At 37.0% G+C, this 72,089-nt stretch overlaps 2 long non-coding RNA genes across 3 annotated transcripts; one reads left to right on the top strand and one right to left on the bottom strand.

The window, feature by feature from the left end:
• Positions 1 to 2,343: 2,343 nt before the first annotated feature.
• LOC110357939 (uncharacterized) lies at positions 2,344 to 28,241 on the bottom strand. Of its 2 annotated transcripts, XR_010472179.1 has the most exons (4): positions 27,817 to 28,241; positions 21,651 to 21,758; positions 9,558 to 9,625; positions 2,344 to 7,166 (listed from the first exon to the last, which is right to left on the bottom strand). It is a non-coding gene; the product is annotated as an uncharacterized LOC110357939 (long non-coding RNA). The 2 variants fall into 2 exon arrangements; XR_002411938.2 differs by lacking the exon at positions 21,651 to 21,758.
• On the top strand, positions 15,195 to 38,318 carry LOC135579341 (uncharacterized). The gene is made up of 4 exons (XR_010472180.1): positions 15,195 to 19,130; positions 20,489 to 20,616; positions 34,306 to 34,451; positions 35,738 to 38,318. It is a non-coding gene; the product is annotated as an uncharacterized LOC135579341 (long non-coding RNA).
• Positions 38,319 to 72,089: the final 33,771 nt, after the last annotated feature.

The following is a 72,089-nucleotide window of genomic DNA, read 5'->3' on the forward strand; positions in this document are numbered from 1 at the left end:
TCTCAACAGTTTGCTAGTTTTCAGTAGGTGTCAGCGTGTTTACACTGCAAGTGTCAACTAAAAGCAATGTTGCTGTTGGTTGATTGGGTGACAGACGTATTGCTTTAAAGATGTCATAGCTATCTTCGTGTTGGCCTGAGTGCACTGTTATATACAAATTATGATTACAAATATTTGGAGGACTCAATAGGAAGTGTATATAAAAATATATTTATTTTCATTAAAATGTGTTTCAGTTGCTGTAAACTGCACCAAACTATTAACAAAACATTATATCTTGCAGTGGCTTGAAACAACAGAATAATGGCTGAAATATTATTTCTTCATAACACAAGAAGCTGTGAAGTCCATTGTAGTTGAGTTATGAATGTGTTAGAACAGCATGTTCAAGAGAAGTGAGTGTTGAGAGTGATGAGTGCTGAGAGATAGTGTCTTTGCAGTATGAATTTCAGAATGCTCATTTGTGTTTGGAGTATGCCGGTTTAGCTGCTGGAGTACTTTGAGTTTCATCCAAAGGACATTCAGGTTGCATGCTCCAAGATTCCTCTGTGATTTGAGCCAAAGTGCAGTAAGTAATTCTTTTAAAGCATGTTCCTCAATCAAATCACTAATGTAGATGCATCCGTTAAGCCCCCATTGCTGCCCAATCAATACTGTCTTCAGCCTAACATTAGAAAAAATACTCACAGGTTATCAAAGTCTGTTTAGGCACATCTCAGCTAGCCTCAATTGCTTTGATTTGTGTACCAAAGCAGAGAAACTTGCTTACACAAGCACACCAGAACTCTTTGCACTTAGGGGATCTGGCTCTACTGAAGTCAGCATTACTATATCTTCATGGCTATTGATACGCAGAATACCTATACAAACTGCAATGAAATCTCTACAGACATAAAATGGCTTCACAGGTATAAGAAGCAAAAGTATTTGATTTAACTCTAAAATGAAAAATTATGCATGTGTTTCTGTACCTTTGTGAATTAGTGGCTGAAAGCAGAAATGGAGATGGCTTCTCTGTGAGTCTGCTTTGCTAGAATCAGCTATGGAATAGAATTCATACCTTGCACCACATTTAATGAAAGCTCCTAGGGATCCTAGAAGCTATCTGTGTGATGAGCTCTCTAGGGAGCAAATAATCACCTCATTGACAGTACTGAGCTGCATTAATATGCATGAAAAGTGATGTTAGCAGTTTTTGGAGAGAAAATTATGGCGTTTCTTTCTCTCACATCCTGTAGGAGTCTCTTCAATGACAAATAAAGTGGACCTTATTAAGCTGAGACATACCTCTTTGAACTAGACTTACTGTACCATCCAGTCAGGACATATTTCACTTTCCTCATGGGGAATATGAAAAATAGAGAGAGTTGCCTTTTTCTTTATTATTATTTTTATTTTTATGTGCTTTTTTCCTATTATTGAGTAAAACTAAAATGAGGTACTCTACTTCAGACAAATCTAAAAATCGATATTTCTTCTAGCCTTACTGCATCCTAGGGGGACAGACTGTAGAGACAGGCTGCTTAGCATTAACTAGTTGGTAGGTTTTGAAAGAAATGGCTTATCATAAAAAATAAATAAATATATATATATATATATGTATATAGCTATATATATAAATTTCTTGTTGTTTGCAGTTTTGTTTTGAAAGGTTTTTGACCACTTTTTTTTTTTTTTTTTTTTTTTTCCCGTAGGAAGAAACATTCATCTTCAGTGGGAAACCATGTATTTTACAGGTGCTCAACTCAACAAGATGGCTGCTATTTTTTAGGGCATAGTTTAAAGACAAATTCAGTTCAAAATGCACAGAAACAAGCTGTGCTATAGTGGTGTGGTTTGGTGCCTACACGGCCTGAACTTTGATTTACTGCTACTTCCTTCCTGTCAATCACTTTTTCATCATTGGTGTAGTATCCCTTAGTGTTTTGCATTGTTTCTGTTGGATTTTGACCTGACTTTATGCTGAGATCAAACCAAAAGAAGATCTGGCAGAAATGCATTGCTGTAGATGTTGACATGTGGAGTCAAAACACAAAGGTGGGGTTAGATAAAACAAGATGAGTATCTGAATAGCTCAGGAAATGGTTATTGTGTTGTAAATTTGAGAGGGAATGGACAGAACTGGGAACAAAGACATTTGTAGGAGGGAAAGTTGTAAATAAGCCAATATGTGGCTCTCCTCAAGTGCCTGTATACCAGTGTGTGGAGCTTGATTAACAAGAAAGGCCTGGAAGTTCAAGCACTTCCATAAGCCCATAATAAGGTCAAAATAATGAAGGCTGGGTGCAATATCTAGGAACGATTTGGACATTGCCATGAGTGGTTACAGCATATCTAGGAAAATAAGGAAAAAAGGAAACAAAGGTCTCTGTTGCTATGTTAGAGACATCTCCAATGAAACTGGAAAATTGGTTGTCAAGGCATTCTGATGAGTGGTGTCAGGGATATTGTGCTGGGGGTATGCTACAGGCCACCTGACCAAGAGGAGATGAGGATTTCTAAAAACAGCTAGCAGGAGGTTGCTTCTTGTATGTCCTCATCTTTGTGTGGGGTTTAAACCATGCAGTCATTTTCTGGAAGAAAGCAAAGTGCAAGACATCCAAGAAGATACTACACTGCATATTGGCTGCTTCCCAGCGCAAATACTGGAGGGGGTTAAACAGTGTAGTGGTGTACATGACCTCCTGTTCACAGATGACTTCAGGATCTGAAGGAAAGCTGGAAAGATACATAACAGAGTCAGGACTTTGGCCTTCAGGAAAGCAAATTCAAATCTGTTTAGGCATTTTCTTTGCCCAAATTTCAATTTGTTGGGCAGAATTCCCTCTGGAAACTACCATGAAGGAAAAAAAAGCATAAGCGAAATGTTTGTTTTTCAAAGAAATCTTCCTGAGAGTTCAGAAATGAACCCTCCTCCATTTGTGCAGGAGGATGAGATTTTGGCAGAAGAGCTGTTTGGCTAGGCAGGGTGCTTCTGGATGAACTGAAACACAGGAACACACAAGAAGTGGAAACTAGGCAACAAAGGAGGAATACAAACAGAATTGCTTGAGCATTTTGAGCAAAATCAGAAAGACCAAAACCCAGCTGCAGATAAAAGCACTGAGGAACATAAGGGGTGATTGCAGAATATGCTAGAATCAGAGGAATGTTCAGGGAAAGTGTGGGTCCGTTGATAAGTGTAGGACAAACAGATGGTACTGAAAAGGCTGAATGACTCCATGCCTTTTTAGTGTCTGTCTTCACAAGCAAAATGTTCTGTACCAGCACATGTAGGAGTGAGGGGGGGCAACAGGGGGTATGGGAACAACAGGTTAGGGACTGCTTAGAGAAACTGAATGTATTCAAAACCTGGGACCAGATTAGAGTCACCAGAGGGTGCTGAAAGGGTTGACTGAGGTGATGCTATTAGATAAGGTTGCCAAATTTAGTTATGCTAAAGATTTTCTGGCTGTAAACGATGTTGCCAGAAATTCTTGGATTGATGTTTACAGTTAAGGACAAGGCTGATAGCCCTCACCAAAACAAATAGCCAATGTTAAAATATTAGGTAAGCTGTATAAAGTAGGTGAGGGGTTTCCAGAGAAGAAATAAGTACGTATTGCAGAATGCAAAAAATAAGTGCATCCTGAGAAGTCATATATATTGCCAGAAAAAAGAGGTTGTTTTTTGTTTGTGCCTAGCCTGTTAAATTTAAAGGATGTGCTTTGTGCTGAATATTCTCATAAGGCCTGCAGCTGGATGATGCTCTCTCATTAACTATCTCTCCATGAACAAAGTGTTTGGAATTTCTGCCTTAGCCCTTCTGCAGACCAGCAAAAGCTCTTGCTTCACTTTTTTTTTTTTTTTTTTCTAAATAAGAGAAATAAAATTATTCTTTATAATGCAAAGCAGAAGCATGAGTCTTGGTCTAGTGACCTATCCAGCCAGGGTGATCAGGTGATCCTGAAGTACTTATGATTCCTGTCTCCACATTGGTGTATTTGAGTTATGTTTGAAAGTCTAGACTATATTGCTAATGCAACCATCAGCCTCAGTGGTGCAGGGTACATATCTTGCTTGTTTTCTGGATTATTCAATCCTATCTGCCATACATCTTGTCATTAGTTCTGAGATACCTCCAACAGTGTGTTCGTGTATTCTAAGTGAATGACCTAAGATCAATTATTTGGTTTAACCATGGTCCTTATCAGTCTTTCATAACTTTTGATCTAATGGACTTCGATTGTGTAAACGTGTGGGATTTCTTTTTTTTGTGTGTGTGTTTGTATTAGAGTATGAGTATTTATACATGAAGAAAAATATCTGCAATTCACTAGTCATTAAATCAGTAGTGTTATCCCTGGTTTGTACTGGGGGAAATGAAGGAAGGAGCAATGACAGGTTTATTAGAGAGCAGGAGGTAGAAGCAGAAAAACAAAGCAGAGAAAGGCCTCTGAAGGAAAATGTCAGTGTCTAAAAATGCAAAGCGTCATTCAGGTGATTGGTGCCATGTTTCGCTCTGCTCTTTTCTTCCTCTCACTTTTTTTCCTTCACATTTTGGTTATCCTTCATATTCACATACGTTCTTGCTGCTTCTCCTTTGCTTCCTGCTATGCGCCTTCACTTGCTGCATGGTGTGCATTATACAAAACAGTCTGTATTCTAGTTTATGATAACTACTGTAGGACTTAGAACTTGTTTTTCATCTAAACTCCCACAGGGATCACCAATTAGATCGATATCATACTAGACTGAAGGAAAGGTGTACCCAGTTCAAAGACACAATTGGAGGAGTCTGCGCTACAACAGGATAGCTAGTATTTCTCCTCTAAAATTGGGATACAATGATAGGATGAGCGGCAACAGGCGCAGACTGAAGGATGGGATATTCCTCCTGAATATGAGGAAAAACTTCTTTACCTTGAGAGTGACAGATCACTGGAACAGGCTGCCCAAAGAGTTTGTGGAGTCTCCTTCTCCTTCTCTGGAGACATTAAAAACCCACCTGGACACATTCCTGTGCGATCTGCTCTGGGTGAACCTGCTTTAGCAGGTGGGTTGGACTAGATGATCTCCAGAGGTCCCTTCCAACCCCAACCATTCTGTGATTGCCTCTCAGTTCTAAGACAGTTCTGTGACCATCAGGGAATCCTCACACTGCTCAAGGTTGTTGTTGTTGTTGCTGCTTCTGCTTTTGAAGCTGCTCGGTGAAACTAAGTAGGGAACTGACCCATGTAACAAGCAACCCAGAATGGGTATATTTAAAAGTTCCTGTTCCTGGTTTAAACATAGCTGTACAAATTCATGGTCCCATAAAGAAAAGAGAATATGGGAATGAGAGCCCAGCGGTATGGAAGAGAGGACTTCATTAGATCAATTTTAATGTTCAACTATGACCTCAGCCCTTCTGTATCTAGTCTTTCCCAGTTCGATACGTTTTAGCCATATTATAAATCTGTGTCTGCTAGCAGCACCCTGAATATAACACAGTATCAATTAAATATTTCTAATTAAATTGTACATAAAAAAAAAAAAAGTTGTAACATTCCTAAAAAAACATGCAAGTGGTTGGTCCTAAACAGATTAATTGATCATCTTGAAGAATTGTTGGCATTTGTGCAGATATTTTGTGCAGCTTACAGGATCTTTCAGCTGTTTCATGAAACAGGCGTAGGTCCTCTAGTGTGTTGCTTTTGAAGACAATATTTCATTTTGTGAACTGCTCACCATCTTGATAATACTTGCTTGTGAATTGCTCAGCATCTTGATAGCTTTTCATTATAGTTGATTTAATAAATTTGTGACAAGTACAATTAATGTCTTAATAACTCTTGGCGTAGAATGTACATTATGCTTTTAAATTCCATTTTTTTCTTTTGTTGTTTTCCTAAAGAACCAATGTCATAGCTTTGTAGTGGTTCAAAATCCTTCCTGAGCTTTACCCATCATAAACAGACCACTAGGTAATCTGTACTAGAGTCAGGCAACAGATTGATTAACTTGCACATACATGACTAAGAAAAATGACTGTAGAAATATATTCACTTAGCTTATTTTTTTTTGGGCTTTAATGTTATGTTTTAACTTCAAGTATCAAGGACAGCAGTGACAGGTTCAGTAGATTTTTTTGTGCCATTTACACCATTTATGCCATTGCACTTTATTTATACTAAGTTAATCTTGCTTTTTTAGACAAAGCATGAAATGAAGTTACAGCATTTCATTTGCCTAAGACTGAAATTAAATAAGAAGATCCAGTGGATCACATACATATCTACACAATTATGGTTTTATACAGCCATGCCTCTGTTCAGTTTTTAAAACACATCAGGTAAGACAGATTTTTTCTGTATGACTAAAAATGGACAGAGGGCTCTGTGAAGGTGAAAAGGGGAGACAAAATTGAAGAGAAATATTGAAGAATTGAACAAATAGCTAAAATGAGGAGGGAGTAAATCAATGAGTGGGAAAAAAAGACTTGGGCAAAAAGTGAGAAAGAGGAAACAAAGGAGGCAACAGGCAATGAAAGGCAAATCATGTCAGGAATACATCTGCTGCTTCTGAGTTCAAAATTCAACAGGGTAAAAAGAGTATTGTAATAGTAGAAAATAGATGGAAGGGAAAAGAGTATGAGAAGAGAACAAGTGAAAATTATTATTATTATTTTTTCTCAACTGGCTTGTGTTCCCTCTAACATGTTATTATGCTCTGTATTGGCTGGAATGATTTGGCCCATTTTGTTTATTGTTTCCTCTTCCCTGTGTAATGACTCCTCTGTCAAAATGGAGGTGATGAGCAACTGTTAGGCATGACAGCTGCCGTGGATCCTGCATGTACCATCATAGATGTATAGAAAAGATCTCAGCCCTAGCAAGAGCCAGAAAACTGGCCTTCAGGTGGCCCCAGCCTTGGGGTCACTCTCTTACTGTCTCCCATTTGGTTCAGTAGCAGCCATGGTATGCAGGGTCCCACGTCTGAGACCTGTTGTCCTTGATATCACGCCAGTTAGATGATGCCAGTTCTGGCTATTATGATGATGCAGCACAAATCAGAGAAGCTGGGGGTGTTTTGAAGAATAGCAGGCAGATGGGATGCTGCAGAGAACTGGCATACAGGCTGGTATAAAGAGTTAAATCTGTGTAGGACTGCCAGGCGATGAGAGAGACATTGAAACGCTACACTTCCTGTGAAAGACAAGTCACATAAGCAATGTTTAAATAAGTGATACTGAACTCAGCAAATAGGTGTTCTACATATCACTTACTGTGCTTACAGATCTTTAATTCACTGATGGTTTCTGTACTCTCTTGACCCATTGTAATAACGACTGCTTTACCCATCCAAGTGGCTGACTTGCACCTAGTGGCAGAAGTCCCAGGCTCACTGCTCAGTGCAGGACTGAGCTTTCAGAATGTTTCACCTGCTGCAGTACTTTTACTATTGTATTTCTAATGGTCTCATTACAGTGGGGATATGCAATGTCTCAAAAGACGAAAATATTAATAGAGACTATTGTGTATCATACTCTATAAGTAGTTCCTTTTTGCAAAGGACAATGTTATGAACTGATAAACTGAAGGTTAGGATTAAATCAGTCATTGCTAAGGAGATAACGTCAGAGAAATACAACTTCACTAATTCTCTCTTGCTGATTCTGCTCTAACTCGTAATGAAAGGATTAGATGACAAGTGTCACTAGCATTATATCTGGTGCTAAGAGATTGCTGATAGCATGATAGAAATCTGGGCTATGAGTATCTCATGAGGAAGGTTATCTATAGCATAGGTTGAACGTGGAATCTCCTTTTTTGTACTCTGACAACATAATTACAAATGCGTCTTGCTCCTTATACACATCGACTCTTTGCTTTTTCTTCTAGTTTATCAGGTAGCGTAGTGTGCTACACAAATCTGTCATGGTCCTTGACCTAAAAAAGTCTGAGCCCAGCTGATACAAAGTCATGTAAAATTGGTGTGTTTTCACTCTGAGGGATGTTGTCAGGCTTCGAGTGAAGCTCAGAAAAACCCACAAAGTACAGCAGTGGGTAGCAGGACATACATTTTCCATTTCAGCCATGAGAATTCTTGTTGCCTCAGTTTGCCAAGTTCAGTTTGACAAGAGCCTCATAGAGGAGTTGCATAAGTAATCCAATTGAATGGCTGGGCAGATTGTCATAGATCCTTGATGAAAGATGCAGGACAACTATAAGGTATTATTATTATTATTATTATGTTTTTCCTCAGAGCTTTATGAAAATTATTTGAAAAGTTTTGCTCATTCTGTGTGGTAGAAATAACAAATCATTGACAACTAGTAACAGCTTTTATATGAAGTCTTGCTAGCCTGCCACTTTGTTTAGAAAATAAGTTCTTATTTTTCTCTAGTTTTATCATTCATTTAATATGATTCATTCTAGTCTCTCTGCACTTGAATTTCTTGCATGATTAATTCTATAGTATTAAAAATATGATGAAAGGCAAACTTTATAAAATAGATGGATAATTATGTTTCTTATATTAGTCAGCGAAACAAATGATGAAAAAAGACACTGTGGCCTGATCAAAACCATTAAATAATTTAAAATGAGGCCTTCAGAATCAGGTTAGAAGAATTATATTGAAATAATTGTTATCTTGCTTTATAAGCTTTCTGATGTGTCCTATCTCTTGCAGGGCTTTTCTCTTGAAGAATGTTAAGCATGTATTTGTAGTTAATTTGCTGATACTATGTGCATGAGTTATTACTTTTTCTTAACTTCAAATTGTGCAGTTCATTCTTTTCATTCCTAAAAGGATAAAGGCTGGGATTTTCCAAAGGAGCTTAGAGAATTTAGGGCTAAATTTTTAAAGGTTTCCTGAAGATTCATATAGATGCCAAAGGGGATTTTTCAGAAGCATTCAGCTTTGTATTAAAAGAAATAGAGGAGGGTATTGAAATTATTGAAAATCATACTGGGTTTGTATCAGTAGCCTTTAAGTTCCTAAAGTTATTAAAATTGTCTTCTTTGGCTATGTCTATTTTATTAAATAGTGCAACACAGTAGGAGTAGATCTATAAAGCAAAATGATGCTGAGAAGCTGACATTGACATTGTTTTGTTTTGGAGGGTTTGTCTTCACATGAGCTCTAATCCTGTCCCACAGACTAAATTAAAATTAGTAGCTGGAGAACGTTAAATATATCACAGGATCCTAGGAGTATTGTTTGAAAAGAACTCTTGGAAGTCCTCTAGTCCAATCTCCAGCTTAGTGAAGGACTATTGTCAGCAGGATTGGCGGTGTTTTTTTTTTTAGCCAAATATCTAAGCCTGCTAGGAATGGACACTCCATGGCCTCTCTCGGGAGAGTGTACTGCACTGCTCTCCCAGGGAGAAGTGCTTTACAAGTCCAGTTTGAACCTCCCGAGCTGCAGCTTCTGTCTGTTGCATCCTGTGTTATTCTTTACCAAGGAAACTTTGGCTCTAGGTCTTGTTTCTTGCCCCAGCTGTGAGCATTAGCTTGGAAGCAAATGAAGCAGGAACGTGCCTTTGCAGCCTTCTCCCGTGCAGACTTTGTACACACCACTTTCTAACTTACCTTTGGATGTAGACCCAGTAGTTCAAAGCTCTCCTCATTAGGTCACCATGTCAGTCTCCTAGTGCACTCTGAAGAAAGAAAACAAAGCCCTACTGGTTACTCAGGTATGCACACAGCCATTCTGCCACGTATGTCCACTCCTCTCTGAGTTTTTCCTCTGGACCAGAAGGATAGAACACTACTTTGACTTTTCTGTGCATTTCCTTTGCACCATTATTCTTAGCAGCAAGGGGCAGTAGTCTACCCTTGATGAGTCTCCAGGAGATTTTCCCATTCAGTAGGGATGGCCTGTGCTGTCTGTGAGTTCCTGAGATTTTGATTGCCTCTGAAACAATACAGATTAAGCCTGTCAGAAATCTTTTGACAGAAAGTTCTGGTTGGAAAACGTTAATTGAAAAAACAATCAAAATCAAAATGGATCTTCTACATTAATGTTGTTGAACTGCAGTATATTCTTGGGCCAGTATATTATCTTTGCCTTGATCCTCCTGTAGTCAGGAGCAGAGAATTCAGTGGACGTACCTAAATTGCCTACTCAATTCTGGTCCTTGATTATCCATCAAAACCCTGTTCTGCTTTTATTCCCTGGCATCTTGCAAAAAACATCCCCTGTTCAGTAAATTTAGATAGATTTTCCCCAAGATCTCTTATAGACTTCTATGCAAACACACTGGAAGCTCCAGTCAGTTTCCAGCCTCTCTTCTCATATTTTGACTAGTGGTATAGAGCTATAAATAAAAGTAAAAAATACAGTTGTTACCAGTAATCTGGAGACCCAGGTGTTATTCCAAAACTGACATTGATTGTGACATTAGACCAGACACATGACTCCACTCTACCCCTCTCACATATAGGGGAAATAAAACCATAATGTATAATTCATTACTCTGTCCATATGGGGTTGCTATAGCTGTTACATCCTGTTACAGATACCTTAACTATCAGTTTTGTCACGCAGAGTTTAACAAGTCAATTAGAATGACCTTAAGTTCCTGCCTCATCGGGGATATCAGATTCTGGGTGCACAATCTGGTTATGGCGGAATATGGTAAAATCTAATTTTCCAGGCTGTCAGCTGACTTCTTGGGTACAGTGCTTCATACTACTGTGAAGTAAAAGTTGCCCTTTCTATGGATTAGTTGCCTTTTTGCAAGTTCCTCTCTGACTCTGGCCCACAAAATCTTGTTTGTGTGTTCATTGCCTGAAATAAATGTATCAGGAGAGGAAAAAGTGCCTTCCCCTTCTGGAAGCTTTGGTGTTTTTTTCCCCATCAAGCTTTAGTTTTGTTTTTATATGGTTTTGTCCTTAATTAGGCTCTTAATTACTTTCCCTGAAACTACAGTAAGTCTCCTTGCTTTGTAATTCTCATGATCTCCTGTGACTTCTTATTTTAAATATAGATGGTGTTTTATGTGAACAGATTGTTATCCTCAAAAATAATTGCTGTTGTAAAGCCTGTATTTTGCATCATGTCTATATCAACACTGCTTCAAACTTTATTTCATTCAAAGTTTTCAAGACAATCCATGTCCTGTGCCCTGGAGAATGTCAAATATATTGACTGTTTTTCTAGTTTTGTGCTCTATTCTTCATAGTTATTCTGGGTTTATTGGAAAAAAAAAAAAAAAGAAGATACTTCTTTCTTCCATTAGCACTACTCCATCTGTGGTCGACACTGATGTAAAAGAAACAATAAACTCTGAATAAAATATGAAAGTGTTCCACTAAGAAAGTGAGGAGAAATAGGCAGGTGGGTCAGCAACATCAGCCAGCACATGGAAGGCAGAGCCTCTGGTTTGCCTTTTCACAGGGTGGCACAATCTGCAAGGATGTGTAGCAGGGGGATGTCAGCTGCTTTTGAGTATCTGGTCAAGGACCTTTTCAATGTGGCAAGGGATAATCAGAAAAGGAGGAAGCCAGAAACAAGAACATAGAGGGACACAAACCTGACAGACAAATGATAAGGGAGGTAGTGATGAGAAGAAAGGCTGGTCAATCACACTAATTGATGAGAGCCTTTGGATGTGAGAATGTTTATTTCAGTGAAGTTATCTGGGGACCTGACAAGGGACCTTGTCCATTGGGAATCCAAGGTAAAAGGGGGAAGCCAGAAACTCAAATATACTAAGACACAGACTAGAAACTGCTGGGGGAGGCAGCAGCAGATCTAACATCACCTTATAATCAATATTTCAGATACTGCATCATCCGTTTTAGAATGCTGTGGGCTAAAGTACAGGTCATAGAACGACTTCCTATAGGAATATGCATCTGGAGCCTTCTGCCTCTCATTAAGTTAGGGTGTACCTGTTGGTCTGCGTTGGGCAAGAACCCAATAAGCAACAGATACTATTGGTCAGAAGATGCCTGCCCCCTTATGTACTCTCAAGAATCCAAGGCAGTGTTGTGATTTGTCCTTCCAAGTGGGAACACAGGGTCGGGGTGTTGGCAGGCACAGAGTGCAGCACTGGGTTGTTGCAATGCGGTCAAAAATGTGGAGAAGGAGGTATAGGAATATAGGCTAGGGAGCTGAGAAGGGAAGAATATGTTTTTTATGCTGTAGAGTGGTTGACCAGAGGATGTAAAGGATAATGCATCTAGATGACAGTCTGCAGTGAGAGGATGGGGGAGCTGGGGGCAATCAGCTGAATATGGAATATACTCTCAGGATCAAAGGCTGACAACTGCCTAAAATAGCTCCAAATAAAAGGCACATCTAAAGCCATTGTATATGTATTCTTAGGACACTTTCTAGGTGTTTTTCAAATTTTGCCCTTACGAACAAATAGTTTTCAGCACATCATTGCAAATGATAAATGTACGTGGTTTCCAGATGAAATCTCAAAATGTGAGGTTTAGAGATTAAAAAGCAAAGTAGTGATCCTGCCTCTCATCCTGATGGTTGGAAATTGATCTGTTACTGTGACTATGAAAAAATGCAAGATCATGTGTGTGTAGCCAGGTTCTCTACCTGTGTAAATGATCCAAAAATTTCAATGATGTTTTGGCAGCTGATGGCTGTTAGTGATCCAGAGAAGCCTCTTTTTACGTGCTGGTGTGAACTAATGAACCATTTCTGTGGTCTGAGTGAAGACAGGCTTTTAGTTGTCTGTTATTTATAGTCTCTAATTTTTGCTCTGCATTTCCCTTTTGAACAAACACTTATCTAATGCGTGAACTTGTTATTGTTAGTTTCTTCAAAACAAAGAATGCAAATGTGATCAAAGAGCTTATAGATAATTCTAACTATCAATATGATACAAAATTAATAAATTATAACAGTTTACTCAATGATGGATTGGAAATGACTATGTAATGGCATCTGTTTCAGGAAACTTAAGACTGTAAAATCTGAATGAAGTTGAGTGTTGAAGAAAGTTCCAGTAGCTCTCCTGTTTTATTTCAGTTTCCTATAATTTGATACAATAATATGTCCAACCTTTTTATTAATATCTTCAATGCACACAAGTCCCATGTATTTCCTGGTAACTGAACTAAAGCTAGACATTTTTTCTAAATCCTGTTTCAGAACATGACACTGATTATATTTGGGATTTTTTTTTATAGATTGTTTTTGTGAATTATTGGGCGATAAAGCAGAAGTATAGCATAATACTACTTCTCCTGTTTATGGATTCTACAGATATGACACTATACACATGACCTTGTTCAAATATTCCTGTTTCATCAGGAAAAAATAGTCCAAAAAAGCTAGATATACATAAGAAATCGCCCTGGCAGTCATAGATAATTTCTTAGTGTTTATTGTTTCTTTATCAGATGAACACTTTATTCCAGGTTTTAAATCCCCTAGATGGCACTATAGAATGCAGTATTTAAATGTTTCATACAATGCTGTTAAATAGACAATGTTAAATAATTTTTCTTTGAAAAATAAACATTAATGAGTTGTTTAACAAAATTAAATAAAAGGCAAAGATTTTGTTTAATACATGTAAGGTAAGATACATGTTTGGTTTTTTGGCATGCACAAAAAGTGGATTGTCATGCCAGAGCTGTGCCAGCTCACATACAATCCTTTCTGCTAGTGTGGTCCAGATGGTAGCTGTCAGATTCAAATACATACTTGGGCCTCCAGGTCTGAACTGGAAAATAAGCGTGTTCAATCCAAAGGGATTAAAAAGCAGGAAAGAAAACAAGTGCTGTTGTTTTGTATTAGAAACATACTTGGCAATTGAAAGTACTAAAAATGTGTATTGCAAATAGTTGTTTGAGACCAGGTAAAAGATTTTAACATTTTAATTGTCATTTAAATTTCATGCTTTAGTGGCAGGTACCTCATATGCTGAACCTCATGGGAATCCTGATAGTTTGTGTTACCCCATAGCATTTCTTTTGCAGTTGGTATGTCATTGTCTGCAAATCACTGCAGTAAATACTGTACTGTACTGCTCAAAAGAGAGAAAAACATTGCCATCTGCAACTACAGCTTGCAAATTACAGCTTGCAATCGTCTGCTATTAAATAAAGACACTTTAACAATATTTTGGGTTTTAAATTAGCAATTTACATCACAAGACGCTGAAAATACTAGTCTCTTAATACTGTAATTTTCTTTCCTTTTAACCAGGCATCAACATGTATTGAATTAAAAAAAAAAAAAAAAGTAATACAAACCAATGTTTACTTAAACAATAGCCACCGACAGCAAGAGACACACAGATGGAAATCCAATAGCTTCTATCTCAGTGGGAGGTTTCATTTGAGGACCTTGATGGGAATGTGATTGGACTGCAGCACTCTAATTTACGTCATGGAGAATCTATCATGATGTCTTTTTTACTGCACTGCTATGCTAAACCAGATCTCCTATGAGAAACTGGTCTCAAATAGGGAGCAGGAAGGATAGATGTTCATTGAAGAAGAGGAAAAAGAAGGACAGTTTAAGGTACTGAAAACACAGCCTAACTCACAGTAGTCTGCTGTCCTATGGCCACAAGTAATAACAATACCATGCCTTCATTTCTTTTGAAGAGTCTGGTAAAGAGGACAGCAGAGAAGCTATAGGACATATTTGATATGCAGTACATATTGCCCTATAGGTTAAGGAAGGAACAGAATTGCATAATGTCGTGCCAGTAAATGGCCCATAATGTCCTTTTTTAGTGTTGTTACTTCATTTCCAGTGACAGAATGAAAGAGTGGAGAGAAGTAGCCCATTATAATGGGCACAGAGCTCATTTTTTTCACCCAGGGAATCCTTGTGTCAGCAAAATGTATGGAGAAATCCTTGACAGATAAAGCCCTAGATGTAATGGAAAGTGCCAGCAAAGAATTCTATGATGCAAGCATAATTTTCTGTTAAATTCTACCAGATGGTCCACAAAGGCCTATAAAAGTGCTTTCCTGTTATAAATCTTACAGAATTTTTCCTCCCAGGGCTAATCTTGTAATCGCTAATCAGCTAAAGCTCCATGTGCTTCCTTTACCTTTGAGTACACACAAAAGTATTTTATGTCTGTTCTGCCAGGCCTTTTGGGGAAAGCAAATTCTTTATTATTGATCAGAAGGTAAATCTATTAAGGGAGGTTGAATAACTTCCCTAGCAAAGTACAGCCAAAGCCTGCTTAGGCATCTGGTGACACACTGATTGTGCTGTAATGTCCTTTACTTCCATGCACTTGTGATACTCCTAAAGTGCATGTTCATTTTCTTCCCAGTCATCTTTCACAGTATAAATCTGTACAGTCTTTGAGTCAGGAGCTGGGAATCCTTGATTGTCCTCTGGAATGATCCCTATCTTTCTGATGTCTAACCAGTGAGTTAGGCTGCGTTTGGGCTGAGGTGTAGGTGGGTGCTGCGGCACTCAGAAAGATCCTGATCCCTCAGTTCCCCTGCAGCGCGCAGTGGAGGGAGTGCCAGGGTACCCAAATACTGGTGGGAGTGTGAAAACCTACATGCCAGTTGGGTAGACATGCCTTCTTTTTCTTTCTTTTTCTTTTTCTTTTTCTTTTTCTTTTTCTTTTTCTTTTTCTTTTTCTTTTTCTTTTTCTTTTTCTTTTTCTTTTTTTTCTTTTTCTTCTTTCTCTTTCTTTCTCTTTCTTTTCTCCTTTCTCCTTTCTCCTTTCTCCTTTCTCCTTTCTCCTTTCTCCTTTCTCCCTTTCATTTTCCTTCTTCTCTTCCTCTTCTCCCTCCCTCCCTCCCTCCCTCTCTCCCTCCCTCCCTCCCTCCCTCACTCCCTCACTCCCTTCCTTCCTTCCTTCCTTCCTTCCTTCCTTCCTTCCTTCCTTCCTTCCTTCCTTCCTTCCTTCCTTCCTTCCTCTGTAACTTAATTATTCCACCCTAGATATCCTAAGATCCTGAAATCAATTTAAGACTCTGCTTTAGCCAGCAACATACTATATGAACTCTCTGTAATACTCTACATGATATTCAGTAGCAGTAGTGAGAACTCTAGTAGAAACTTAGTAGCTGCAACTTACAGACTTACTGTAGTCTTCGATACCTTTAATTTATTCTGTAAACTCTTAGGATCAGGCCTATATCTCACCATTTATCGATACAAGATTTAACATAATCTCAAATGAGCTGTGTAGAGACAGCTGTGATGCAAATACTTTTCAAAATAAATATTTTATTATTGTAAATGTAAATTTATTATTATTATTATTATTATTATTATTATTATTATTATTATTATTATTATTGAGGTTATTTTTTTCTTAATCCTTTTTCTTTTTTCTCTGCTAAAAAGACATGTACCACAAAGGTAGGGTATACACATTTCCACAGTAGGGGGAAATAAGGAGGAAAAAGTCTTTTAATAAAAATGTAATCTTACTGAAATGTAGCCAGTTACATTCAAGGCACATACCAGTCTCAGAATATTGTTTTTCAAAAGTTTTATGAAGTGCAATTCCTTTATTGTATGCCATTCTCTTGGTCCATGCCAAGTAGTTAACAAATGTCAGTCATGATTCCAGCAAAACCACCATGATGGCAAGACCTGCTTAGATTCTTACAGTGATTTACTAGCAAAAACCACTAATGCAATTACTAGCTTAACTTTCTAGAATTTTTAGTCTGATTAGTCATCTCTCTGATACCATTTATGACTCTATATTACTATTTCACTTAAGAATTGATGCCATGCATTCTGTTTACGTATCAAATTGGTTTGAATTTAATCTTGTGAGTCCTGTCCAGATCGTTTCTGTATCTAACTCAACTGGTTTTGCTGCTTCAGAAAAAGCATGCCCAGAGAACTGCTCTTGGCCTTTTATTAGGTGCTATTTATAGTGCCTTTTGGTGATAAGGACCACTGGATAATGGATAACTTTTAATTTCTATGCTGATTATGGACACTTTTATCTAATTTAAAAAGTTTTAAAAGGCTTTTTTAACTGGCCATACATCCTGTCACTAAAGTCTATCATCACTGAACTGACTTAAATTTCCTATGACAAAATGCGCACAAATTCCTGTATGTATGGCTTTAAATATTGAGAAATACCATTGAAGTACTGCTAACATTTGCTGCAAAAATACAACTACCTATACTTTAGATAATAAGTGCTCTGTCTCTTCTGAACTCCTATTTCTGTATGAAAACTGTATATGTTGTTTAAACTGCGGAATAGCTTTAATTTTTATGTATGCTTGTTAGGACGCTGTGCTTAATGCTGAAGACTTCATATAGTTCTCAGCTTGAGTTAAATATATCCTTTTATTTTTCAAGTCCTGGCCATTATTTCATGTTATATTAGTAATATAAAAATTATCTATGGATTGCTGAGAAAAAGGGAAGAAAATGTGCATGTTTACATTTTCACACATGTAATACTTGCCACACAGCTTTTGATAATAATCCCTTGGATTGGCTGGAGGCCAGTTTATTTCTTAACCTATCACAGAACAGCTGGAGGCCATGTGTAACTGCAGACTTGCCAAATCCAACATTTTTGGCTCATGGGCATTTGGATTAGAGAGACTGTGGCAATCCAAGTCTACTTCATAGAGAAGCATAATTTAGGCATGGTTCCTGTAATCCTGTCAATGACAGTCTGCATTATCACAGGCTGAAGGTTACACTTCTCACTGATCTGGAGAAAATCTTGATTAAACGTATTATCTTAAAGATTAACTTAGCTTGATAGAATTTTCCCAGATCTCTAGCTCTGATTCAGAGGATGAGAGAGAAAAAAAAAAAAGAAGAAAAGGCTTTTAAAGAGATTAAAAAGTTAAATTAAAGGATGAGCATATTGTGTTCTGGAAAAAGACAGATTTTCATTTTTGGATCTATGACGGAGCAAAGATTTTGCTGATGCTAAACTGAAAACTAATGGGCCGCAAACTGGATGTTCTCATACCTGGTGACTCAGAAGCAGAGCAGGACATGATTCTTCTTTCAAAAGATGCATGTTTTTAATGAGTTTGAATGTCTTTGTACAGGCAGTAAAAGATGAAGTAATGCCTTTCTCCTCTTAACGTCTGCTGTGTGGGGTCTATTCCATGCAAGCTTTCAGAATGTGACCTTTTAAAGTGTATGCAATGGTTCAGCATGTAGTAGAAAAAGTAATTTTTTTAATAATTTTTGAAAGGCATTGCTTTGGGAGTTCAGATTCTTGGCAAACTTCAGTGTGTAGATACCAGTGTTATAGACACTTCAGAAAGAATAATAATTCATCTAGATTACAGGATGTTCACCCAAGGGGCTGAGTGTTATTGCCAAACTCTAAAGAGAGAACAGGGTTGTACAGATTCCCCATGCAGCTTGTGTTTAGTTTTATGGAAGACATTGTTTTAATTTTTCTAATGATCCCCAATATAGAAATTACATTCTAATCAGCGCAGGAGTCCAATAAATTTTTTGCTCATGCCAGCAAAAGGATCTTCTAAATATGAAATAGTTTTACTCAGTAAATATCGACTGGAGCTTGATTAGAACATTGTGTTGAAAGGCGTATCCTAAATTTTACTACAAATTTTTACTACTGATAACTTCTGAGAAACAGGCAGTAATGCCAACAATGTTTCTTTGCTTGAAGATAATCTTCTCATCTAAACTTCTGTTTTTACCTGTGCTCTTCCTCAGAGTTATGCAGTTGGCTCCCTGGATAGTATTCACAGGCCTGCACCAGATGCCCAGGCTCCTAATTTTTCTGTGATGCGGGCTAAAGTTCATCTAAATGCAGGAGCATTTGTAGTTTTGGAGCACTCTCCAGGGCCCACCTAGCCACAGTTGCAAGGTTGGCAAGACCCCTTCAGCTCCAGGGGGTCCAGCATCTTCTAGAGCCCAGGTAAGTTATTCAGAGTGACCAGAGCTTGTTTTTTTGCCCTTTGAAACAGTGCTGCTCTTTTCTTGATATACTAGCTTGTGTGGTGGAGTACATGATCACTTGAGGAATAGGTCCAGATCCATGGATCACTTCACTGTTGGAAGACAAACCTTGTACTTTGCATGTTTTGCTGCAGACTGCCTGATGTTAAGGAACTTATCCCGTTGAACCTGGGCTACCCTGTGAAAAAAAAAGATATCTCTATGATAGGAAACACTGAGGGAAAAGAGCTTGAATCTGTCACCTTAAACTGAAAAAAACCATCTGGGATGAGGTAGGTTTGAGATACTGTCCCTGACTGTAGATATGTCTATGCCTTTTTTTAAACTAAATAGTTGTTGAATGAAAACCAGAGGCAGTATTACCATAATGTTCATCACAGTTTGAGTATGTTCCTATATCTCCTTTTGAAATACTTGCAAAAAAGAAGGGGAAACGCAATCTGAGCTGGCAGCCTTGCTCTGTGGAGGAATGAGGGTATTTTGCCTCTTCTCTTTGAGGCCACCTGGAGCTTCATTCTATCATGAGCGTTTGCCATCCCCTTGCTCCTAGAGCACTGCAACTCTGGGCTACGTGTCTCAGCCTCCATGGCCGCAAAGTCAGCAATCAGCTCTTGTCCTGACTGCCACCGAGTTCTTCAGAGCAACTGCTTCACAGACCTCCTTTTCTAGACATCTTCTGCTCCTCTGGTTTGAGCACTTTTGCTGTAACTTGGGATACATGACAACTGGGAATGTGACCCCTGTTTATTGTCTTCAGTGATGCTCCTCTACTCTGCAGCATCCTGGAGGTACCTCTACTAGTCCAAGGAAGGAGGAAAAATGTACATATCTCTTAAATACTGTTGTCATGCTGGTATAAAGCTCGCATCTAAGTGCTGTGGGGCATTAAGCTCAGATCTTCAACTATAATACTTCAGATAGCAAAAGCAACAAAGCTGTGATAAACATAGTATGAAACAAGGGATACTTAGACTAGTTACATGGCTCTTTTAGAGCAGACTTGAATGTTGCTTCAAAATGTTGCATACTGCCACATAGATCCACTTTTAATGAGTTATAAAAAAAATTCCACTCTTGCACATTTCGTATTTGGCCATTAGGTTTTCTTTGCTATTACCTGAACTGCTGCTAAGGCAGATGGCACTGTCTAGTTCCTGTCGTCAGTTGATGAACTTCAGCTGTCTCCAAAAGATGCTATTTAAAGAGAGCTTCTGCAGGAAAAGAAAATGTGACCCTGTTGTCCCAGTGATAAAAATCAGTGTATTGGCTAATTGTCAGACAGGCTAGCAATCATACAATGATGATGGGCACCTGTGCATTACTGGAAGTTAGCCACTTCTCTTCTCTTCCTACAGGGAGGAATTTAAATATGTTGGTATGTGTTTTTTTTTCAGAGCTCAAATGGCCTTAATTTAATGGGATTTTTTCCTTTTTTTTTTCTCCTTGTTCAGAATTAGTCCCATGATGATTTTGTGAATAGATATGTATTTTTTTCCATGTTACTTTCAAATCATAAGACAATATAAAAAAATATTCAGCTCTAACTTTGGGACTGACATGGTCACAAGGCATGAGAATCAGAAAGTAAGGTCATTAATTGCCTTCTCCTCTGGTTTTGGTCCGAGAAAAGGTGGCTCTAATGCAGTGGAGAGAGACTTCTTGAAGGTGAACAGTTTGGCCTTTCTGCCAAAAATAGAGTGAGAAGTGATTTACAAACTGCAGAACGTGCATGGAGCCCTTGAGACTACTGATCTTCATGTGAGTACTTGATTTGTTTGTGTCAGTGAACAATCTTAGTGCTATATACTGAGTTTTATTTTATAAAAGGCTCTTATTGTTGATGGAGAATCTAACATTTTCAGAGGCAAGTGTACTGCCTGCACACGAGTATGTCAAATGTGAGGGAAATACTTCAAAGTTGTCTCTGTCAATAAGAGATGAATACAAGATCCCTCAGAACACTCTGCGTCATCCAAATAAATGAGTTTCAAGCCTGTGTAATAAAATCTGGATACTTACATACTGTAGACTGCATTCTTTAGAGTCAGGAAGTGTTTGCAGACTTGGAAGTCATATCTTGTCTGCATTATTATTGTTTGCAGTAGTTACAACCAGAGGTCTCAGTCTCATTGTAGTTGGCATTGCAGAAAAAATAATGAAGACAGATTTTTTCTGAAGTACTTTTTCTCCTGAGCTAGAAAATACTTTCAAAGAGGTAGAAAAACATTGAGTGCAGTCACTGTAAGTATTTTCATGTGACAGAAGTTTTTCCTTCTGCAGCTTAAAGACTGCAATAGTGGAGGTCAAAGTTGTCTCCTATATACTTAGAGAATCTTGACAAAACTATTTTATGTGCAAATACTTTACTCTAGATTTATCTTACAAAATGCCAGAGGGCTATACCTTTGGTTACCTTGTTTAGCTGCTGAACATTTCGTTAATATCATTTAACAAAGCTCTATAATTTATTATTATATTTAGTATTAGTTCTCTTGAAAGGCACAGCTCAGCGATTTTCATAAAGTCTGTGTGAAACACAAGTATATGGTGTGAAACTGAATAGACCTTTTCCCTACAACTAAAAAATTATTTTATCACCTCTCTATCATTTTATATTTCCACAGTGGCTTAGACTTTATGTGGGATGAGACCCACTGGATATGTCTGTACTGCTCATAAAGAATTGTCCCTGAAGAGGTTTTGAAGGCAGTCTGTTGTGGTCGGCTTGACTGCCATGCACGTACCTGAAACAGAGACCTCAGTGCAAACAGCATGCCCAGCAGCATACAAACCTGTCTGGCACACTTCTATTATCTGGAAGGCACTAGCAGGCTGTGCTTGCAGGTTTGCTTTCCATTTTGGCCAAGTGTCTGGTTTTGAGGAGAATTAATAGAAAATTCCTGCCCCAAAGAGAAAATTAGATCAGAGAAAGCAGATGACCACAGTTATCCAGGAAACTAAAAGTTTAACAAAAAAAAACCAAAACCAAAACAAAAAAACCCCCCACAACAACAACAAAAACACCACCCCCCCCAACCCAACCCCCCAAAAAACTGAACATGAAGGGAAAATTCCATTCTTATTTTGACTAAAGCCTCTGAAGAAAGACCGATTATTGACAGCTAAATCTCCTTTGCTAAAATAATAATGTGACTTCATATGTGGGAGCTGAACTCCAAGGATGGCAGGTAAATTATCCTGAGGCTCCTGTGGGGCATAGTCACTAGGTAGGCTGGGGGGACTCATTCTGACTCGATGATAAAGATATTGGCGTAGAGATTTCTAGAACTGAGTCCACTAGATTTCTAAATTCTCGTGGTAAAATTTGCCCAAATCGGTGATACCTATTTAGATTCTAATTTGCCTTTCAAAAATTCTCCAGGACTGAAGTTGCAAGAAGGAAAATTGACCACTTCACAGGTTCTTCCTTCCTGGGCTTCAGACCACTGGCTGAAACCTCTGCTTTCCCATTAGCAGAGACAGAAGACCATTGTTTTGGGAGCACAGGCACTTTATGTCAGAAAAAAGAAAATTTGCTAAATGTGATTCTAGAGATAGCCATGACAATATCTTAAACCAGAACAGTTATAGTGGAAAATAGTGAGCTGTCTAAAAAAATGTCAGCTTTCTTCTTGTACTACAAAAAATATTATTTTGGATTATTGAGTTTATCTTGACTAGGACCTAGGTGATTTTCGCGGATATCTTGCCTTTGATTTTCAGTGGGATTCTTGATAAAGCATTCATTTCTCATTGCCTCAGTTCTTCAATGGGAAAAATTATAGTTACTTCCAAGAATATTTAAAGATAAATGGTATAAATCTTATGAGGCAGTGCTGAGGAGGGCTGTATAGTTGGACTACGAATTATGAATTTGGTTAGAAATGCTATTTATGACATTACCTTCATTCAATGAAGTAGGAAAAAAAAAAAAAGTTTAAGCTTTTTGCAGATTCTGTGAAAGAAACCACAAAGTGCAATAGTCAAACAGAACGGAAAGGTGCTCAGCTTAGAGGAGTGTTTGCTATAAGCAGCTTTTCAAAGTTAATGAGAAATATCCACGTAAGGGGGATTTTAATAAGCATTCTCTTGCTGAGTTCTACATTTTTGGTTAATTTAAAATAAGTCATCCAGTTTAATGTATCAAAAGGCAGCTACATTCCAACTCTGCTGTTGAATTTTCGCATGGAATCACAGTTTTTATTTAAATACATGTATTTGAGTCTCAAGGTCATATTAATTCTATTACAAGAGTCTGTTTATACTTTCTGTACTATTTTTTCTACTTCACAAAGGTTTGTGGATTGATTGCATCCAATCTGGTAACTCTGACGGACTAGAGAAATGGCCATCATTTGTTAAGCAAACCCCCTAATTAAGAGTTAAATTATCTAGCTTAAAATAAAAACTGTATTTCTAGCAGTAGTAGTGTATGAAAATGTTTTAAGTCTTTCTTATGTCAGACTTCAATATACTATAGAATCAAGAGTTTTTTCCAAGCAATTTATAAGGTATAATCTACTCCTCCTTATAAGCAGTATAAACTGTGTAGTCATAAGAATCTGAGAGTCAGAGGAACACAGATAAATTAGCAGACTTTGAAAGCTTTATATGAGTATGTCCAATGCTATTACTGCTAACCGGAGAGGATGCTTTAACTTTACTGTTGTCAATGCATTGTGTTGTTGAAAGATGTAAAGCATCTATAGGACCTCTAACCTTTTAAAATCATCTGCTTCACAAGCAAAATAATCTTCTGGATAAAACCACCATTTAAGCTCCTGTTGTGTTGCTATTTCACTCCCTCAGAGAAGATAACGTGGTAGGTGGAATTATCTGGTAGAAAATTGTCAAGAATTATGTTCTGAATGACAGCTACTGTGTTAGCACTCTGTGATGGATTCTGAAAGACTGATGGACATTTTAGAGTGAACAAGAACATTTTCTCCAAGTATAAATTAAAAGAAGTTATATGATTTTAAAAAACCTACTAGCAGTATGCAGAATCTATTGCTTAATTCTATATTCCTTGAGCCAAGTGCCTGCTCTGGAATCATCCTATTTCCTCAGTAATAGCTAATCATACTACAGGAACTAAATTGCATGCGTCCATTTACTTAACTTTGTAGAACACATAGGCAATTATGGGAACTAAGAAAGGTTATATTGGCCATCAGTCATTCTAGTTTTATACTTTATTCACCCTGTGGTGCCTTGTAATTGTTTCTTAAATGACCTTATTATGTTTGTGCAAAATGGAAAATAGCTTACTTCACTTGTTTAAAAATTATTCAGATTCCATGTGTTTCTATTCATTAATTTTTACATGCAGGTTGCTTAAATTACTTATTATAAACTGTACTTCTGTGGGGTGCCTACACTAATTGGTAAACCAAATTACCTGCACCAATTGCTTCTTGTGGCAGTGATGCCGTAGAATGTATTTATACCTGTGCACAGACTTTGCCTCTGGTGGGCCTGCACACACCATAGTGCTCAGGCATTTTGATGTGTCTTAGAGCCTTAGGGAAAGCAAACCACTGCAGATCATGTGCATCTGGCTTCAGTTTCTGCCCATGTATTCTTTATCACATACCTTCACCTGTTTTGCTCCTGCTTGCCCAGGATAAAAACTTAATACATGTCCGTTTCTGACAGGGTGAGCTGAATTCTGCTTAGTAAAAAAACCTACTGAACTAAATTATAGTGATCATGGGATTTCTTTGACCATGAAATATATCACTTGTATATCACCATTATTTACCTGAGTAGATGGTATGCAATAACATTACTGTAATGCACTTTAATGTTACTCCAGTAGTGGTGAGAAAAACAGATTCTGTGAAATGGCCGTGGATTCCACCTTAAGAACTGAGAGTCTAAAGTCACCTAAGCAGGTGACTTTATCTCCTCAGTGTCCTCCTCAAGCTTTCTGACACCACCAGGTAGTAAACAAAGCCACTCTTTTGTGGGAAAGATAAGCTGTAAACCACTGATCACATTATGCCATGTAATTGAAGGTAATTAATGATTGTACAACTACATACAATATCTTCAGGTCATATCTACCTCTTTAAATCACCAGGAGTAAGGAATGCTCATCAGTTTTCTGAGTCAAATGAGAGACATAGGACAGGCTTTTTTTGAGAGAAAGGATCTATTTCATGGAGGATAATTCTGTATCTCTTTCGTGACTGAGAGCTTGGGGCTTCCTGCTGTCAATTTTCAAGTTAATCTTAACCTCTAGTAACAGAGAATACATTGCTTCTGGGATGCCTGATCAGAAAAGCAACCTTTGCCTTCCCTCTCTCCCCAGGAATGCAGGGTTGTAACCGCAAGAGCAAAATAACTTTTCACATTGCAGCAGTCTTACTGCTCAGAACATTAGCACTAATTCAGCTTGGTATATATTGCAGCTATAATTGTCAGTAATCAATCAGTGAAACTATAGATTTTGAAACTGAAACAAGTTGGTAGATTCCAGCATGGACTCTTTATTGAAGCTGTCCTGCCATGCAGAAGGGGATGGGATGCAGGGTTCAAGGTACTGGACTCAGTGGCCTGGTGCTGTGAGCTGGGAGGCAGAACACATGCTTCTATGTTTTTTTCTGTACTCACTTAGTGTCTTTACAATGCAGAATACCTAGGCAGTCCTGACAGGAGGAATCAGAACCCAGGAAGAAGGCTGAACCAAATTCCTCTTAGGGTTTGCATTTTTAAAAAAAGAGAGAGACAAAGGGGCAGGCAAGGAGAGAGAAAGAAAGAGAGAAAGAAAGAAAGAGAGAGAGAAAGAAAGGCAGCTTCCCTTATATGTTGCTTTTCTGCTTAATGGAAAACACTGATAACATTACACATTTTTCTTAGCCAGAGGTTAAGTCTTGCTTGAGATTTCACAAAAAAGACACTGGACTCTAGTGTAATCTCTACACCCAGTAAACTCTAGTTTTAGGTAGATATACCAGAAATACCACTGACATATGTGTTCATGACCACAGCAGAAACAGGATTTTACATGGAACTCTTTTTTTCTCATTCCAGTATTCATATTTTTTTTTTTAATTTAACAAAATGGGTTTGTGAATGAGTGTCATTCCCAAGGACTCTAGTTTTTAAGACACTATAGTAAATGGGCTGGGACTCCAAATTTCACCTGCAAGGCTGAGCATCCGAAAATTAAATACAAGGATGCTCAGCCCTTCCAGGAAAATGTTCTTTTCTAAAATGGGACTTTTTTTTTTTTTTTTAATTGGGTTGCTACTCTAGATTGGGACAAATCTGTCTCTGTGCAATGTTGATATGCTTCTTTTTTTTTAATTGCATCTGTTATATCTGATGATTCATACATCTGAGAGGTATTGTGAAAACACATTCATGTATGTATGTACATGCTCTGGTATTATGGTGGTGGGGTAAGGGAAGCCCATGAGTATGATTGTGAATTTCCTGGAGTTGTGCAGAGAAATAAAAATGAGTAGGATGAGATTATTGTCATTTTCAACCACTCAGCTGTAGATGCTAATGATCAGATTTGTGCATTTATTTATTCACCTAGCAGTTGTTCCCAGGAAGACATCTTGAAAATGTCTTCTGATGTATTTTTATAAATTGCTGACAGAGCAGGTTTTACAAAGCTTAAAACATTAATTGTTCAAGTCATAGTTTCATCTTCACTTATGACCCATGTGCTTTTTAATATATAGTAGATTACTGTCCTGTTTTGTTTGTTTGATTGTAATATTACATTATTTTTAGGTAGTATGATATAATAATATTAGATTTCAAGGTATGATGATGTAGAGTTATATATAATAAGATATGTTTGTTTTATTATAAGATATCAAATAATACATCATCAATTTAACACTGTCTCTAGAAATACGACCTATGTCTTACAGTTGAAGCCAGGAGTCAGTAAAATAATAGTATTTTAATGTGTTATAATGTTTTTAATGCAGATTTTTTTATTTCAGATCACAAAACATACTTTGATTTAAACAAGAACAGAGAAAGCAGAGCTTTTTCCATAAGAAAGAAAACTAAAAAAGAGATGAGAAAACAGAAACTTACTTTCAAAAAGGCATAATATATTTTCTGAACAATATACAGTACCTTATCTTAATTGAATAGCTTTATCCTGCAACCATTTATGGAACAGCAAAGTACAGAATGAGCTAAAAATCTCACACATACTCAGTTTTCTTGGTTTAATTTGCAAAGCTTAGCAAATTAGATTCTGCAAGAAAGAGTCAACCTTTGCCCTTCACAGACTATTTATTATTTCATTTTGAGATGAAATTACAGTAACTTCTTTCTCTTTTCTTCCTAGTCAAACTGGTGAACAGTGATTTGTTTAGCATACAGCAAGAATAGTATGGAAAAATAAGAAGAAAAACAAGTACATATTTTGTTTTCTCCGAAGCCAGAAAATAGCTATAGTACTAACACCAGCTCAGAAGAAAATATGAGGCTGTTTAATCTGTTGAGAATTTGGCAGACAGTGAGTGAACACCCACAGACAACAAAGAACATAGTTTCACAATCTTTTCTGTCCAAAAAAAGCCAGAATTTGGCCGATGTCACATAAGAAGACACGGGGGCATTGCTTACAACCCTGCCCAGGAGGCATTGGACCAACATTGCTTAAATTATAAGAAACTTTTTACTCATCAGTCTGAAAGATTGTGACAGATATTTAGACTTTGTCCACAGTGAGGACAGGTTCTTCCCCACAGCTTTGCTCTGGGTATCCTTTACAGTGCACTGTTGCTCCCCCTCCTCATACTGTTGTCCAGCCTTCACTACTGATTCATCACGAATAATATCTATTATTCAGCATGGTATTAACATCCCACCCCCATATACCTTCTTATCCCTTTCCATCCGCAATCATTTTAACACTATGGCAAAACTAAAATTCTCCCTTGCAATCTGAAACAATAAAATATTGAAATTACTTACGATCAATGTCTCTGAGTATTTTTCCCCTGGGATTCTGTGTAAAAAAAAAAAAAAAAAACAAACCAAAAACCAAAAAAACCTCACATTCTATAGCTCGTGAGAAGCTGCTCACGTATTCACAAAATATGCTGCACAGGCTAAAACAATGTTTAAAAGCCTGAAAAAGCATCTAACTCCCCCAAAATTCATTGTCTTTTAATTCCATGGATTAGTGTTTATTTTCCCTTTTGTTTAGCTGTCAATGCATTTTCCAAGTGACAGACCTTCTAATATTCCTGTTAGAGGAGTAACAAGGTAAATAATTCCCCAGTCAGGATTATTTTTCCCCCTGATATTTAGTAAAAGAATCAAACCAAACACCCTCCTTAATTTTATCTCATTATTCCTGGAGCTATAACCCTTTTTTTGTCACTTAGAATAGTGCCTCTCCTTCTGTAATGCTTTACCATGAAAAATTTGTAGGTTATTATTGCTCTCCTTAGTTGTTGCTTAGCTAAGTGATATATGTTTGACAGACTGTAATTGTATGAGCCCCTGGGAAGTAAAACTGCTAAGTTGCACACAGCTCTATTTGGGATAGATATTACAAGGTGTGTCAAATGCAGCCAGATGTAGCGCATAAACAAAAGAAAAAAACCTCAAACTCTGACTAAAAGAAGTGAGAGGGGAGAGGAAGGGATATATATATATATATTTAAGCCAGTTATAAAAATATCCATTATTTTCTAATGTTTTCTAAAGGTCGCTAGTGAAAGCGCACATGCACCACTCTAGATTTACAAGCACTTGTACACTGGTTGCCCTGCCCCGATCCTTGGCCCTCTTACTCACCCCATAGATCCCCTACTTGCCAGCTGTTTCTGTGTGAGGTTTGCTAGTGAACGTACACCCCACACACATGATTTGGGGGAGACACAGACACTTGTCCCCCAGCAATTAGCACCAGGCACACAGGCTGTGACCCATGGTCTTGCTCCAGCTGCTGGTGCTGAACCTCTCACACTCCTCACTCCTGCCTGCCCCACTCATTTTCAGGATACATACCATTACCAAGTGGCTTGGGCTCAGTCCCCCACTCACCCCAGTGAGTGGCACAGTGACCCCACTGGCTTCAGTAGCTGACACCACAGGCCAGGGGTGCCCACACTCCTGGTGTGACTCCAGCTGCTGGCCCCAAATCCACTCACTGTGGTCCCTCTGGCAGCTGGCACCTCATCCTTGCAACATTCACATAGACAAAGGACATACAGTGAGAATACACAGAGAAATCATTAAGAAAGGATTTAATCAGGAGACAGGACAGACTGTGATGATCAGTCACAGGGCTGGGTCAGACAAGAACGTTGACCAGCCATGGTTTACATGCAGTCACCCCCTTTTATGCCTCTTTTGGTTTAATCCCCCGCTTTGTTCCTCCCTTATCCCCTTCTTCTAAACTTACCTTTGTACATTTTGCATAGTCCTGCAGAAGTATCTTGAGTACTGATGTTTCTCCCTTGTCAGTTGAAGAGTACAGGCTGACCCTCTCCAATGCTGTACCTGGAGTTTCTTAGTGGTCCAGCAATTAGTAGCTGAACACTTTTGGTCTTTGCCATTGTCTCCATTATCTTTCGTCTACCATGTTTGTCTTTTTCTGTTATACCTTCCCCCTTTACTTATTATCAGTTTTTGCATTGAAAGGGTCATTGTTCAGATAACCTTGTGAAGCAGATGTCCTTGCCTTCCAGACACCCTTGCAGAAGTCAATACAGTGAATCTCAGAAAATGGAAAAAGCCCTGAAAAGTGAGGGAACCACAAGGTGGCTGAAGTGGGAGACAAAGAAAGATTTGAAGAGAAGGGGAAATTATATTTATAAAACAGTATTTAATAGCAGTTTCAAGTATTCAAAAATAACAAAACAACAAAAAAGAGCTTGGTCATCAAATAGATCAAAGGAATGAAAGCCTGAAATTCTTGAAGATTCTATATGGTTTTAAATAAATTTTTTGAGGTTATTCTTATTTGTTAATGTTATAGTAAGTAGAAGGTCATCCATATTAGACATTACTTTCTGATTTCTTTTTTTTTTTTTCTGCAAAGCCCAGAGGTGAAAAGAATTTGACCAAATGTAATCATCTACAGCTCAGCTATTCGTCCTGGGCTTCCTGTGTATCAGTGGGGAGAAACAGGCACTTCTTGGGTGCAGCATATCTCGTCCCAAAATAGACTTCTAAAATAGATCATAAAGTCCATGCTTTAAAATTGCCTAATTTTCTTAATTGACTATAAAGTTAGCCTAGGGGGTTAGCTGAGGTGTAGATGTCTACATTCTACACATATTGAATTAGGTGAGATGAATCCCACCCTTCATTTATTTTTCAAAGTATCTAACTTGAAATTGTCACATAATGATAGGAATATGAGAGATGGGGCTTCAAGAAAAGCATTAAATATTACAAGAATAGTGATAAGATTGTGAGAACTGATAATAACACTTATGCATAGTAGTGACCTGATGTTGCCAGGGTCATATGCATATAATTCTGTACTATTGGAAATGAGCAAAGAATGTGTGAAAAGTAGTGTGTGCTATGTTTAAAAAAAAGTTTAATATGATAGTGGAACAAAATGTAACACCACAGTTAGAGAAATAAACAAGTACTTTACTCTCTCTACTGATTCCTTCTCCATTGATGCTTCAAAGTCCAAGCTTTTGTTCTCAGTATTGAAAACCTGTATAACTCCTCTCGTCTTCCCTGTCTCTGCTTCAAATACAGGAGCAAAAAGCAAAGAGAAAGAAATGGAAGAGCTGAAAAATTTGTAAAGAAGTAATTCAAAGAACTAGAAGGAAACAGAAATAGAGAGGAGGGGGGGGGGAACAAAGAGAGGACAGTGAAAGCACATGGGAAACAAGTGTCCTGTCATTCTCTAGGCAGTGTTGTCTGTCTACATGTAAACCGGGTTTCTAGTGACTAATACAATAGACTATTCCTAGCTTGCTAAAGTTGTCACTTGACCACTTCATTGTCTCTTATGTTCTGCTTTCTCCTGTTCTATATTTTTCTCTCTTCCATTTTCTTCCTGTCTATAATTCCTGTATGCTTTCTAACACCATAATATTTAAAAGCCTATGTCAGTCTGTCTACCGTTTGCTGCCAATTGCTATTGTTTTCGCCTCACTCCAGCTAAGCTCATTGAGTTGCTTTGGAAAGTGCTCAACCTCCTAACCATACCTCTGGAGACAGAGCAACAAAACAGAGTGAGCTGCAGAGAGAGGCATCAGCCAGCAGCAAGGGAAGTCTGGGCCAATGGACATGGACAAAACCCGAGATCATTTAAATGAGGAAGGCACAAGGCAGAGAAGAAGCAAAGCAATTCTTTTGTGATCAGCACAGAAACCATGAGTACTGTGCCAGTTATAACAATGAACTGGAAAAAAAGAGTACTGGAGGTTAACTCTGTTAATTATCAAAATTGAAAATGAGATGAACAACCAAAAGTGTGAAAAAAGGGGAAGCTGCAGTGTCTCAGACACCTGCTTTTCTTAATCCACTTCCATTTGGAAACAAATACGCTTCCTTTTCAGTCCAATACATATCAACAAGTAGGAGCAGGTGACCGATTTGATGACTGAAACTACATTTGGGGGCAATCAATCACACATAGCCTGTCATGAGAGCTGCTGTTTCCTTCAGATGCTGATTTCTGTCATGTTGATGCCCCATTGCACCCGTGAAGTTTGGCTCCCCATTGTACTATCCTTGCATAAATAGAGAAAAAGAAACCATCTCCATGCCAAAGAGCTTGCTCTAAGCAAGCCTACTGTGGAAGATAATTTTTCTGTAATGAGCATGTACGTCTTTATGCTGCTAAGTTTAGCGTTCCATTACTAAATCATTCCCTCAGTCTCCCACTTTCCTTCTAGATAACAGCAGGGATTTTGGAAAGGAGCTTTGCCCTTCATCAAAATTATGCTATATCTGAAGTACAGCCAGACCTCTCCCTTAGATGTGAGGAGTTTTAGGGATGAATGTCTCTGTATTGAAGCAATAATGAGTTCCAGCTGAGAGGCCAGAGAGCCAGAGGATTATGGTGGAGACCAAAAAGCTTCAATGCCATCCTGCATCATGGCAACAAACTGAAGTAATGGAAGACTGGGTTGCAGATGGGCAGAACTGAAGAGGTGCAAGCTAACTGATTTCGTTCAAAATCAATGACACATATGGGGGTAGAACCTGTTCAGAGGAGAGAATATGACAAAGGAAAACAATGAGTGGTTCTGAAAAAAAGGAATTATAGATGGAAATAGAGAAATACTGTTGGCAAGTGGAAATCCATTTAGAATAGGTTTATTAAGAAGAGATTGGCTGGGAACTTAATTTTTACCCTTTTTCTCTTCAAGTCTATTTTTGGTACTCAGGAGGGATATAGTTATAATCTGCTACTTGCTTTTTGTGTGTGAGAGAATAATTTGGTATCCCAGTTTATGTTTTTATCTCCCTTCTCCAATCAACACTAATTACTTAGGGAAACTAAAAAAAGTATCTTGACAAATGTATGAAATGGAATTTTACTTTTCTGGAGATCTGAGACTCTGAAAGGTTGTTAACACATATTCTGAGGTATTCAGAAATTTCTGAAGGCTACTGGAGCAAATTATTGACTATATTTTTCTTCAAAATCCTTGTGAAAAGCTTTTTCTTATCATTGTAAAGGGGAAAATAAATGCTTTCTGAAGATGTAGCAAATCTTATACCATTCAGAATGGTAACAGTAGCTACTTTATATAAAAACATGAAAAATATGTATAAAATAGTAAAATACCTAAGACTGAAAATATCTAAATATAAGGTTATATCTGGTATCTGTTATAAACCATTTATTTAATAACTCCCATGATTATTTTAAAACTTCTCTATGAGTCTGAAATTCACCTAATGTTTGAGTTAAACTTCAGTGCACTCAAATACACATAATTAAAGCAGTAGGCCTTAAGTTCTGAAAAAAAATATTGATGACAATTTTTTTCAATGCAATTGATCCTCTTCAGCATATTACTCCATATGTAAGTTTTCATGCAGCTGTTTTGAATCGAAACCAATGAGAAAAGCAAGCAGGTGAGAGCTGAAAACTGATAAATAAATTGCTGACATTAGGAACTCCTCTTTTAGAAGGTGAAAATAAAATAAAAAGCATGCATTCACTTTTTGTAGTACAGGCTCAGTTTGACTCTTCATGCTGTTGTACTCAACCATATGCTGTAAATCTGTGGAACAGTAGCTGTAAAATTAATAGTGTTGCAGTGAGCCTGTATATTTCGTAGGAAGAAATATACTGATTTAATGTAAAGAGGCCAAAAGAAGAACAACCCCAGTTTGTGGCTCTACTTTAACCCAAAGCCCTGGAAAGGACACTTGTATATTTTCTCAGTCCTTTGTATGGTCCATTCCTTATTCTCTGAATAAAACTGAAATGAAGATAGTTCTTTACTCATGGAAGATAAGGCATCACTCCTGCCTTTCCTGTTTTCTCCTGTTTTCTCTGCCTTCCCGGTCCTTGCCCCATTTGCTGTCTCATATATAGAACTTTAATTCTAACCCAGAAATTAGATTTTCTTTTGACTAAGAAGCTCAGAGTTCTTGCTTGTACATTACAGCTGAATCTGAGTACCTTATGCAAAAAAAACCGAGCCTTTTTTTATTGAGTCTTTTGCAGTGTCACTGCTCATTCTATACAAAAGGCAGATGCAAGATCTCTGGATGTCAGTCAGAGGCTCTTCTGTTCTGCAGAGCTTTTCGAGCTTATTAAACACCTGTATCCAAAAAGTACTGATCAGTAGACTACTGCCGTATGAATAACATGGATATAGTAGTCTTCTGCTGACCCAGATTTCTGTTTTTCAGTCTGTATGTGCAGGCACCCTCTGTGGAAGTCCCTGTGTCTTCCCATGATTGGAGGGCTATGGTTCTGATAAGCCACTGCCCCTCCGCACTTTTTGGTAATCTATAACACTAGGCAGTGAGGTGGGCATTGATAAGATGTTGCTCTGTGAACTCCAGATTGGCAAGGCGGAGATACCTCTTTTATAACCCCTAGCTAAGGCAGCATATGTGGCGGTTTTGTTGTATCTGTCATAAAAGAGAATTATTTGAAGGTTACCTCTGTCATATCTATCAAATCACTCACAATCTACTTCAATTATCACAGCAATGCACAGCTGAGGGTTACTTTATCTTGCAGTGAAGAAAATGGGTACAGAGGACCAATAGAAAGGAATAGGTATGCTAAACATATAGCAGAATAGAAAATGAAAATTTTGGACTCACTTTATATTTAAAGACATGAGATGAGTTCTTAAGTAGTGCAGACAGGTATTTTTCTACCATTAACTTCTCTCCTCCCCTAATTATCAAGTATTAAAGGTGATCCAGTAGTCACTAGTTCATGCTTCTAGTTTGCATTTGCATACAAAATTACCTCTTTTTTTTTTTTTTTTGTTTCCCCCTTAGATGGTGATAAATACAGAAAAAAGACATTCTGTCTCTATTCTTGCACCCTTCACCGTTGCCTTGTATAGTATCTCCAGAGAGTTCAGGATCTGGATAACAGTAAGATATGATGCAGACTGAGAGCAAGAGGCCATCTTAACTGTCAGGTACAATTTCTCTTTTTGTAAAAATAAACTCATTAAGCTAAAGAACTCTTGCTATGTTATATTGTAGCTACTAAATATTCACTTGGGAGTAAGGGAAACTGGGGAAAATCACAGAAAAGAACACCCATGGTGGGTGCTACTAAATGCATGGAAAATACCTCTAGCGCAGGATGAACCACAAATGACTGAGGGGTGGGAATGATATTTTTGGGAGCATAATGTATTCGGACTCTGTTCTTGTACTTTCCCCTTGTTACACATACTATTTACTGTGAAAGACAGGAGATTGAGCAAGGTGTAGGGGAAAAGTTATTTGTGCTGCTTTTTTTATGTAAGAAGTACAAATCCTTTATACCCACAGAGTAAGACAGAGTTCTCAAGAACTTACACTTTTGAGAAAACTGCCGTACCAGCAATGTTCCTCTGCTCAAAGGGGAATTACTTAATTCTATTAATTAAGGGAAAGGTCTATTAACATAGTTGCCAGCATATGGGTACCTGAGGTGTTACTGTAGAAAAAGTTTTAACAGCAATGACGCCTTGGTCTATATTGGTTTAGATTACCATATATTAAATTATGATATGACAAATCTGTCTGTGTTCAAACCTAGAGAGCTGCTTCCATTTCTGGCTCCACTCCTTCCATTTCTAAGGAATTTCTTATGAGCTGCCTGACTCCCGAAAATATTCGAGCTGGAGATGAAAAAAGAAAAAAAATATTAAGAATGCTTATTTAACTCCGTTGTCTATAGAGTGATCTGATTGCTTTGTATCAGATAAAGGAACCTATGTAATACATAGGAGAGAAGAGTCCCTCCCAACTGTGATTTCACAGCATTACATACATGAAGACGAAGGCATTGAGCATGATCTTGCTGTATTTCAGGCAAACCATTTCACTTCTTCTGTGCAAAGCAAGTCAGACTTGTCAGGTTTAACCTTTCAATGACATTCATGCTAGGATTCTTTCTTTTCATTGTACTACTGTGTGTGCAACTAACCAGATTACCTGAGTCCTTCTGGCAAAAATAGATCATTCTGCTTCTGTATGTGCACGATTCACATAACTCAGCACAGGAACAAAGGATCTATGATTACTAAGACACAGGGATGCTTGTACATCCTGGCAACTCACTAAAATAGATATTCTTCACCAGTCAATACATTAATGCTCCTATGGAGAAAAACAGGTGTAATTCCCATAAGAGGAATGAGAGAAGGCAATTCTGTGAGAAATACTGAACATCCTAAAATGAGAAACGGTCTTCTTGGCATTTGTTTTTTAGGACAGCCCTAGCTGGAATATGTGTAGAGTGTATTCCCAGTGTTTGTCACTAATCCCAGAGGACAGAGGTAGGTTTATATGGCAAGAACAAGGTATACATCTTATATCTTTCTTTTCTGTGTTTCAAATACATGATTGTCATATATTCAGGCTTGTGTCAGAATTAAGGGATTTGGGTCACTATATTGTAAACTTCTCCTATATGTTATGTACTTAAACATATAGAAACAAAATTGATACAAAAATTATTATTAGGAGAGGCTGCCTATTTCTTTCATCAGAACTACTGCATATGATATAATGCTGTGCTACGTGAAAAGATCAAAATTTTTCTCTCTCTCCAAAGACAGTGTTAAAATAATACATAAATACATATAAGCAATATAAGCAGAATGTGAAATCTCCTCCACCCTTTGAATGTTGCCTACATTTTTGTATTGATCTGTCTGATTATTTTTCATTATTTGAAACTACTGCAAATATGAAAACTCTGAATCTTTTCTGTCCCCAAACCTCTTAAACTAAAAAAAAAAAAGAAAAAAAAGAATGAAAAAGGAAAAATACTGAAAGAATCAGAATTTCTGAATATAGAAATATTTTTAAACTGATTATATGTTTTTTTGTTGTGAAAAGATTTAAAATGAAAATGTCAGCAGTGCATGTTTTTTTCCTAAAAGCATGAACTCTAACCGGTATCAGTCTGATTTTACTGATTTCCCATAATATAATGGTAAATCAAAAGGAAGAAGCAAGGTTAATTCCAAATAGCACTGTGTTGAATTATTTTTATTGAAAGTAAGATTAGGCTGTATAAGAGAAACCACGTGTTTTTAGAACGTAGATTTCTGCTAATTGCAAGTGTATTCAAATTGTTCTCTAAAATAGAGCTGGTTATAGAGTCCAAAATCACCTTGTGTCCCGAAGCTACCTTGGAAGTAAAGAAATGATCCACAATTTTCATCTAGAAAGACTTCCTATATTCAGTGCACCTGCACTTCCTTTTCTCTCCTTTATGCCTTTGAGTCACGAAGGAACAACAAATATCGATACATAGTATGGGAAGAATTTGAAATGCCTCTTTCTATTAATTTTATATTACTGTTTATTACTCTTTTCGATCCCTATTCTTACTGTCCTGTTTGATGTCTGGAAGCTTTCATCAGCAAGAAAGCTGATTAAATCACAAAACTAATTTCATTACTTTTTTCTGGGATCAGAGAATGACTTCTTCAGCACATTTTTAGGAAATATTATGTGAATATTTGCATTGTGACAATATGCAAACATTGTTGTTCAGTTCACTCTACAGTCATGAACAACAGAGATACTTTACCAGTAAGCTTAAATACAAACATAGAGCATATAATATTTATATATGATAAATATAAAAAATTGCTTGACCAAAAGCTTTTTCTATCAGGCATTGGATTCTTAATATGTGTGTTTTGACATCCATCCCAGTTCACTATGAAGTGCTGTGTGCTATGACTTCTTTGTGCACTCAGGTGACTGTGTTTCAGTAATAGAAGAATTGTTCCTTATCTGTGCTGTATTGATATTTGTAAAATGTTTTGAGTTTCTCTGAGATGGAAGCTGCTATGCCAGTATAAAGTACAGACTATTAATGCACAATTAAACTTCAGACTTGGATTTACCAGAAGAATCTAAGACTGAATCCTCCTTGATAAAGTCTCCATTAATCTTTCACTAACAGAGATACATGTGCCCTCCAGTGTCTTGATTCATTAACATGATTTCCATAATGACATACCTGGAATGAAAAAGTTCACCTTTCTACTCAGTAAATGAGTTGGAACAAATGTAGAGAACATTGACCTTACAGAGAGGCTTCTAGGTGATTAAATTGTTGAAACCATGTCAGTAAGTGCATTAGCCACTACAGAAACTTCCCCGTGGTGCTAATGAAGGAGAGAGGATAAAGATCTCTGTAAACCAATTGTCCATGTGTTTCCATCTGGCTAATACAGAATGGAAAAATTAAAAGGAGTTTATCTAATCACAAGTCCTTACTTTTTTCCTCCACTCTGCTACTTTGGAACAAAACTGAAAAACAGTACTGAGATTGTGAATCAAAAGGCTTTTCAGTCTCACAGAAACACTCTGATATACTTAATTCATCTTCTGCATTGATTTTTCAGAGACCTGATCAGTAGAAATTCCAAGGTGTTATGGTGAAGGGAACCATATAAAAGCCTGGCAGAGAGATAGGACTGGTAGTTTTCAAGTCTTTGAAAAAAACTTTACCTTTCAATACATCTGTACCACATATCTTCCTGTAGATCTAGTAAAGGACAGAGGACTTTTAGGGGGAGTGAAAGAACACAGAAAACAGAACAGCTTTTCACTGTCACTTTTAATACATTATCCTTTCTAAGCTTAGCTTCCTGTTTGCAGATCTACAGTTCTCTGCATAATTCAGTGCCCAGCAAGAAATTCTGCATGCCTGTGCACAGAATATTAAATTACAATCTAACACAAAAGAGAATCTGTCCCAGAGCACATGAAGACTGGGGTGTTTTCTATGCTGTGCTGCTCTTTCTCAGCTTATAAACCTACAAAAATCATACAAAGACATGGCAATAGCAAATTCACAGGTTCAGCCTTTTAAAAGCTCACAATGGATATAACAAAATGTTCATGAAAGAGTGCTAGCAGAGGTTTTCCAAAATCGATTTTTCTTATTCTCTCTGACCACATCTCAGTCAGAACGATACCCTTGTGACCTACAAAATGTCTGAGAGAATAAAAATGCAGCAGCAGCTGAGCAAAGAGCAGAACTTTCAAAGTCAGGGAAAAAAGCAAAAAAAAAGCAGGAGAAACAGGACAAAGTGTCTAACTTAATCATATTCTACAAGGTAACTTTGCTATGGCTGAAAAGTTTCAGTCTTCCTAATGTTAACATTTCTTTTCTGCCACATAACTTGTGTCATGCCAAATAATTAATCTCCTAGAAAATATATTCTTGTATGAGACATACTTGATGATGTAATTCATGTGGTCCAAGATTATTGGCTACCGTATGAAGACCTGAACTAATGAAGTCTTTTTTCTTATAATTTGTGTATTTTGTCTCTAACCTTTTCCAGCTGAGCTCTCTTTTATGTCATCTATGATCTCCCTTACAGGCAAGAGGCAGCAATGCCATACCTAGTCTGGAACTATCTATGTGCTGATCAGTCAGCCAGGTTGCACTTGCTGACTTGCTAGAAAGCTGCTGCCAAATGGAGTGTGTATGGGCAGAAATCTGTTTGTCTTTCTCCCAGCAGGACAGCAGTTTATGTCCTACCCTTCCCTCTAACTGCTGACTTTCACAATACTTCCAGTAACATAATTATCTTCAATCATTCTCTTTCATATATAGCTAAATACAGAAAGTAGGGTTCAAATATTATGAAGGGCAGGGAAAGAACAGGCAGATGATAGCTAGAGAGAGTTAAATGTGATGTGTCACATTTGTTGTATTTGCAGTACACAAGTTGTTTCCTTTAGGAAAACCCAAAAAAAACCAAAACCAAAACCAAAAAAAACCAACACAAACCCAACCTATAACTATTGGTAGAGGATAATATGCTACAGAGCAGTATAGGAAATGCGAGTGAAGGATTTATACTCTGATAAAAGTATTTTTGTCAGAAAACCAGAAAGATTTTATTTATCCATTTACTGAAGTTGTTCCTGTTTGCAGATCTGTTTCTTGTCTATCAGCAGAATGATTTCCTTTAATTTCGTAGGCTGTAGGCTGGCCTACAGAGGGGACAGTTAAGCTGTATATCTTGGATACAGGTGTTTTAGGAGTAGTCTTAAAGACCTCATTTCTAACCCCACACTGCTTCAAAATCACAAAAATGGCTGCATTAGGATTAGCCTTCTTGTTGGGACAGGCAAAAGCTGGGTTATTTTGTCCCAGACCAGTAACTGACCCAGTTTCCGGCAGAAGTAAAGAGCGGTTATTCCAGTACAAGTGGACCACAAGTCCCGAGTACCTTGTGTGCCATGGGGCAAGGGAGGAAAAGAGAGGTTGAAGCTGAGGAAAAGGACAATTAAATTGGCTTTCCCAGCAAGATCCTTGTACACAGAAATACCTCTGCAGGATATGTTAAGGTGATATTAATTTGAACCTCATAATTTTAGAATTCTGCACAGGTAAAGTGAAAGGAAATTCACTTCTGTGTTTTAATTAATCCCATTTTAATAGACTTTACATTGCTGGGTAAATCCTGAAGTCATGCTAAAAGACAACTAACTTTGTTGTTTATCTAATGATGCTCACTGTCATTCACCGGTCATGTGATCATCAAAAAATGCTTTGCAGAAGAAACCCCATGGTAATAAATAAACCTGGTAAATTATGTCCTGTCAAATGAGAAACTCATCATTATGGCCAAACTAGTACAAATCAGTTCATTTAATGTTTTTGTCACTTACTATTGACAAACAGTATTATTTATCAGTGTTCATCTTAGTATAACTGTTCCTAGCTATAGACTAAAAATTATCTTTTGCATAAAAACTCCACATATTTTGTGGTTCAGAGGGTAACACAGATAAAGCCTATAAAAATGCTGTTTCAAGCATAAGTGTCTGGTTTAGCAGTAAGCATGAGCACGAATGAAAACTGCAAATAGACAGCTGGGAATAACAGCACAAAAATCACATGCTGTGTAGTTGTCTTCCACATTGTGTCTCTGGCTGGTCCATGTCAGTTATGCTGTACAACAGTCAAGAAGTCAAGTATGTATAGAAACAAAAAAGTAATTTTTATTGGCACCTGTACATTTCTTTATATTACACAATTATGCACATGTGAGGTGAAGCAATTAATTGCATTCTCTCCCAGTGCCTGTGAACCTACAGCAATACTTTTCACATGAAACAGCCAAGATAGAACCAATACAGCTTCTGTTTTGTATATAAATAATTGTTGAAAAAGTATTGTTTACTTCAGTGCTAGTTTTGGAAGGGGAAAACTTTGTTCAGGAAAAACAGCTGCACTCCCTATGTCTCAGAACACTAGGCGCCTTAAATAGGTACAGGCCTTTAGGAAGGAGGATCTGCTGAGAGTACAATAGCACAGGAGCTGCAGAGCTCTAAGGTGCTGGGAGGCCTCTCTGCAGTTTTAGGCAGTACCTTCTGTCTGTCTACATTATGTCAGGAATCATTCCTTCGAAATGCTTAGCATTGAAAAGATTTAAAAATATGTCTATCTCTGCTCCAGGGCTGCCAGCTCTATGTTGAGCCTTTTTAAGATTCACCCAATGAGACTACGTAATTAAATGCCAGCAAACTTGCCTGAGGGTAGTAAAATCCAGTCGTCATTTTTTCAATATTTTCAAGTACATTGTGTGATTGAAAAGAACTATCTTTTCTCCCGCTGGAAGAGACTTGTGTGTTTATGAATTGTGTGAAATATAGTCAATCTGATAGTCATTACTTAGAAACGTGTGTATAGCAAAAGTATTTATGGAATTGCATAGCTAAAACAATAGAGGCACCCACAGAAAACATAGGACTTCCTAGTGCAAAGGCAACTTCAGAGCTTTTCTTAGATGGGCACACTGCAGTGGCATCACTTGGTAAAAGTGAATGTATTAATATATTCTCTCCGAGAGAAACAAGTAAAAAAGCAGAGAAGTGGAAAGTGAAACATTTGAGGACACAGTGAGAATAACCATTGAGAATGTAGCTTTGTGAGAACTTAGAGAAAGATCTTTTGGGCTAAGTGCTAGCTAGAGACAGTCTTGACCCCATGGGTAAAGGAGTTGTATCTCTTACGGTTTGATTTCTGCTGCATTCAGGAGAACCAGACAGTACACTTTGTAAACAAACAGGATGACACTGAAGAAATATATGACTATTATCAGCTTCACCTCCTACCTGAAACAGCCCTTGAGCTAACCACTTAGGTCAAGAAAGGGTCCTTTCTCTACTGCTTGAAATGTATTTGATTTCAGAAAGGCTTTCATCATTGATCTCTTTATAAGTGAGATGCAGTTCCTACACATCTGAATTCTATCCTGTGTAGCACATGTGTCTGCATTAGAATATGAGTTTCTCAGAGGGAAAAATTTGATGTGTTTGTGTTGTATATTCAAAAGATTTATGCTACAAGAAATTTAGTACTGAAGAGTTACACAACAAAGACGTAAGAAATGTAAGAACTGTGGTTGTCTGAGCAGCATTAATTCCACTTAGCAATAGGATCACCAACTCATCTACTATACGGCTAAGAATACACAAAGGAAAAGTGAATTTTCATGAAAAATATTGAAGAGTTTAACTGACAAGGTATCTATAACTTGTGAAATTTGAAAAATATTATATAGAAGCTTTGTTTTGAAGAGATTGTCTTTAAGTAACTTGATTCATTTTGGCTTCACTGATCCTTATCCAAATCTTAATTGTTTTGCATTACGTTGTAGTATCTTTGTATTGTACAGAAGGTTGTGATATTTCTGTTTAATAATTACTAGCGATTTAGATAGAATTCTTCAAAGTTTAAAATGCTTCTTGCAAAATTTGACTCAAACAAAACAACAGAGTTTTTTTTTAGAAAACTCAAACTTATATGGAAGGGATGTCTGAAAACAATAAGCTGATCAGCAAATTGCTAAGCATTTGGTTCTGATCAATGACTGATCACCTTTAATATTACTAATATCTTAACTTGTCTTTTTTAACCTCACTAAAATAATACAAGTAAGGTAATTCCAGAACATGCAAACTTGGCAAAATAGAGCTGAATATGCCACCAGGCTGCTGCCAAAGATCTCATTGCAACCACTTTCTGGAGTAAACAGATACCATTTAAATAGACAAGAGCATCCGCATCAAAGCAAGGAACAAAGAATGGGGAAAGTCTTCTTGCTCTTCATGTGCTTGCTCTATGCCTCTGCCCAGCCTCTTTAAGAGACTCTCGTCCTGTCCTCAGGTGACTATAGGCTGCCACGGACTTCAAAATCTTCCAGAAAGCAAAGATAGAATGGGAGGTTTCCTAGGCAATCCACCAAATGGAAGTACTACTAGTGGAGCTAATGAAATGTTGCAGCCATGGACAGAACTGAAGAGAGAGTGAATTGTGCCCAACATTTCTGCTGCCTCGAGATGAAGCCACTAGATAGAATTAAGCAATATTAATATACTGCCAATATTTCACAAATATGAGACTGCATGACAAAAGACAGTGCTTGGGGATGTGGAAGTGATGCTGAAAATGGATATTCACCCTGGTGTGTAAAACAGGCTATAGTCAGAAGCACTATGTTTTATGTGGAGAGATTTTTTTCTGTGTTTTCCCAAAACAAAGATATCTTCAGTTATTTTCTCTGATGAAGTAAGTTTGTTTGTTTCTTAAGGAGAATTAGTGGTTGTTAGTAGGGAAAAAAAAACAATTAAAGGAAGATGAGAGAAGGTATTTAGTCACCCCTGACATTATCAGTGAGTGTTCAGGTCAGTGTGTTTTGTTCAATTTAAAAAGAATCCCTAGCTGCCTTGGGTCTTGTAACAACCAGTACTTGATAGAATATTACTTCATGTCAGCGGAATAATACAGTTGTATCTTACCCTGCTTTGAAGTAACAAAGTGAAAAACAACATAAACTTGGCCTCTTGAACTTGAAGGTACAAGGCTCTATCCCTATGCACTTGCAATCATGGAACTGTTCTTGCTCCCTTACAAACAGATGGAAAAAGTCAAGGGTTTAAGTGAGAGTATAATAGGTTCTAATATTTGCTTTTATGCATCAAGAACTTCCCTTTCATTTCTTCAGGCTTGAATGGGAATTAAATTGGCCTTCTGCATGTTTGAAAATCATGCTGGCTTTTATGTTTTTCATTATAATAGTCATATAAACAGAAGTTACAGTGTCCTACAGAGAGGGGAAAAGCCTACACCCCAAAACTCAAGACACTTTTGATATCCTACAAGAACCCATTTCTTTATTCCTTATCCTTACTCCTATAAGATCCAATTCAATTTTTACTGAAGTGACTTGGAAGTTTTCTGTTGATTTTTATGCATGTTGTAAAAAGCTACTTAATAGTTTATCATTGTGAACTTTTTCACCTCGGTCACTGGTCAGTGCTCACTATGCGGATTTGATGAGAGTGAGGCAGCTGCAAGCATAGCAAGGTGCTCTTTTAGATGTACTTGCATATAGTTGCAAGCACAGCATCTTATAAAACCTGCTCTAACCTGTGCTTAGGGACTTTTAGACAGTAAAGAATATAATTTAATTCCCTTTGAGATTTCTTTAGGTGAAATTGGCAGCCCATCTTGCCTTGGGAAGATATTTGCCATGACAGTATATTGACTTTATAGACTTTCTTTCTCACTTCCAGTGAGACACATTTGCCACTGAATGCTCAACATAGTGACAATCCTTAAAGCACTGGAATGAGATTCCCAAAAAGATGTTTTCATTTTACAATAAACTCAAATTGTTTTCTGTAAAACATTTCAGTGAACATAAGCCAATTAACTCTTTTCCCTAAATGACATACATACATGGAATTAATTTCTTAAAGAGAAATAACAACGTATTTCTTATTTATCTTGACAGTATGATAACACAATATACTGCTGTATCTTGATAACATTTAAGGAAATAACCTGAATAGGTTGGAAATACCTGTGCAAATTTGCATGTATCATGCTGAAAACCTTTCTGTATAAAACACTTGTTTCCTCAGAATCAGTGAAGCAAATCTTATTTAAATTGGCTTAAATTCCAACACTCTGCCTTTTAGAATCAGATTTAGTTAGCTGAAATGCACTCATTCTGTAAGACAGATTCATAAATGGGTAAAGGTAGTTTTTTTCTGCATAGTATCACTTTTAAAAACTAAGTACAAAGGTAGATACCCCAAACTGCTACTTAACTCTGTCTAGTCCTGTAGGTATTTAAATATCCACTAGGAGATCTTTCTGGACAGTGATATGTCCGCCTCTGGCTTTATTAGAAGTGCTGAGCAGAACAAATAGTTGGCAGATTCTTGCTTTATGTAGCAGTTATTCACATTAGAATCATAGAATGTCTCAAGTTGGAAGAAACTCATAAGGTTTATTGAGTCCAACTCCCTGCTCCTTGCAGGACTACCTAAAACCAAACCATATGACTGAGTCATCCAGCTGCTTGAACCCAGTGAGCCAAAATTTGCTTTTTCTGGTTGAATGGGCTGACTCCATAGCTACAGAGTCATTTTGAGCAGGGTAGAACAATTTGCAAAAGACAGAACAAAATATAATTCCTTTGCCCTGCTCTCCCACTGTCACACAAAGCCTGATATCTATGGAGTTCTCCTGGCAGGTAGGAAGGTACCATTAATATCTTGGGAGGGACTGTTACTGTCCACGTTCCAGCTCAGGGAATGTGGTAACACATGCCTGAATCTTACATGTCTAGTGGGTCTAACGTTTTGTCTGTGCAAACAGCCATGACCCATAGTAACTTACACAACTTCATTATTTTAAACCTCATGAGACTTTTTTGTTCGATTGTTTCTGATTCTGTGTTGCTGTTGGTAAACTGTTCCAGAAATACTCTCATCTGACAGGTAAGAACTTTTAATAATTCTTGTTCTGAGTTTATTCCATAGCCACTCCTTTCCGTCTTTTGTGAACTTTGCCTGTTAGCTTAATGAGCTCTTCTATATCTAATGTTTAACTTTGTGATGTGCTTATATAGAGCAAACATATCTCCTCTCAGCCTTTCTTCTAAGAGATTCAGGAAGCCAAGCATTATTTAGTCTTCCCCGTAAAACAGGTTGTCCAACCTTCCAATCATACTGGTTGCTTCCCTGTCTGCTTGTTCCAGATAGAGAGTGATTGGTCTTGAACAGGAGTGTCCAGAATTGTGGTGGGGTATTTAAAAGAAAAAATTGGAAATATCTTATATAAAAGTAATAAAAAATATTTCCAAAACATTTTCCAAAAATATTTCGTATCTCTTTCAAAGATGACTTTGCCTTATCATGTGGGCACATTGTACTATTGCTTATTAGTCATAACAAACTTATCTCCTGTCTCCCATTTCCATCTCAGAGGTTCTCATGCATAGTATAAATTCATGTAATGCAAGTTCCTCCATGTATAACCTTGCATTTTTGCTTTATTCATCTTCACTCAGATTCTGTTCCTAGAGTTCTCAGGGTATGGCACTGAGATTCTTCTTTCTGGCCTTTTGTGGGACCTACCTCAACGAAACAGTAGTGCAATTTTAAATAAAACAAGGTGAAACCTGTTTTAAACTTTGCTGGACCCAATTTGTCATTATGTTATTCATTTTCTGAGTCACTGTAACTCCATGGAGTTCAAATGAGTTATGGAATGTGAGTTTGGATTAACACATTAAGCAGATCTTGCAATGTCCACCTCCTTAATTGCAAGTCTTGCTTATTTTCTCTTAAAAGACATTTTTTTCCATGAAGTCAGAGAGTGTGCATTTATTATTTGAATAAACAGAAACTAACATACTGAAATAATGAGATTCTGCATTTTTCCAGAATTAAATTCTGAGTGACGGCTGTTTCCAGTTTAGAGATAGTGCAGTTAACATAAAGGACAATTTCTGTTGTTTGTAGTCTAGGGTTAGCATAGAATAAGGGTCCTATGATAAATATTCATAACTCCATCAAATACATTTAATCAGTCTGAACTAATTTACTGAAAGTCAGAAGCCTGATTAGACTGCTCTCTGATTTAACTACAATGTAAAGAGAAAATAGAAAGCTTGTGATTTTATGAAAGTTTCCCTTTGTTTCCAGTGATGATTTTGAGAAGGATGGTTTGAGTGGGAGCTTGTTAGAAGAAATGACTGACTTTGGTGCTTATGAAAGAACATGCAATTGGTTGATCAAAGGTTAATGTAAAAAATAAATTGCAATTAGAGAACTCTGAATCTATGCCACAGAAAAAAATATAGCATTTCAACAAGATAGTAATGATCTTAAGATAACACAGATCTGAAATCCTTTTCTGTCATGGAATTTTTAAACACCTCTCAGGATTTCAAAATGTCAGGTCATTCTAAAATGTTTCTGAGGTCTGAAAGTTGCCTAGAGCCCTAAGAACCTACCAGGCAGGTCCAGATGGAGTCTAGGGGCAGCAGTTCCTCATAATTCTGAGACACAGAAATTTTTTTGGTAAGAAGTCTACTGATGTACATACAGCAATACAGTCAGTATCATAGGATAAATTTGCTGTCTGGTCTCTGTACCCTTTCTAGCTCTTGGTGTACAAGTGAGTTTTCATGCCAGTGTAAAGTATTTAGGGCTGCTGTAATTAGTCCTGCACTTGCACTCATAGTCCAAAACTTGACCAGCTGGAGATGGAAATTCTAATACTAGTTACTGCTCAGGAGTATAATTATCTGGATTTAAGCACGGATGCAAATTTTAGCACATACACACATTTTTATAAGTTTAATTTTCAGAATTAGCATTTTTTGTATTAAAATTAGTGTAACCTGTGAAATATCAAGTTGGGCAGTGACAAGTTCTGGATAAGAGACATACAGCTTGCTTTAAAACTAGGTGAAATACTATATAACCAAGTGATTGAGCTTAATTATTGTTTTCCTGCATGTTAGCATTGAGAAAGTTCTTCTTCACAGTCTTAGGTAGAAAGACATGCTGTACTCCTTTCTGGAGTTTTAAACCTTTGTTTTCATGTATTGTGCCATTTATCTGACAATTAATAGCCCAGTTTTAACACAGCTATCTGGCCGCTGTTTATCTCTGTTCACATGCTCCAGGAAGGAAAACAGTAAGTAAGAGATTTTCTCAAACCAGCTGGAGTAAGCATGTTTGATGCAGATAGTATCACACCCAATGTCTTCATTTAAAACTTGGAGTATTTTGCACTACATAAGACAGCTACCATAAGGACTTAGAGATGGGAATTCTCAAAGTCACTGGAGAGGGCTCTGGCGGTTAGAAACAGGGTGAAAGACCTGTGCAAATCCTTGCATTTCTGCTTATTCAAAGGCAAGCACTTCAAAAGGAGCCATATATTTCTTTGAAGTCTATAAGCAGCTGGACTTCTAACTCTATAGATATACCATACATAAAGTTCAAAATGGTTTTCAAAACTTGTGCTGAGGTAACGAGCATAAGAATTTCACCAAAAAATGGCAAAAGCCCTAAGGAGCAAGCAGGCTGACTGCAAAAGTATTTAGACAGAGTGCAATGAAACACACAACAAGAGGCCATATTTCACTTTGAGAAGGTAGGCAATCCTGATGTGACAGCTTTTTCTTGAACCTTATGCTGGAGAGTGCTGGGTATATTGACTGGAAAACTCTTTTTGTGACCCCACTGCTCCAGGCAGATTGCTATGCAATGGCACTCACCAGCTCCACAGACACCCCTGGAGGCAGTGGGTGCTGTCAGGATTGCTCTGCCAAGGTTCCTTCTCTGGTCCCCTTCATATTCTCTCACATTTTGCATTGATGCCCCCTAGAAGTAGTTGTTTTTCCACTCTTTCTGTGTCCTGTTGCACTTTGCTTTCCAGGAGGGCTTGAAGATTTGCCTGGGGCTGGGCTACTGCCCAGACCTCAGAGCTAAAGCGAGGAAAGAAGTGAGATTCCATTTAAATCAGCAGAAGCTGGGCATTTGAGACCCAGCCCAAAGCTAAATAGCATGAAAAAAATGGGGTAAGTTTTTTTTCTTTAGTTTTCTTCAGGTATAATACCAAGGGAAGAGAAGGATATTGTAACAACAATTGTATGGGAATATAGAGGAAGATTAGGCAAGGAGATTAGTTAAATGTAAATACACTAAAATGACTTGCACCTGTCTGTAGAAAAAGCACACATATCACACTAATTGTTTTACTGACCTTGTACGCTTGATGAGTAGAACCTCTGTGTTAGATAACATAGGCCTGTGAGAAACTCCAGGCACCTTATCACTATGTCTGAAATTCCTGCTTTGTTGTGAGAAAGAACAGGAGGCTGCACCTGCCTGAAGCCTTGAAATACAGGCGAGCTCAGCAGGCCCAGTGATCTTCCAGCAGGGCTGAACTTACCAGCACCTGCGTCCCCACCTGTGTCACCCCTGCCTGGGAGCTTAGGTGCCACTTCGGAGATCCCCCAGTAGAGAAGTAACTAAAATAAAACTTGCCTTTTGCAATGCATTTGTGGCCTTTGGCTCTTCTTGTGATGTGCCTGCATATGTGTACACAACAATAATTATCAATTTTATATGCAAAATTGAGTTTTCAGAACTACAGCATACTTTTAAGAAATGTACCTGAAGTTTGTAACGGTGTCCCATGAGAACACAGCATACTACATTAAAATAGAGTCTTCCAGCCCTTTTTATATTAAATTTTAGAATAAAGCTTTTAAATTATTTGAAGGTGAGTTGACAATTCAGTAGAAGTAGTATCCTTACCTCTTTTTATACTGAATCTTGGAATAAAGATTTTAAATAATTCGAAGGTAACAATCCAGTGGAAGAGCTTGATTCAGAAACAGAAATTTTGCATAAGATTCCGAAGTAGCAGAGAAGATGCCTCTGGAAATATGCAGCTGTTTGGATAAAATACAAGGAGAACCCTGTCTCCAGGAGCACTGAATACCAGTGCCTGCTGTGCAGCTGGCAGCAGGAAACAAAGAGGCCAGAATTTCAATCACTTCATGGTAGGCAGCATTAGGTAGAGGATCTAGGGCTTCACTAGTCAAGGAAATGCAGGTATTCTCTGTGGGGAAAGTCACAATAGAGCTAGGAGGGTAAGAAAGAAGAACAGAGACTGTAACAGAAATCATTATGAAATTATCTCTCTAATATACAGAGATAAAATCAGTTTAAAGAAGTTGATTGTTTAGAAAAAGTTCCTCAGAAATTTCCAGGTCTAAGTTTCTCAGGAAAAAAGGGTAGTATTAAATAACCAATTTTTTGTTACTTTTTGTTGCCTGAGTTAATGTAATTTCACATTTCTATCCTTACATCCTGTAAAATGAATGAAGCTGTAAATATTAGGTTTCCATTTTATTGACAGGAACTGTCAAGGACTCTAAGAAAGGAGTTCAGCAGTAGATATGCTTGAAAATAATAATTCAAACTGATTGCATCTGAAATACCTCCCATATAGCAGAATGCATAAATAAATATTACAGTCATTATACCACCTGTCTGTGTTGAAACACTTTCTGCCCAAAGAAGATAATTGTTTATTTCCTGGATATCAGAGGTGAAATTCACACCAGTGATGAAATACTCCTTACCTTCAAAGGAACAAGAATATTTTATATGTCATCTGACATCTCTATATAGCAGAGACCTGGTTACTTCAATAGTGCTCTGCACAAGTAAGGGGAAATCTGTGGAATTGATAGTGTTGCCTGGACCTCAGTCCAGTGTACCTCTGGACTTGTGATAGAGCTTTTGTTTCTGAGGGTTATTCCTGAGTGGGTAAAATAATCAATGGGACTGTCTAATGCCCTCTAAACTTCAGAGTTACTCCTGGAAAGGGTGACATTCTCAGACCTATAGCAATGAAAAAGTGAGGGAACAAAACCCAAAATGTATCATGTCATTCATTTAATTTATTGTTTTTTTCAAATAGAAGTAACATTTATAATTTGATGAATGATAGATACTCTGATTTAGACATTTTTCTTCCTATTAGAAAAAACTTTTTAGGAGATCATAAATGAAATTACATATTTACAGAAGCAATTAAAAATATCTTTTGTCTCTTACAAGTGGTTGGAACTCTTTAATATTGTCTGTGTATAAATCCTGTGAATCTGCACAAAATAATCTTAAAGCAAATATGGGACCAAAAGCACCATGTTTACTAGCCATTGATGGCTCTGTCTCCTGTGGATTTCTCCAGCCCTTTCTGGAAATCACTTTTAATTTCAGATTTCACAGCATTAAATGGCACTGTCCCACAATTTAGTAACATTGTAGCAATAATCATTGTAATGAGTGCACAGAATTAATTTTTAAGGTGTGTTATATATATATATATATATATATATATATATATGTACAACTAATTGGCGTGTATATATATATTTAACTGTTATTGTTAATTGTTATAACTAATACCCATAAACTGCCATAGTAATTTCCTGTTCATCTTTTTTATACTACTAATGATTCAATGATCAGAGTAATATGTACTGGTTTTGTAACTATTTATTCCTTACAAAATGGTTTTCCAAAGTATCATAAATCATCCTTTCTTCAGGGACTCTTTTCAAGCTGAAAAAATCTTAGTTTGTTTATCCTCTTGTCATACACAAGGGTGCTAAAGCTCTGGCCATCCATGGGAGCCTTTTCCCACTTATGTTTTCTGCTATGGCATGGCCAAAACTGTATATATTTTTCAAGGAGTGGGTGCACTCTGTATCTACATGGTGGCATTGTGTTTTGTTTTTTTTTTTGTCTACTACTGCACATACTTTCCTCCCTTTTTGACTACTGCTAAATATAATGGTTATATTTTCAGAAAATTATCCACAATGACACCATGAGCTCTTGAGTGGTAGCTTATTCAGGGACCATTATGTTGTGGGCGCATCTAGGATTTTCTCCCCATGTACAATTCTTTTTGCTTATTGTCAACAAGTTTCATCTGCCATATTCCACCCATTAATTCAGTATCTTCAGATCTGACTCTCTGCAGTTTTAAATTTAACTGTTATGAGTAATTTTATTTCATCTGAAGACTTTGTTACCTCATTACTCATCTTTTTTTCCATACCCTTTATTTCATATTCATGTTGAACAGCATGCAACCCAGCATGTATCTCTGTGCAGTCTGTTGGTAACGTCCTTCAAAAAGGTAGTTAATTCTGCTTATTGAGAGGCTGGAATGAGAACTTGTCACTCATGGCTTCCAATAATTAGGCTCCTAGGCAAAAGTGGGATATGATCTTCTTAATTTTGGTGAATCTGGTCCATTATATCTATATATATATATAGATATATATATACACACACATATATATATAATTTGTTGTTTTACAAGCAGAAGAAAAACAAACACCAAATTAAATTTCAGACAGGACTTTCCATATCTAACTTGTTCTTTAATTTTGCAAGAAAGAAAAAAAATCCAATTTGATTATCCATGTGGATTTTTTCTTTATCACTGCCAAACCTAGGAAGCTGTTTGTCAACTAACCCTAATCTTAAAATGTGTCAACCTTTTTTTTAACAGAAATTTCTTGGCAGAAATTTCTATTTCTTATGTCATTCAGAATGAACTGCTTAATTCATTCCACAACAACAACTCCATCAGTGATAGATGAGAAGTCAGTTAGTGCCATAAAAAGTTATTTTTGCCTATCCTTAGTGTCAGACACAGGAGTCAGAAAGAACTAGTCAGAACAAAAAAAAACCACCAAAACCAGGACCACATTTTCTCTGACATTCTTTAACTGTTAACTGTGGTTTGAAGTGTCAGGAAACAAATTCTGATCGACTCAAAATGCTTGGTACTCTGGGCCTATAAGAATATCAGGAAAAATAAAGATGGTGTGACTTCTAGGAGGTTCAGTGAAATTTGCCTGGAAATACAATACTGGAGGAAAGTAAGATTTCACAATGAGGCTTCATATATTGGCAAAATACTTGCATTAAAGTATTCCTTTTTCAAACTTTAAGCTGTAACTTGTCCAGAAGTTGTCATATTGGTATGTGTTTAGAAGAATCGAACTCCGGAGTTTTAGAAAGAATGTGTTGTGTTCCTTCCTGAAGCACTTCAGTGAAGATGTGGAACTATTCATAGAATCGTTTCAGTTGGAAAGGACCTTTTAAACATCTCCAAGGATGGTGACTCCACCACTTCCCTGGGCAGCCTTTTCCAATGCCTGACAACCCTTTCTGTGAAGATTTTTTTCCTAATATCAAGTCTGGTGCAACTTGAGGCATTCTGTGGGTTTCAAAGATGAATCCACAAACCTTTTCCATAACTAGTGCTCTGTTTTAGATAAGTTCAAAAAAGCTGTGTGTGTAATCTCATTAATTCTAGTTTTGTTTTTGCTTTGTTCTTGAAATAAGCACAAACTTTACTTATTTATTTAAAAATCAATATCATATAGAGAGTAAATTGCTTTTGTCTTACTTTGTGGTGTTATGGCTTGCAGAGTATTATTGAAGTAAATGCAGAAATGTTAGCACTGTTTAAATCAAAAGTGAGCATTATAAGTTGTTTATAGATAGCAAACTCAGCAAACAAAAGTAGCATTATGGAAAAGAAAAACACATTGATAAAGTATTTTGTCATCTAATCATTCTCTGCCGTCTGTTCAAAATTAGATTTAAAGGTGTTGGCTAATAGGTGAACAATACTTTTTGATTGTACATGATTTTAAATAATGCATATTCTGCATTTTTTATATAAAAGCTGTTACCTGTCAATACACCCAGAAAACAATTATGATGTCTGATTCTCATTAAAAATAATAATACCCATCTATTCAACATAGTTCCTCACACTTATTGTGGTTTGCAGATTTGTTTTTCATTGTTCTGAGTCAGTGACCACAGAATACTTTCCAGGCTTACCAAGAGTAATGGCTAGGAGAGTCTAGCTCTGTAAATGTGGTATATTAATACTTAAATATATTTATATTACATTCCTCTAACAAGTCACATGGAATTTGATTGCATTGCAAGTAAAGGGTAGCCAATAGATTTAACACTTCTGCAACATACAGGATTTAGTGGACACAGGCCACCACCAATTCTTACTTGCTGTGTGAGGGATGAGAGGAAATGAAGGAAGGTGACTTTTTTGCGTATTGGCTGCATCTCTCCTTATTCCATGCGTTTATTCCCCACAACATGTGGATTCAGCAGCAAAACAGCTGCTTTCTTTAGCATGCTGAGATCTGTCCAGAAAAAGGATTTGAAGGTTTTCCCTTCACTATAACATCCATCAAGGACACATGCTTTAGGTCTTGATTATTAAGGAGAAAATTCCAGGCTCTTAACTGTTCTCACACCTTTCCTCTCCCATTAGCACTGCTCAGCACAGCAAATGCACAGTGGTCTCCGGTCTTCCTCTCCTCTCTCTGAAGCCCATCTGGATCCAGTCTGGCACAGAGTTTAGAATAACTATCTGCTACAATGACAATAAGGTGTGCTGCAGAGAAGGGCACTGTTTGAGCTGTGTGTTAACACAGAACATTTAATCTTCAGCCATGCCTCAACTGAAGTGAGGCCAGTGCTGGTCCTGTTGTGATGGCTGCTCACAGAACCATGAGGAGCAGATGCAGTTGTAATTGCTTCAGAGCTCCAGTCAACCATTTGGCATGATTAGGTCTGCACTACCTTGTGAATTCCACAGATTCCCATAAAGTTAAGCCCTTTTGCAGAATTTGCTGGGAGCACTTCCAGTGATCAGACTTTTACAGAACCTATTATTTATTGTGTTTACCATGGCTTGTAAAATGAAATCTCATTGCAGTTTTGAGCATTAGTAAAAAATGTTGGGATTCGCAAATCATCATAATGGAGTTAAGGGTTCAGCTATCACAGACTCCTGGAGTTATCTTTTAAAAATAGTAATTACTTAATATTCTTTTATGTCCATTTATTTTAGAATATCTAAATTGATAACAGAAGCCATTTCACTCAACTATATTATCATCACACCTCAATGTACATCAGCAGATGCATAATCGTAGCATGGGTCTAGTTCTGTTATTTTTAAAGGGATTACATTTGAGCTTAGTTTTAAGCACATTTAAGCATTTTGTTATGTAGGGGGTGATATCTGAAGAAAAATATCAGCTTCTGTGCAGAAATAAATGTTAGGATATCATGTAAAGCATAATCTACTTCAATCAATTAGCAAGTAAAAGTATTTAGTAGGAAAAAAAGAGGTGTATTGTTAGACTATGGGTTTCTTGCTACAAGAAATTTAAAAAAATGTGTTCAATAATCTGGAAGTGTCACTTTGTATTCTCAGGCAAGACTTTATCCAGGAGATAGTTATGGACATTGACAAACTTCTTGCTTTACAACTTGACTCATATTTCTGCGCTGACATGGACAACTTGCAGTTGAAGTAAAACACCTGTGAGCGTGTAACAGGAAGTCCAGTTATTCCCTTAGGAAATACTTTCTAACATGGATAAGGTAGAATTAGCATGCTGTAAGATTTGAATTTAGTGTATTGGTATTGTGGAAAAAGTTATACAATTATGATCAATGGATGAAAAAAAAATAGACCCTTCAGGAGAGATAGAAGGGTGCCAAGATCAGAGAACAGGAAGAAATCTTTATGATTTTGTCACATCATCATAGCTCCTATTAAAATTAGAAAAAGAAACAGGGGACATAAGGGAGAGTGATCATTCTATAAATTCTGTGATATTCTATATGCTCCCTCCACACCACACTACACCTACTACAATCCTCCTGTCATTAGTGGGGGAGACTTGATGTCCCTTCAGTATGCTGGGTGTGGTGGTTAACAACCTCCACCGAGACCTTTTCTGAAGCAGCTCCAGTAACATGTATCTGTTATGTAGTAGTAGAAGAACATGGAGATTTTAAGCCCTGGTTGACTGAATATGATGTGATTTGGGAGCAAAAACGTGTATTCTTTCCTTTCTGTGTTAATGTTTCTAATCTGTGATAACAGAAGAAAGTTTAATTTCCCATCCATCAAACATGGATAAAAAAAACCTCAAGGTATCAACTCCACCCTGATGTTGAGTGGATGAATTTGGGTTATGTAAAATGACTACCATAATGAAAGAGACTTTGTTCATCTCTCCAAGATTAAAAATATGTGTCCTCTGTCAAACTAAAAGTAAATAATTAAGTCTTCTGTCTCATTATTTGATTTTTAGATTTGAAGAAGACTCTTCTAGAGAGAATCCTATTTTACCTAGGTTCTTACCAATTATGACAATCTTCTGATAGAATTCAGCAGTGTAGTTAGAGTTTCTGTCTTTAATGCTTTGCTACCTATTCCATTATAGATGTTGAGAAAGATATCTGCTTCTTTCAAATTTCAGGGTTTTTTTTCTTGATCAGTTTTTTTTGTTTGTTTGTTTCTTTAAACAAAATTGTAATAGGTGTTGTTATTTTTCAGTCCTTTAAATTAATATTTCATGCTGAAGGAAATATAACGCTTCTGTGTAATGAGTAAAATACATGTACTATAATATTCAAAATAGCAGTTTTCTGTTTTCTTTAATTATGTTTCGTCACGTGTATTTTTATCTACACACTGTTTAAAAATCATATTGCACAAAAAAAAAAAGTTGACTGTTCTGGTATTCTCGTTATGCTATTGAATTCAACCTGTCTTGTGCTTGATGCATATTCCATTTTCTGTCTGGAAAAGGGAAAGTTCATTCTTGTCTTTTATACCTACGTGCTATTATAATGTAAATAATAAATCATGTAAGAGCTTCAAGCATTCCTCTAAAGAAAGGCAATTTTTTTTTTCTGAAAAAAACCTAGAAGAATAGCAGAGAGAAAGAAACTATTTTTTATGACTTGTGCATACTTTAAACCAAATTTATTTCAAAATTTGAATGTTGCTAAATAAAAAGAAGTGGTACTGCATGCCATATTAAGGATTTCAGGAGTTCATTAAATGATTTAATCTTTTATTGGGTAAAAGTCAAAAGAACTGGCAAAATATCAGAGCTGAGAATAACACCCACACTATTGCCATGCCAGTTGCTACACTTGCTGCAACAGACCCAAATGAGTTATTCTTAAACTTCCATCAAGAAAATATATGTAATATTTTTAAAATACTTTTCTTTAGTGGTAAGGAAATTTTGTAAGAAGTGCTATGGAAATCTAAGGCACAGAGAAATCTTTTAAATCATCAGTTCTTGAACATAAGTAATGCAAGCAGCCCTTAAACTGTCTCACAGACAAACGGTACTTCCTGCTGAGCTGACCCATTCTATGACACAATTTAAGTGGATTTTTTTTCCTGTTTATGATCTCTTATTTGTTCTATTACACTTCAAAGCTGTGTTCTATAATTTCAGACAGCTCCAGAAACTTTCATCTTCAGGATTTTGTATGCTTTACTTAATTAAGTGTTGTACAGGTTTTAAGATCTGGAGTTTGTACATAAAGGATTATGTTAAATGACATAGAGCTGATACGATACAAGGTGCCGTGTGATGTGGTTATTCTTAATTTGATCTCAGTTAAACAATGACCTGTCCCTAACTACGAAATGGAGATGACTTTTTCCTAACTCTATTAATATACAGGAAATTATTTCTTGTTATGAAGTGGCTTTTTTTTTTTTAATCTATATATTTTACAGTAATTTTGTTGAACTGTATATAGTCTGAATATGTTAAAACTGTATTCTGAATTCAAGATACATTATCTGTTAATATATATGAATATATAAAAAGATACTACCATAATGGAGAAAGAATAAAATATTATTTTAAAAACATATTTTTCAACTTTCAAACAAAATCAGAAGCATGCTTGTTTGAGGAAAATCCATCATAATACCCCACTGTATGGGGAAAGAATAATCTGCTTTCAACATATTCCTAATCCATTTCAGGTGCCAAGATCATATAGATCCCCTTTTGAAGAGCTTCCTCCACAGAAGGCATATCACGTTTAGAGAGCAGCCTTCACAGAAATTTATACAGAGGTAGAAGCTAATGTGATGTCATATATTTAGTGCTGAGTGACTTCTCAATTCTGTATAATAAACATAAACCCCTTGCAGAGAATTCTTATCTTTGCTCATCTTTTTATCGCAATATCCATTAACAGTCTTTTTAAGAAAGTAAGAAGAGTAGCATTTCAACTTGGCAATAACTTTCAGAAACTACTTGCCTGAATCTGTTGATATGACACACAGCAAATATTAACAGTGAAGGGAAAGAAAAGCTAACAGCTACCTGTTAGCTTTAGTCTGTATGCTAGCAGAAAGTTATGTAGTCTCAATTTATGCCATCACCGAAATGATTTTTCTGATATTTGGCCCTAAAATATTAACTTCGAGAGTAACATGTGTGTGCTGGACAAGCTTCTAAGCATACTCAAAAGATGATTCTCAAAATCTCCCTTTGTGGTTCAGAAGATCATTTTATAGCAAAAGTGCTAATACACCTGAAGATAAAAATTCCTATCCAATCCAGTGTAATATTAAATTCTGTTGGCACTATTTTATACCCTGAATTTAGTTGAAATATAAGGAAAATGCTGAATTCAGAAAGACTGTGATTAGGAAATATTAAAATACAGCTATGAACTTACAACATACAAATGAAGACTATTTATATTTCAGCATTAAGGAGATTTATTTTCACTTGTGAAAAATTGTCAGAACAACATATTCAGCTGGCTTTGATGTGAAACTCAATTTCTCTGTATTGTCTCGTAGGAGTTGTGGATCAAGTGGCTCACTGAGTGAGCCAGCCTCCACAGCTGGATTGCCTCTAAGTCTTCACTGAGCACAAAAAATGCAACACAAAGGCTTGACATAAACTTGCTTCCCTCAATGGGAAATCACTTGTACAACCTGGGCAAAGAGATGCCTGCTTTTTGATTCTGATCATGCTTAGGTACGGTAAAGTTCTCATGCTTATCAAGAACAGCAGGATTTTAGGATATTCAGATAAACTTGATACACTGGTAACTTTAAAGATAAAATAAAAATAAAATTAAAGTTAGTCTTTCAGGTTAATACAGAGGTTGGTGTTTTTTTTAAGGATCACAGACAGGTACATACTATAGTTTTGGTCACTTTGAAATTTTAGTGTATGAATCTAGTTCTGTCTGCATACGACCTTGAATTCTTTATGAGCTAGATTTTAATTTGGCCACCAAATAGTTACTTGCCTAATGCTGTAAGGTACACCAGTTCCCTAAGAAAGTCTCCAGAATCTTGAGTCATAGAAGTAATTTAGAGGCATAATTCATTATCTCTCTTCATTATTTCACCTTTCTGATGGGGCCAGTAATGACTGCCGGTGGCAGAGGGTTATTGGAAAGATTACTTTATATTCATACAATGTTTGGAATGTATAATAAATTAATTTGCCAGGCTTTATTTAGGCACCAGATGGAATGACCAGGTACACTCATTTAAGCTGCTTTACTGGAGATTACTAAGTGGAACATACATGATGACATTTATGTAGGGAAAAATACTTATGTGGAAGAAAAATGACTGCCTTCTCTGATGGAAAGCTGTTTTTTCACTCCTTGTAATGGAAAATAATGGAAAACAGAAGAATGTTTGGGCTGAGGAAACAATTGTCAGCCAATTATGAAAGGTGAATGAAAGCTAAAAACCATCAGCTAGAAAATATACATTGGATGCTAAATTAAATCCAGCACCTGTGTCTGTTGAAACTGGTACAGGCTCTGGGAGAGATTCCTGGCCAGCCACTGGAAAAAATAACTACCCCAAGCTTACTGGAGGACTACTGTCTGATGGGTAGATGAGCTTAGAACAAGAAGTTGAAAGGGATTCAATTTGTAATCAGGTTGTTGAAAAGTCAAGTGAAAGAAGATTGTATATGTGTGTATGTAGAGAACACAATAGGAAAATTTTCTTTCAGTATATAATGAAAGGCAAATGATTAATGATTTAGGATTCTTTTCACACTGCAGTAAAAATTAATTAAAGATGTGCTGCCTTTAGGCAATTCTATGCTTACAATGATAAATATGGAAATGTGCTGCTACTTGAAGAATAAAAACTATTGTCTTCACAACACAGAAAGAATTGTATCCACATCAAGTTTTATGTAAACACTCTGAAATTCAATTGGTAAAGGTTCAGCTAAATGTCTCTCTATGATTAAAGAAAAGCGATACTGGTGGTAGCATCTTCAATAGCATTTTCTCACAAGAAAGAATTGGAAAGAAAAGATTTTTGTCATCTGTGGACATAAGGACAAGTGAGAGGGAGAGGAAGGATCAACAAATACTTTTAGTAGCTAAATAAATTACAGTTATGGTGAATGTGTGGCAAGGTATTTTGGGTTTTGGTTATTAAACTTAATATATTCAGAGCTCATTTATAACACATTAACACAAATAGGCCCCCAATCTCTTACCCTTCTGTTCTTATGAAATGAAGCTACCAAAATAATCGTCCTTTCTGTTGACTCAGAGACATAATTTGTCTTTTCAAATCCCAGTGTCTGTCTCACTATTATTTTATTAAATAAAACCTCTTGTTACTGATTTCAGACTCCAAGATAACTTTGAACATAACCGAAGCTTTCTTTTACAGAATTACAGAATCACAGAGTGTTAGAGATTCCGTTCCTGTAGTTGACATCTCAAGGGTGTCTGGAGTATTTCTAGTTTTTCCTGCTGGTTATCTGCCTTCTGCACAGCCGCTGCACAAGGTTGTTCTAGAACCTGTCCTAGGACGGCATGCAGCTCTTATCTTCACTGCCTCTGACTATCCTCTCAGATCAGCCTCTGCCATGCTGCCAGAAATTACTTGTTCAATAAGTGTCTTTCATCTACTTTCTGCTTGCTCACTTGTCCTTCAGGCTCGTAAAGCCTGCTGCAACTTATAATGATGCTAAAGTAAACCAAGCTGAAAAAAAAAAAGAAAAAGGATATAGAAAATCCTCTTCATAAGGAATGTGAGTATGCCCCAGCTATCCATACTGAAAAATGCTTTAGTACTGCCGCTGATTTACTGTTGAGTGAGTGTGTGTAGGTCTGTGCATGGCACATTCACTATAAAATTTAATTGGCTAAATGGGAACAGAACTATTCTCAGGAACATTTATCATCCCCTTAGGAGTCTGAGTGTGTAAAGGGAAGAAAAAAGAAAGAAGAATGTAACTGAGAGCTAAGCATGTAACTGCTTGCCTGAGAGAATACAGAATTTTTTGAGTAGACTGAAGTACCAGCAGTGGGCGGGGAGCTGCCTCTGTGCCCTCCTGCAGCCATGCCTTTTCGATTTTGAGTGAATTATCCTGATGACTTTCCTCTGTTGACCAGATTATCAAAGAGACTTGCACAACAGTACCAAGGTAGTGTGATTATGCTGGCATCAGTGACATTATCAGCTAAAGAAACAGTCAAATCTGTCTGCTTAAGAATTAAGAAAAGACATAGATATGGAGAGAAAGATATACTGGGTTCATGCAAATAAAGCCAAACACAGCTACCATTTTTGGCATGAAAGAAAATTCTCCTACAATATGGGTAAAGACGATATGGAACTAAAAATTCTAGAAAAATGATAGATGACTTTTCAAACACCTCCAAGGATGAACGTTTTGATGTAGGCGTAATGTGCTAATGAATTAGCCTTTCAAATTCGAATTGAGCAAATCTGCCTCGTTCTAGTCCTAGAATATGGAAAGTTTTTGTTCAGACCTAAAAACTATCATATGCTTTAGCAAACAATGATAGGAGTAGAAATTTCCACTTGATCCATAGCACATGGATTTTTGGTACGGGCTTCAGAAGTGACAGTGGGTAAAATACATGTAGTCTTGCAGTTTAGGGTCACATTTTCTCTATGTTTTGATCAGTGTTGTTGACACTTGGACAGAAAAAAATTAAACCAGCTAGAAAAGAGATGAGACCATGAGTTAAACTTGTTTGTGAGGAGTGCATTGAAATAGGTTACAAGATGCCTATGACCAAACCTACTTGATAAGGTGTGTGGCCTTGAGATACATTCATGGCTGCCCAGAATATATGCCCTCTCCACTCAGAGCAAAGCCAGGTCTGTCATTCAAAATCCTCTTCTAAATCTATAAGCCAGCTACTGTTCAATGGGTGAGGACATTAAATCTGCTTAATTCTGAAAACATAAATATTTATATCAAAATAGGAAACATCTTCTTACTACAAGTGAATAAAGAAAAAATGCTGAAGAGGTACATAAGATTGTCATGCAGCCTTTTTCAGTGGGGGACACTGAGGACACTTGGTCCAGCATCTGTCATCCTTAACTACTGCCTGTAGCTACATAAGTCTGTGGGCTACAGCTTAACAAGAATCTTGTCTGTGCTCACTCTGCAGTTTGCAGCCTATTCGGTTTTGTCTCTGCCTTTGCAAGGCCCTGATCTAAACCAGATCACTGAGAAGATGTAGGTTAAAAAAGAAAGTCCTCTTAAAGAGCGGGAAGTGAGAGGCGTTATTGGATATAACTGTTTACACTGGCAAGGGAACTGTGAATTGTCTTAAATGACCAGCAGCAGCAGCTCAGCCTCTCAGAGGCAGAGGAATGAGTGTGTGCACTTACAGGCAGTAATTACAGCTGCTCTTCATTCCCTACTCTAGAGAAATTAAACTGCTCCTGATTTAAGCTGTAGTTTCATGGTACAAAGTGCTATGTCTCAGTGCTTGTTGACTTTTTTTTTTGTTAATCCTTCCCTCCCTGCAGCACCTCCTCCTCTTTGTGCTGTATCAGCACAAGTCTTTGTTCATGTTAGGTGAATAGGGAATCAGGGAACTAATCTGACTTAAAAAAAAAAACCACAACAAAACCAATTACTTCCATGCCTAAAAACCATGTGATATCAGGAATGAGGACTGAGTGTTTAGAATGAAATTACTGTAGCATCATTTTTGGTGTCTGTAAATTTGGGCTTATTATATGTGCCTAAAAGACAGCCTTATTCTGTCCTCCAATGAGATAATGGAGTCAGAGAACAAGTGATGTAAAAAGCATGACTATCCATCAATTCCTTCCTTTCTGCTAGGCATACTGTCACTAAACATTAATAAAATCTTATTGTTACTCAGCTTTAAACCTCCAACATCAGCAGTGCTATGCCATAACTAAGTACAAACCTTATTAGGAAAAAGCATTACCTTTTATATTTTTCCTTAAAGAAGAATTTTTTCACTGTTGCATTATTTTCAAACAGAAACACTGTTATTTCAGTAAACAGTTGATAAACATTAAAAGAAACTGAAAGAGGTTTATGGGATTTAAACAAACTTTTCATTATTTGTTAATAGGATTTGGCTCCTGCATACTACTTCAAACATGCCTCTTGGATACACTTTTCTTCAGTGTTGTGACTCAAAAGAAGGCTGAAAAAAATCTGTTTTACCCGAGCTGGATTTTCTCAAAAAAATCAGTAAGACCTGAGGTCAATTACACAGGATTATGTAGCTGTACAAACATTTTACAGTATGTTAAAAAGCATCTTCAGTGAATGCTTTCTAGTTAGACTATTATTTCTGTCATGAATAGTTCAGTAATAAAGTTTTAAGAGCTGACTCTGATTAAGAGGCATGCTAAGAAGAAAGTGGTTATAACTTAATATCCCTTTGACTGGCCTCATCATGCATTCAACAGCAAATTATTTCTTTTCTTGACACAAGTATGATGTTTGCTGGTGTCAGTGCCAATACGTAGACAAATGCTTATAGGCTGAATGGTTAATATACCATACACTGCCTTTGCAGTGACAAGGAAAATTTGCAACTGTCTTCTTTATAGTTACAATAAAATATTTATCTTTTCCATAGACAGGAAACCCCACAAACATTTATTGATTTTATTGACAGATTAACAATTAATTTTTAGAATGCATGATTCATACCACTACACCTACTTTTCTCTTTATGCACCACTTTAATATTTTACTCTTGATGCAAATGAGGTAAGAGAAGTCAATAATAATTGGATTGAATATTATGTAAGTTTTTTCATGGAATAATGATCTTGCAAAGAAATTTTTCTAGCTGGGGTTTAGTGTGTTGTGTCCTCTGAGAACTGTTTGGAAGTGTCTTTAGGATGCACAGGAGCATCTCTCTAGAAGGAAAAATGACAAATTCACTGAGCTCAGTATAAATGGTCTAAAGATGAAGACTTGAAAATAATGATAAAATGAAGCATTTGCTGGTAAAGAACAGGAAAGAATGGAAAGTTTCACTTATCTGAGAAGATGAAATTCTGTGGCTGATAAGATCTGAACATTACGAAGACTGTAAAGTCACTCAGGATACAAGTGTACAAGTATACAAGGGAGTGAAATATTAGTAGCCGCCAAAGCTGTGCTATAGCTAGATCAGTGTATAAACTAAACTGAAACAAAGCCACAGCAATGCCTTGTCAAGATTTCACCATCAAGCAAAAATAAGGCAAAAATGAAGCAGATTAGAAGTTTTTGACAGCTTCTGAGTCAGCTGGTGGCAGTTACCAGCATGAAGGTTTGCACAGCATCTAGCCAGCCATTCATATCAGCCGTAGCTTTATAGAGATTATTCTTTTTGTTCGTATTATAACTTCACAGAGAAGGCTGCACTTTCAGCCAATGAGCAAAGAGTCTATCAATAGGAAATTAATAGAGGACCACTGCATGGTTCAGCAAGATGATTACAAACTGGATTTCTGGTCTGTAATCTTCCAAGTGCTGAAACAAACATCTTGGACAGATTACAGTCAAGAGAAACCAGTTAAACAGATTTGTGTCCCATGGAATGTCTCAAGTTAATCTCTATGTAAATGCTGCTTTCAAATAGTCAGAAAAAGCTCCTTTACAGCCATTCCTCTCTGTTAGTGAATTCATTTGCTTGAGGTATTTTCAGCTTTCAAACATGATCAAACACTTTGACAAAAAAGAAGGCAGTCTATATTAATATGTAAAATTGATAACCCAACTTCTGACTCTGCTGATGAGTCTTCCATGTGATGTGTTTTCTGTGGCTGTAGTTTTCTTAAAACAAAACAAGGAAATTACATATCCAAAACCTACACTGTTAAGGTTGCAAAGTCAAGCATTTGGCTGATAAGAAATGCCGGTTTAGGTTCCCATCTGCATCTTATTTTGTCCCTATCAGTCTATTTATGTTTTTAGTGTTTTTTTTTTTTTTTTTAACACGTACATATTCTATTTTTTGTTACATTATTTTGTCATATTTAAACACTTTTTCCCCATTTCCTTTCACTACAGAGCCACACTGTTAAAAAGTCCTTATTCCATAAAAATATTCCTAGTGCACTGGCAGGCTCTTTGTAAAGCCACAGCATAGCAGTAGCATACATTCACAGCTGTATCACCTGTTCCTGATCAAGCTACCACCACAGGTCTGTCTGCATTGACATAGTCCCCTCCAGGCTACCTGAGCCTCAGTCTTCATCTGAGTCCTACCTATCACTCTTGTTTTATCTATGTCGTATTATCCATATGCAAAGTGAAGACTTTCTATGATGCAGGGTCTTTTCAGGCTGCTCTGTACTTCATGCGGTAGTGAAGTGCGTGTGAGAAAGAGTTTTAAGGTTTTTCTGTGTGGTGGGAATGGTGCTGACTGCCTCACTGTAGCCTGCAATGCTGGGTAATGAAAGGAGCAGGTTTTGGGTGAGAGAAGGATGTGAATGTTACTATTCCTGCAAGTGTGGCAGGACTGTGGGGGTTGGCAGGGCAGTCTGGATGACAACCAGGATGGAGCTAAAGATTTCAGGTTTTATGGGTTGCCAAACTATGGGGGAGTAGGAAACATGCTTCACTGTTACACTGCCATGCTACCAGCAAATATCTTCATTTTCTAGTGTTCTTATGCTGCAATCTGTCGCAAAACATAGCTCTCCTCCACTTAATATTTTCTCTTAAAGTAACATATACAATTCCTGCACTTATATGTTGTTGTAAAACATGGATCACACTTTTATAAATTCAAGGGTAGTAATCTGGTTTGAATAAAGGCATAGGGAATTACCAAGGTTAAACTGATCTGCTAAGGTGAATAGACTATACCTACAGGATGCTTTCTGCTCAGTATTTCTGACTGTTGACCTGACAAATCTGAGTCATTGACTCTGACTGGTACAAAGAGAGCATAGGGTAACTTCAAGATTGACCCTAGTTATTGGTGTAAATGCAATTTATGTGTTTAAAAAGGTGGATAATCTACTCTGTGCCTTCCTATGCTGTATTACACTGAGCCTAGATGTCAAGATATTATTGCAATGACAGAAAGCACAAAAATGTCACACCACTACAAAACCATTGGTTTGAGCTCAATAACCTGCAAGGCTTTGTGAAGCTTCTTGGAGAAAAGAACAACTGAAAGTACTTGAGGATAATGGAAGATAAAGAAGTATCTCACTTAGAAAAAAGGCTACAATGAAACACATACTTCCCCAAAAATGCAGTATGCCTGGCTAACCTGTTGTCTTTGAGTAAGTTTAAGGAAGCAAATCTAGTACAGTATTACACAGGCAATTAGTAGTTAAGCTACTGAAGACAGAGACTGTTACAAGAATTATAAGGAAGTGAGGAACCAGCTAAAGCAGAGATGATAATGGATTTTTTTAAAGGGGAAATATTAATGAAATTCCTCCAGGATTAGCCCTGCAACTCATGTCGTGTAAAATTTTCATTAATAATCTCAGCACAAAGTTGAACTTGAACACAGGGAAAATTCTCAAATGACTCTTCTGTGAGGCATGGGTGAGATTTTCTCTGGGATAGTCACAGATGCCTAAACCAGGAAGCTAGTGAAGGCAGTGGAGTGAAAAAGGCACCTAGGTTAGCTTCCTGCTCTGAATTGCTCTTCCAGCTATGGATAGGGAGTCAAGATATGGCAGATGCCTATCTTCCCTCTGTAGGGAATAATGACAGTTTGTTACATACCATTGAAAACCCTACATTCAGACCTGTTCTAGTTCTTGTTCACAATGTTAAAGCAGGACTTGAACATTGGCTGCAAAACCTGTCAACCCCCTCTGGAGACGCTACTTGAGTCCATAGATAATTTAAATGTACATGAAAGGACTTGCCTAAAGCCAATGTATTTCAAGTACTCTACCTCTTAGGATTTAAAGGCTGCTTTTGCAGTAAGTTTCCTTTCGTCCTGAAAAATACATTTTAGGACAATATCTAATGTTTAGTCTCACAAGTACTCACCTGCAGCTTCACAGATTGCCATGTACCTGCTTAAGCATTAAGCCTTTCCCTCACAAATCAGCCTTATTAAATTAAAGGACGAGAAATGTCTCTCAGCTTTGCACTTACTTATGTTCAAGTTCAGTGTTCCTTTTTCAAAACTTGCCTTGTTTAAAAAAAACTCAGAAAACAACTCCTCCCTTTGCCCACGGACGATTATTAACAATCTAGCTGAAAATCACCAGTGACATACCTGCAACAATTAAAAAAAGGCATTGAGGATTAACAAAATCTAGTTGTAATGTCTTTGTCTCTTCTTATATTCCTTTACAACCAGCTCTGCAGCTCGTGGCTCCTTGTTGCTGTCACCTATATTACAGCCTGTAACCACCAGGGTTGAGGGATCGGTGGTGGGAGCAGAGGACTGTTTCATTTTGGTTTCTTTCTGCCTGGGTCATTTCTGTGACTTGGTTTACACTTTGAACCCACATACAACAGTATGATGGGGAAGGTTATAGTTTGAAACTCAGTTTAATGAAGGAGACAGAATACCCCAAATTTTCTAAACTTTCTGAAGCTTAACACACAATGTAACAGTGACAGTAGTCTCCCCTTATTCCTGTTACCCTGTGGCCAGACCTGACAACACAATCAGACAGTACCCATTGATATATATCATTGATCTCACCGATCAACTTTTGTAAAATACCCAAATTTCTCTCTGTAAAGTAGTCAGCTTAAGGTACTAGTGCAGGTTTGTTCTATACAGCACCCTATGCTAGATATGTATAACAAGCATCACTGCATCACAGGTCTGATCATGTGTTTTCTAAAAGGATTTGGAAAATGGCAGAAGAGGACATCAGAATCAATAGAAAACACCTACTTTACAGTATGAGATTAAAATAGTTTTCTTTAGACTATAGAGCAGGGTCTGAGAGCCCGTGAATGTTCTTTGTAAATACTCTATTTTTTACAACAAAGAATGATAGGAGGTGTTTAGCTTAAAAAAATAAAAAATTTTAAAAAATAAAAATAAATAAAAATACAGTAGGAACAAAGGGATGTGTACTGTAAGGCAGTGAAGTGTGGAAGAGAATTCCAATAAATAGTGGAGGTAAAAAACATAACAAATTCTAATCAGGAGACTGATCGGTTTATGGAAAGTATGATTGTGTGGCTGCTATGATATACACAGTTTTGTTACATTTGTTAGGAATTGTTCTAACTTACTGACTCTGGTGTATACATGTTCTAGTTTCCTAAAGGATCATTATTTAGTCTGAAAAAAAACATCTGCTAGTTTATAACAGCTCATGTGAACCAGTTAACTAAAGAACTTACACCTTCATTTGACTACTTAACTTTGACACTGATACTGCAAGAATTTATATGAAGCTAATTTAAAGAAATGCAAGAATCTATAATGGTTGCAATAAGTACAAACTCAGCATATTGTGAAGTACATATGGGTTACAAGGAAATGTGTTATCACCACCTATATTCAAGTAAGATTGCAGAAGGCTGTGTGCTGTTAGCTGATAGAATATTTTTTGGCTATTCATTTTATAGAATAACAATTCCATCAGCTGTCACCAAATTAGGGTCTCGAGCTAGTCTCAGTCTGAGCAGAGCATAGCGATTTGGCTGGAATCACAAATGAGCAGCAGTCATCAATTTGCTGTGTGGAATATGAATGACAGAGTACTTTGAGGGTTAACTGTGAAATACAGCAGATAATTTGAGACAGATTTTTTTTTTTTTTTAAATATTTGAACAAGAGACTTCTTCAAAACAATAGATACTGAAATAGGAAATGCATAGATAAATTATGCATTCAACACAAAAGATCTCACATCATATAGGGAAATTTTTGTTTCTTAGAATATCATGCTGAAAGGGAGATGTCAGAAAATGGAGCAATCAGAACAATCCAAATTTTCACATCCTGTTTAGTTTCACTACAGTCCTGCCCTAATTATTTAAAAACATCCTAGGACGAGACTGTCTGTCAGTTCCTGCGTTTACACCACCTTTAAGTTTTCTGTGGAGACAGTGAATAAAGTTGCCATGTTGTTCTGTAACTTAGAGTCTTGTTTTAGAAACAAGTACATGATCACCAAATTAATTTTGAAGCAAACTATTGGAAAGCCAGCCAAAAAAATCCACTTGAGAAGTCTGGAAAAGACTGATCCCTAAGCTAAAAAGGTCCAAAATCTATCATTATGCTGCTGCCAGTAAGCTACTGTTAGCACATGCTTAGGCATATGCCTTTCTGAATTTGCAGATGTCACTGATGCTTCAGAGGTTTTGGGGAGTAGAATGCATAAATAACAGTTATCGCTATGGTCATTAGCTTCTCGGTTTGGAAACTCTTTTGCATTATGATTGAGAACTTTCTTTCAGATGACAGCCAAAGGCAGTAAAAGAAAGATAGAATCTTTAGGGAGATAGGACCCACATATAATTGTATGACAAATTATAATGACAAGGTTGGGCTCAGGATCTGTAATGTGATGTACTGAAATAAAATCCATTTCCATGTAGTTCATGCAGGACTATTGCTATTTGCAGCAAATATCTTTGCAAAGCACAATACACTCAAGAAACACACTCTCTTCCTGGACAAGTGTTTATATTTTTTTTTCCTCATAACCTAATCTAATTGTGAGATATAAACATAGTTTGTAGCAGGGTTCATATGGGTTTAATACAGCTTCAGTGGACAGTCCAATAGGAACCAGATGAGGTCCTTATCATATTTATGGACAAGTGCTGACAGCAGACCTACTATAAAGATAACTTAAAACACATTATTTTGCATTGTTATGTTTTTGAGCCATCATTTTTATATATAAAATAAAGTCATTGCAATTCCACCACGAAAGAGTAGATGAAAAAATTAATAACTCATCCAAGAATCACCCTTCATAGAAGATACCACTCACCTTTTCAGGGAGTAAAAGACGTTGACCTTAAAATAACAAGCAGAAAAGAGGACCTGTGCTTGTTCAGTGTTGTGATCCTGCCTTGTGCTTATGAGTAGCAAATCACTCTGTTCTCTTTGCAAGTGCTAGAATGTTTGCAAATGTAATAGCCTACATCTTTAGGGTCCAGTGAATGGCAGGTTCTTGTAATCTGAAACAGGGAAGACATAACCAGTGTCACAACTCATTTTGATTGCCACCAGTCACTAGCCTGGGTTACTGATTGAAGGAACATCTAATTCACCAATTAGTCTTGCTAATTAAGGTACACTTTTGGCCCACTCTCTAGATGCAGGCTGAAGCAGATGAGAAAAGGAATCCTCACAATGAAAACAAATTGCTATTCTCTCTTGCTGTGAGATACTAAAGCACAAATGCACCATGTCAATCCTTGTACTGCTTTATTATCAGGACTATAGGATGCACTAACTTTAATTAGCACATACTAGTGATAAATAGCAAAGCTACAGCTAAACAAGGTTGGTCAGGTCTTATTAATTGCTACAGAGGAGTCTAGATTCTTGTATTATTTCTTAGGACCTTCATTTTTTTTTTTTTGTATGTGTGTTGAGGTTTTTCTCTTTTATATTGTGTGGGTATATTGTTGTTGTTGTTTTTGTTGTTGTTGGTGGTGGTTGTTTTAAATGGTGCTTTGTCTGTATGATCTTTCTTCAATTTTCTGTTCTGCTTTCTTCAAACCTCTTTGATAACCTTGTATGGATCTCTGACCGCTGTTTTCTTTATCTGTCAGGGGCTCTGGCAAGTCCACCACACAGTGTTGACCCTTATCTTTCAGATCTTGAAATTTTGTCTGTCACATTACCTGCTTCTTCTTCATTTGTGCCTGTATGTGCTCTTAAATTGCCTAACTCTAACAAATGTGATTATTAGAATAGATGGCTTGCAAATTACATGTTCTTTGTTGCAGCATCAGTTTTTCTTTGTTGTTTCTTCTATGTCTAGGTTATCTTGTAACCCATACTAGATCTGAAGCTGATTTTATATAAAGGCTGGCTCAGCCTTCTGGAAATATTTGAACCTCTTGTATGAATAGAGATGTGACTGGGGCTTCCACCCTAGGACTTGCTCTGGAAGAAAGGACAATATCTACACTTTTAGCCAGGTAATAGTGGATACTTTTTTTCTCTGACTATAATGCAAAAGAAAATACTTTCTTGGCAGATTTTGAGTGGGCTGAAAAAAACCAAAAAGTGTGTATTCTTGAAATACTATGCTTTAACTAATAAGGTCAAATCAGTGCCGGTTGATATAAATTGCTTTCCTGATATTTTATAATAAGTTAAGAAAAATATGAGGTGTATCATAAATAGATACTTTCCTAAGTGCTTAAGACTTGAAATAATTATAGTTAGCAAAAGGTGCTATGATGTGAAGGGCTTCCAATGCAGATGTGGAAAAATTTGGCCTGACAGCTACTCCGTGGACTATTTGTTACAGGAGACTGATAGATGGTAAACATAACCCACCCTCATTCTCCCCAGAAACTCTATTTTTGATGCCATAAATTATAACATTGGACTCTCCAGAATATGGAAATATTTGTTGCTTCCCACTGTCTCTTTTCTTCTCCCCAAAAATGCAAGAACATAATGTAGGCCTTTTCATTCTATATTAGAAAGATAATCTATTATTCTATAGTAACCTTAAGGAAGAAAAAGAAAAAAAAAAAGGAAAAAAAAAAAATCTCTTTCTTAAACCTGAAACAGAAGCAGAAACAATGCAGAAAGGTTTAGATGGCTGTGTTGGTTACAAATGCAGATGTCTACTGACAAGCTTATGATAATTAATAAAAAAATAAAATGAAAAAATACTGTATGCACAAAAAAGGAAATGTTACAGAATTCTGCAAAAAAAAAAAGGTTTGGGAGTTATTGTGTGAAAAGTCTGTCAAGTCCTGAGTGTAGTGCAGTTGTAGCGCTGAAGACAAACACATTTCTCAGTTTGTACTGTTAGGAGGATAAAATCCATGCTGAATATAGTATTACTATCTAAAATTGTGGTTACACCTCAACTTGAATATAATGTGAAGTACTAGTATAATACAACTTTGCAGTGTATGCCACTGACTTCAAGAACACAGAGTGGTACAAAAAATAAGCTCAAACTCCAAGGTTCTATACAGAAGAAAACTTTAAATTAGACTTTATTCTAATTGAAAATTGAAAAGATTCACTGGAATTTACTGAAGCTTCATATTTATGGCAGTATTTACAGAATATTAAACTTAGTGGCATTGCTGAAATATGATTATACAAAAATGCCATAATATACAATCTGCTAAACTAGTGGAAGCAAGCAAGAAGTAATAAAAATAGGTTCAGGCAGATGATAGAAAGCAAAATGTTATGCTAAGGATGGCTGCTGAAAGAACCAAAAATAATGAGATTACAAGGGCATAGTCTCTGGTAGTAAAAACAGCTTCAGATCTTGCTTCTGCATTACCCTTTACACAGAGCAATGACTGGTTGAGAGGTTGGTCTATAAAATAAAATGATGTGAGATAAAAATATTTTCTTTTTTC

The sequence above is a fragment of the Columba livia genome, chromosome 4 (assembly GCF_036013475.1).
Source record: "Columba livia isolate bColLiv1 breed racing homer chromosome 4, bColLiv1.pat.W.v2, whole genome shotgun sequence".
NCBI classification, from domain to species: Eukaryota; Metazoa; Chordata; class Aves; order Columbiformes; family Columbidae; genus Columba; species Columba livia.